Here is a 71,192-nt window from a genome sequence, read left to right as displayed (position 1 = left end):
TGGAGTAGGTTGTGTAGATCTATCGGAAAAAACATCAAATGTAATCCCTTTTTAGATTGAATTTTAAGGCAGACACTGTATGCAAGTCCTATAATAAGCAAAGACAAATTATAGCTCTGTTTTCAATCAAAATAAAACAGGCTCATAGAAATGGCTGGAACGGTATCATACACATCCATGCATTTGATACCATTCCATTTACAACATTCCAGATATTATTACAAGCCACCCTCCCCTCAGCAGCCTCCTCTTTGTGTGGGATTTGAAAGAATTTGACTATTGCCTGCACAGACAATGAATTATTAGCCTACATATTCATATTGACCATAACCTGACCTGATTATTATGTCCTGGAGGTTGGCCTTCCTTCTTTTCTCTTCTTCCACAGCGAAAAGCAAGCTGTGAAAGGTCCCTTTCTCTTGCAGCTCTGCCAACACATCAGCAATCACGTGACCCACAAACTGACTGTATGCCAGGAAGACAGAGAGAGAGAGAGAGAGCATGATCGTTATGTATGAGGTAGATGGCATACAGGGTACTTTTTGGATTCACAGTTAATACAGTCTGCTCTGCACCTTGGAAATGTTTGACAAATGTAAACGATGGCAATGTGTTTAGTTCAGTGGTTGACCTGAAAAAGATCCCAATGAAAAGTTGTCTCGTGCATAATAAATCATAATACATCTCTGTTTGAAGCACAGAGTTGTGGGCTTCTATTTTATTAAATTGTCTGGAACCTAGCTCTGGTCCAAGTCAGAACGTGCACTAAAGCCCCGAACAAGAGCTATCTGGAACCCACCTGTCTCTCTGCACCTTGGCCAGGTTGTCAGGGGACAGTGGGTCCTCCTCTAGCGTGCGGTTCAGTTCCTTCTGGGATCTGTGCAGCTCACGGGTGGCATCTGACAGTCTCCCAGACTCTCTCTCAAACTGACGGGCTGCTTTCAGGTTCTGCTCTGCCCCTTTCTGCTGTTCAAGGACCTGTCCAATGTCGGCTGACACAAACTTCCACAAAAACATATGAATACGGGCTGAATAGGAGAAAATTACAGCTTAGATAGCAAGCATACCATTAATTTGCTAAAGACGCATCATCGCTTGAAAAAGCCAATTGACATTAGCTCCGCGTATAATGTTAGCTGAGGATAATCAGATAATACCTTATCAGCTTCTGGACGACCCCTGTAGGTGTCGGGCATGATGTGACCCAGCACTGACAGCTGTGCAGCACAGTCCTGGAGCACTGTACACACGCTGAGCAGCTCTACCCCAGACAAAGGAACCGACATCCTGATGGTCTGTGAACACTGAATTCGAGCGAAATTAGCCAAGCAATTTACAACATCGCCTATCTAGCTAGCTACTAACGATACCGTTTTCTAACTGTGACATTTTTGTGTTAGAAAATATCCTGGGCAAAATGCTCAATAACACAATCAACAGATTCGTAGCTAGGTATATTTCTTACGTGTCTTCACGGAACGTGTTGAAGGTTACTAGCTATATTTATGCACAATAAAAGGCCAGTAGTTTAACTAGAGCATAGTTTAGCTTGTCTAGCAGCACACTTGGTAGTTTACCCCGGTTACCCTGGTAACGCACAACATTTGATTATTGTTTTCAAAAAATGACAAATTCTTATCTACTTTGATTATTATGTTGTGTGAAACGCACGAGAATGCAATAAAGTGACAGTTAAATAGTTAGATACAAATAAATACATATTTTGATTATGCGTTTCTGTCGTAACCGACTACGTGAATTTCCCAGCATTCCATTCCAACTTCCTTTTCTGCCATTTTTCTTACAGTGAAGGTGAGAATTACAAAAGGCCACTTTTATAAAATCGAAATGTCTATGTTATTAAGTCTACATTTGGCATAATGTAGTATAACTCACTCACACAAACACGAGTCCAGCTCTTTGGCAGATTTTCAGTCTGTGTTGTCTCTCTGTTCAGTTTTTCACAAATGTTTTTTGGCCTCCTCCACTCTCCTGATGTACTGGCCTGTCTCCTGGTAGCGCCTCCATGCTCTGGACACTACGCTGACAGACACAGCAAACCTTCTTGCCACAGCTCGCATTGATGTGCCATCCTGGATGAGCTGCACTACCTGAGCCACTTGTGTGGGTTGTAGACTCCGTCTCATGCTACCACTAGAGTGAAAGCACCGCCAGCATTCAAAAGTGACCAAAACATAAGCCAGGAAGCATAGGAACTGAGAAGTGGTCTGTGGTCACCACCTGCAGAACCACTCATTTTTTGGGGGTGTCTTGCTAATTGCCTATAATTTCCACCTTTTGTCTATTCCATTTGCACAACAGCATGTGAAATTTATTGTCAATCAGTGTTGCTTCCTAAGTGGACAGTTTGATTTCACAGAAGTGTGATTGACTTGGAGTTACATTGTGTTGTTTAAGTGTTCCCTTTATTTTTTGGAGCAGTGTATTAATACATGGCTATAATCAGTAGGTGTTATATGTAGAGTTAGCGACCAAGCCTATGTGTTGAGGTGCTCCCACAATAATGTGATTTGTACCACATCTAGGGCTGTGGCGGTCATAAAATCTTGTCAGCTGGTTGTCATGCAAAAGCTGCCTGTCTCACGGTAATTTTACTGTTAATTAACATCAACACGTTTAACATTTCCAGGTATCCATGCAAACATGACGCCGATGCACACCTTTGGAACATCTACATTTAAAAAAACGTATAATAAATCAATTCAATATACACCATCACAGTAAATCCATGATTTGTTCTAGGCAGGTCTAAAGAAACATGATGATATGAAGAAAATGTATTTCAGAAGAACAGAACATGAGTTATCCTACTGTATGTTATCTGGCTGTGAGCCATGCCATAGGCTGTAGGTTTGTTCATTTAGCAGACAAGATACTTTTGTATATATAGTGTATGTGGACACCCGATGAATGAGTGGATTTGGCTATTTCAGCCACACCCTTTGCTGACAGTTGTGTGAAATGGAGCACATAGCCATGCAATCTCCATAGACAAATATTGTCAGTAGAACGGCCTTTCTGAAGAGCTCAGTCACTTTCAATGTGGCACCGTCATAGGATGCTATGGCTATGTTGAGCATAAAAGTGATAATTTGAACAGGTCCTATACACTAGATTTAGAGTTATTTGGCAACTTTAGTTGTGAATGATATAAACCATAGAATGTCTTAGAAATCAAAAGATATATGGGCTGCATGTGACTATAGGCTATTGATCATTTGAGAAAGTCACAAAAAAAGCTTGCCACTTTTCCGCTGGTTCATTTCACTCATGTCAGGTAGGCTACTCCGGTTATTTTGCCTTGACAGGTGATATTCCGCCCAAACTCTGTATGTCATGGCCTCTCCAACCCTGTTCCTGCAGCTACAGTATGCTTAATTTGGGAAACCAAGTGAAAACTGTTCGGGAACATCGATAGTGACATGTTTTCACAATGCAACTTATTTAATTAAATGGTTGACAGCCCCTCTGCATGCTGGAGAAAGGAATGAAGGAGAGAGGGGAGGAGATAAACGCACGGTGGTGAGATTCTGTAGCGAATGGTAATGTAATGCCTATTAATTATGAAAACATTTTTTTAAATATATTACTAGCCTATTCAAAATCAAATACAAATTCTCTATAATTGTAGGGTAACGCTGCATTTATTTAATTTAGGCTAGACCAATTATGTACCAAAGATATCTTAAATCAGTATTTATTTGTATGTTTTTCTGCCATGTGTAATATGCGGTAGGCTATATTTTGTATAATGGCACAATCATTATAATTCAGGATTTTTGGGGGGCTTGGGCTCATATATAGGCCAATGCGTAATCATAAGCTCTAATATGCATATACAGTGCATTCGGAAAGTATTCAGACCCCTTGACTTTTACCACGTTTTGTTAGTCTTATTCTAAAATAGATTAAATACGTTTTTTCCCTTATTAATCTACACACAATACCCCATAATGACAAAGCGAGAATAGGTTTTTAGACATTATTGCACATTTATATAAAATTTTAAAAAACAGATACCTTATTTATGTAAATATTCAGACCATTTGCTATGAGACTCGAAATTGAACTCAGGTACATCGATCACCCTTGAGGTGTTTCTAACTATGGTAAATTCAGTTGATTGGACTTGATTTGGAAAGGCACACACCTGTCTATATAAGGTCCCAGAGTTGATAGTGCATGTCAGAGCAAAAAAACAAGCCATGAGGACAAAGGAATTGTCTGTAAGCTCCGAGTTAGGATAGTGTCAAGGCACAGATCTGGGGAAGGGTACCAAAACATTTCTGCAGCATTGAAGGTCTCCAAGAACACAGTGGCATCCATCATTCTTAAATGGAAGAAGTTTGGAACCACCAAGACTCTTCCTAGAGCTGGCTGCCCGGCCAAACTGAGCAATCGGGGGAGAAGGGCCTTGGTCAGGAGGGTGACAAATCAAATTTATTTATATAGCCCTTCTTACATCAGCTGATATCTCAAAGTGCTGTACAGAAACCCAGCCTAAAACCCCAAACAGCAAGCAATGCAGGTGTAGAAGCACGGTGGCTAGGAAAAACTCCCTAGAAAGGCCAAAACCTAGGAAGAAACCTAGAGAGGAACCAGGCTATGAGGGGTGGCCAGTCCTCTTCTGGCTGTGCCGGGTGGAGATTATAACAGAACATTGCCAAGATGTTCTAATGTTCATAAATGACCAGCATGGTCAAAAAATAATAATCACAGTAGTTGTCGAGGGTGCAACAAGTCAGCACCTCAGGAGTAAATGTCAGTTGGCTTTTCATAGCCGATCATTCAGAGTATCTCTACCGCTCCTGCTGTCTCTAGAGAGTTGAAAACAGCAGGTCTGGGACAGGTAGCACGTCCTGTGAACAGGTCAGGGTTCCATAGCCGCAGGCAGAACAGTTGAAACTGGAGCAGCAGCAAAGCCAGGTGGACTGGGGACAGCAAGGAGTCATCATGCCAGGTAGTCCTGAGGCATGGTCCTAGTGCTCAGGTCCTCCGAGAGAAAGAAAGAGAGAATTAGAGAGAGCATACTTAAATTCACACAGGACACCGGATAAGACAGGAGAAGTACTCCAGACACATAAACTACTGCAGCATAAATACTGGAGGCTGAGACAGGAGGGGTCAGGAGACATTGTGGCCCCATCCGGTGATACCCCCGGACAGGGCCAAACAGGCAGGATATAACCCCACCCACTTTGCCAAAGCACAGCCCCCACACCACTAGAGGGATATCTTCAACCACCAATTTACCATCCTGAGACAAGGCCGAGTATAGCCCACAAAGATCTCCGCCACGGCACAACCCAAGGGAGGGCGCCAACCCAGACAGGAAGATCACGACAGTGACTCAACCCACTCAAATGACACACCCCTCCTAGGGACGGCATGGAAGAGCACCAGTAAGCCAGTGACTCAGCCCCTGTAATAGGGTTAGAGGCAGAGAATCCCAGTGGAGAGAGGGGAACCGGCCAGGCAGAGACAGCAAGGGCGGTTCGTTGCTCCAGAGCCTTTCTGTTCACCTTCACACTCCAAGGAACCCAATGGTCACTCTGACAGAGCTCCCGAGTTCCTCTGTGGAGATGGGAGAATCTTCCAGAAGGACAACCATCTCTGCAGCACTCCACCAATCAGGCCTTTATGGTAGAGTGACCAGACGGAAGCCATTCTTCAGTAAAAGGCACATGACAGCCCACTTGGAGTTTGCCAAAAGGCACCTAAAGGAATAAGGCTGTGATGTAACAAAATGTGGAAAAGGTCAAGGGGTCTGAGTACTTTCTGAATGCACTGTATATAGAGGTCTATAGAGCCTGTCTGCATTCCTGATTTCTGTAACCTCCAAAGCCCTAGATGCAGTGCAAATCACATTATTGTGGAAGCACCTCCTCTAACAGTATGAATTAGGCTGTTTGAGAAGGTTTGAATCGTAAGCAACCTGCATACACATTGTTTGAAGTACAGTAGATCAACATAGCTACTGTAGTAGGTCAAAGTTGTGTACTGGAAAATTGTTTTATTTTTACTGCGCAAAGGTTGTATAAGCAAGCAATGATGTTGTTAACCAGTCAGCGTAAATGTGTATTATAATGACAAAAATAAAATTGCATTGACAGAGGGTGTCAATGCATACTGAGTCTATGCATAAGGTACAGGCTGTAACATTAGCTAGCTACATTGCTTAGCAATGGTAGAGCATTGGTTTCGTAGGCATTGTGTGAATTGTCTTTCTGCTTCAGACCAATGCCTACTTCTCACTTAAAACACATTATTTCCATGGTTGTTGCAACATTCTCATACAACATAACACAACAATACAAGTAAAAAATACACAATGACAAATGACAGAAGTAATGTAGTTATTAGAATTGATTTAATATTAACAGCTGATTTTACAGACGGAAGTGAAAAACCAGAAAAGTATCTAAGCCAATATTTTAACAAGAAAATCAACATGTAGCCTACCCATTACTTTACTGACTTTATTGTCCCGGTGGGGAAATTGTTGCAGTGTCATGTACACGTTTAAAGTGACATTTAAATACAAAACAAATTGACAATACAACTTTCATAATAGTTACCTTTATTTATTCATTTCGTTTTTATTTAACTAGGCAAGTCAATTAAGAACAAATTCTTATTTTCAATGACGGCCGACCGGGGGACAGTGGGTTAATTGCCTTGTTCAGGGGCAGAACGACAGATTTTTACCTTGTCAGCTCAGGGATTCGATCTAGCAACCTTTTGGTTACTGGCCCAACGCTCTAACCACTAGGCTACCTGCCGCCACTGGTTTGATTACATACCAATAAAAAGAGACCAGCCTGCTGGCCTTACTGGGTGGATAGGAACATTAAACCACTGCTATTTTTATTTTACTTACATTTTTATTTGATGTGAACGAAAAAATGATTACCTACCTGTGTTGACCGGCTTCTTCAAGCTTTGCGAAAATAACAAATTTCTACATTTGCCTGCTCTATTCCAAAACGGACAACTTTTGACTGCTATAATGTGTACATTTTGTCAGGTTAGAGTTGATTTTACAGGGAGTTTTTTTTTGTCTGGCACAAATGATTGTCTAGTTGTGTTTTTCCTGCTGAGGGGTGCCCTATACCTGCGCCCAGAGGGGAGTAGTTCAAAGTCCAGGTACAGGGGGTGGCTTTGGTCTAAAATGATTATGTGAGCCTTGCGGAGGGCCCTGACCTTAAAGATCTCATCCAGGCCTGTCTGTTTGACTCCAAGTACCTTGCTTGCTGTGGTGATAATCCTTCTCAGCATATTTCTCTGGCTGACAGTGGCATTGCCAAACCAACAAACAATACAAAAAGTTAAAATACTCTCAATGAAAGATTTGTTAAACAGAGTTAATATAGTACAGTCTACATTAAAAGATCCCAGCTTTTTGAGAAAGTGCAGTCTCTGTTGGCTCTTTTTGTAGATCAGGTCTGTACATTTACTCAACTGAAGCTTATTGTCCAAGAGGACACCCAGATATTTGTATTCCTCTACAATCTCTATATTCTGACCTCTGATAGATGTTGCAGAGGTAGGTGTTGTACACTTCCTGAAGTCTATGCACATCTCTTTGGTCTTATTGGTATTGAGGACCAAATGTGATTCGTCACACCACTCTACCAAGTCATTTAGGACCGGCCATGGTGTTCCTCGTCATCATGCAACAGGCTGATCAAGGCAGTGTCATCAGCGAACTTAACAAGGTGTGTCAGGATGGGAACTAGTACAACTATTAGTGTACAAGATGTACAGGAGTGGGGACAAAACGCATCCCTGAGGAGAGCCAGTGTTGGTGTTGCGTATGTCTGACACTTGGGGACTTATTTTGACCTGCTGTGACCGTTGGCTCAGGAAGTCCAACAGCCACAAAACCAGCCCTCCGTCTGAGAAGTCCCGAATGAGTCTCTGTGCCAGAATGTAAGGCTGGATTGTGTTGAAGGCAGAAGAAAAGTCAACAAACAAAACCCTGACATGGGATTTGGCACCCTCTAGATGTCTGTAGACCATGTTGATGAGAGTAAGAATGGCATCATCAACTCTGCTGGGCTGAGGAGGAGCCCCTGGGTGATGCTGAGAATGACAATTTACTAATTTCATTACTAAGGTTGACAAGGTGGTAGTCATTCAGCACAGAGGGATTAGAAGCTTTAGGAATTGGTATAATTGAGTTTTTACACAATACTGGCACGTGTTGCTGGTCGAGTGAGGATTGGAAATTGTCTGTAAAAACACCAGCAAATTGTTCAGCACAGTGCTTTAACACATGTCCACTTATTTTGTCTGGGCCTGGGCTTTTGTGTGCGTTACATCCCCTGAACAACTTCAAAACATCAGCCTGTTTAACTTTTTATGGCTGCAGGGGCAGTATTGAGTAGCTCTGTTTAAGGTGCCCATTTCAAACGGCCTCGTACTCAATTCTTGCTCGTACAATATGCATATTATTGTTATTATTGGATAGAAAACACTCTCTAGTTTCTATAGCCGTTTGAATTATGTCTCTGAGTGGAACAGAACTCATTCTACAGCACTTTTCCTGATATGGTGTGAGATTTCAGACATCTTGGCCCCTGCTCCCAGGTCAGTTCATAAGTCCCTGTGAAGGCTATGATGCTACAAACACTGCCTACGCCTTCCTCTAGATGTCAGTAAGAGGTGACAATTTGAATGGAGTCGATTGCGCAATCAGGGCCTGTATAAAACGACAAAGACCGGATGTACCGTTCTTTTCCTGCTGCGCCTGACGCACGATGTACGTTGGACCTGCTCTCTTTCCAAGCTTGGGTTTAGCCAGTAATATTTCGCCGGTCATGTTTTTACTCGTTATAGGTGTTAAAGACATCATAAGGTAGTTAATTTAAACCGTTTTATAGCAATTTATATCCGTTTAGTGCGATTTTGAGGCAGTTCTATGTGACGCCCATCCAAGAGCTGGGCACGTTTCGGGGTCCCGGTCGAACGTTAGTGGGCATTTCGACGGACAGAGGACATCTTTCGACCAAAAGAAGATTAGACCCAAGAAAGGATACATTGCCCAAGATTCTGATGGAAGATCACCTCATAGTAAGAAATATTTAAGATGATAAATCGTTGTTCTGTCGAAAAATTTTAAACGCATATTCCGCCATTTTGTTTGGTATAGCTTCGCTTGGCGAACCCTGTATTGCACAGTAAGGATAATTTTAGAAATGTAATTCAGCGATTGCATTAAGAACTAATTTGTCTTTCGATAGCTGTCCAACTTATACTTTTTTAGTCAAGTTTATGAATAGTTATCCATGAGACAAGATCACTGTGAAAGATGGCGTCCGACATTTTCAGGCTAGTTTTGCTAGTATTGTCATTGTATAACCACGGTTGTTTGTGGCTAAATATGCACATTTTCGAACAAACTCTGTATGTATGTTGTAATATGATGTTACAGGAGTGTCATCGGAAGAATTCTGAGAAGGTTAGTGAAAAAATTAATATATTTTGGCGATGATTACGTTATCGCTCTCTTTGGCTTGAATCGATGCTCTGGTAACGTTTGCACATGTGGTATGCTAATATAACGATTTATTGTGTTTTCGCTGTAAAACACTTAGAACATCTGAAATATTGTCTGAATTCACAAGATCTGTGTCTGTCCATTGCTGTGAGCTGTGTATTTTTAAGAAATGTTTTATGATTAGTAATTAGGTAATACACGTTGCTCTGTGTATTTATTCTAGTCGAGTTGTGATGGTGGGTGCAATTGTAAACTATGATTTATACCTGAAATATGCAAATTTTTCTAACAAAACCTATCCTATACAATAAATATGTTATCAGACTGTCATCTGATGAGGTTTTTTCTTGGTTAGTGGCTATCAATATCTTTATTTGGCCGAATTGGTGATAGCTACTGGTGGAGAGAAAAAATGGTGGACAAAGAAAAATGGTGTCTTTTGCTAACGTGGTTAGCTAATAGATTTACATATTTTGTCTTCCCTGTAAAACATTTTAAAAATCTGAAATGGTGGCTTTATTCACAAGATCTGTATCTTTCATTTGGTGTCTTGGACTTGTGATTTAATGATATTTAGATGCTACTATTTAATTGTGACGCTATGCTAGCGATGCTAATCAGTGTGGGGGGGGTGGGGGATGTTGTCATAGGTGTACCGACCTCGGGCTTGCAGCCATAAGATTAATCCCTTGCCAGGCCACCCTTGAGTTTCCTGAGGAGAGGCTCCTCTCCACCCTTTGCTTGTATGCCTCCTTGTCCACCAGTATCTGTCTTTTTATCTCACATTGTACATCTCTTAAAGCCTGTCTATCACCCTCAGCATAAACTGCCTTCTTCCTATTAAGTTGTGATTTTAGATTTTTTTTGATACCCAAGGCTTATTGTTAGGGAAGATTTTACAGGTTTTAGTAGGCACAACTGACTCAACAAAGAAGTTTTCATAGTCTTAAACAACATCTGTGAGTTCATCAAGATCAGAGCTGCTGTCCTCAAATACCTCCCACACAGTACAGTCAAAACATCCCTGGTGACCAAATACCTCCCACATAGTACAGTCAAAACACCCCTGGAGACCAAATACCTCCCACATAGTACAGTCAAAACACCCCTGGTGACCAAATACCTCCCACACAGTACAGTCAAAACACCCCTGGTGACCAAATACCTCCCACACAGTACAGTCAAAACACCCCTGGAGACCAAATACCTCACACGCAGTACAGTCAAAACACCCCTGGAGACAAGTGGTACTGTTGTCCTTCCAGATCTGGACAGTTGTAACTGTGGGTTTCTCCCTCTCCAGGAGGCGACAGTAGATTGGCCTGAGGTAGACAACATTGTGGTCTGATGTCCCCAGGGGAGGTCTGGTGGTGGCAGAGAACGCATTTGGTATTGTCCCATAGCACATCAAGTCGAGTCTTATTTTTCCTAGTGTGACATTTCACATACTGGTGGTATGTGCGCAGGACTTTGTACAAAGTACAGTTGTTAAAATCCCCTAAAATAAATGTGGTTGCGTCGGGGGAGATGGAGTCCAGTTTCTGTGACAGATTATAAATAATCTCTGATGCCTTTGTTATATTAGCTTTAGGTTGAATGTACACAATGGTAACAAACAATTGGGGCAACAGTAGGGTCGCAGTGACACAGAAAGCAGTTCAATGTCGGGGGTACAGAGATCTTACCAGGATCCATTTACACCACTGGTCCCTGAAAGCAGGCAGACCGCCAGCCGTGATGTTTCGGTGTGACTATCAGATCACGGTGCGCTCTGACCAGTGTAAAGCCGGCCATCTCCACTTCCCTCTCCGGGACTCTGTCATCCAGCCAAGTCTCAGTAAACGCCAGCAAACAGGCCTCCCGGTATTTGTGTTGGAAATGCAGATTCGCTGACAGCTCACCCGCTTTCCCCCTCAGTGACTGGCTATTGATCAGCAAGGTGGTGGGTAAGGGGAGTTGGTTCTTTAATTTTTGAAGTCTTTGTCTGATTCCCCCTCGTTTTCCAGGTTTGCATTTGGGTTTGTAATCCACTCACAGACAATCAGGGATTAGATGGTCCATTGGGATATCCATGGCGTTTGAGTTGCATTGTAGTAAGAACTCCCTGCTGTATTGGATTCCGCTGCCAGATGCGTTTTCATAATTTAGTCCGTTCGTAGCGGGTATGTACACGATCAACAAGATCAGTCCAACACCCCACCACTGTAAATCCTTGGTTGGCAGATTGCTTGTAAACTAAGTGTACAAATTGAAAACATAAAAGAACGGCACACGAAACGCCACGCCACACTGCAGGTCGCACCAGAGCCGCGCCCCCCATTAACTATTTACATACATTATTGACTGTCACATTAGGTGGCTCAGAGAGCAAGGCATGAAATGGTACAAACTACTCGATGTTCTGCACCAGCAGAGGGCCTGTGCTACTACTCCCCCTGACATCATAGTCATCCACCTCAGTGGAAATGACTTGAATACACCAACGGGTATATCTGCCGCACCAACGGGTGCGAATGTTTCCCTGGACAACAGTGGTCTTCTCTGATATCGCGCAGTGGAGGAGCTGGATGTTCCAGTAGGAACAGAAGTGCATAAAGGGGGCCCAGCGCTCCCTCAATCAGCTGGTGTAGGCATTTAAGGGAACACAATCTACCACCCTGCCATTAAGCAGTGTGTCCCTGGGATGTACCGTAGGGGTGGAGTGCATCCTGACGGATGAGGGCAATGACGTATTCCTTGAGAGTTGGTCTCAAGTCTCCACCGTTCTCTCCTTCTTAGTAGGAAGACGGAGAAGGGTGCAATTACGGCCTGCAATTCGGGGCGTTCCTGCATGTGGGCATTCCTGTATCTGCAGGAATCCCTCCTTATACTTCTATTGGTCCATTTTTAAGATCGTACTCCAATACACAGGTGGGAGTGCTCCAATACACTGTGGTGGTAATGCAACTTAACATTGGATGCTAACTTCCGATAAACCCCACAGTAGAAGATGCACGGATGACAACACCGTTAGCTAGCTAGCTAGGACAACTGTAGACAGTGTCCTTTGCCCCTGCTGTCAGGTACTGTTTTTCCTCAGTTCTGTTAATGGCGAGGGCAAGTGTTAGCAAAGGACACTGGGTGCTAGCTTGCTAGTTAAAGCTTCTTACGGCTGAAATCCTGTTAACGGGATCGATTTGACAACAGCCAGTGAAAGTGCAGGGCGCCAAATTCAAACAACAGAAATCTCATAATTAAAATTCCTCAAACATACAAGTATTATACACCATTTTAAAGAAACTTGTTTTTAATCCCACCACAGTGTCCGATTTCAAAAAGGCTTTACGACGAAAGCATACCATGCAATAATCTGAGTACAGCGCTGAGGCACCAAAACAAGCCATACAGATACCCGCCATGTTGTGGAGTCCACAGAAGTCAGAAATAGCATTATAAATATTCACTTACCTTTGATGATCTTCATCGGAATGCACTCCCAGGAATCGCAGTTCCACAATAAATGTTTGTTTTGTTTGATAAAGTCCATAATTTATGTCTAAATACATCCTTTTTGTTCGCGCGTTTAGTTCACAAATCCAAATTCACGAGGCGCAGGCACTTAGCCCAGAAGAAAAGTCAAAAAGTTCCATTACAGTTCGTAGAAACATGTCAAACGATGTATAGAATCAATCTTTAGGATGTTTTTATCATAAATCTTCAATAATATTCCAACCGGACAATTCCTTTGTCTTTAGAAATGAAAAGGAACGCAGCTCACTCTCACGGGCCGCGTGCATGACTTAGCTCATGGCATTCTGCCAAACCTCTTAGTCAAACAGCCCTTATTCGCTCCCCCTTCACAGTAGAAGCCTGAACCAAGGTTCTAAAGACTGTTGACATCTAGTGGAAGCCTTAGGAAGTGCAATGTGACCAATATCCCACTGTATATTCGATAGGCAATGATTTGAAAACCTACAAACCTCAGATTTCCCACTTCCTGGTTGGATTTTTCCTCAGGTTTTTGGCTGCCATATGATTTCTGTTATACTCACAGACATCATTCAAACAGTTTTAAAAACTTCAGAGTGTTTTCTATCCAAATCTACTAATAATATGCATATCTTAGTTTCTGGGCCTGAGTAGCAGGCAGTTTACTCTGGGCACCTTATTCATCCAAGCTACTCAATACTGCCCCCCAGCCATAAGAAGTTAACTAGTGAGGACTCCAGTGCACAGCTGGTGGGAAAGGTAGCTAGCTAACATTAGCTAGGACACCGGTGGACAGTGTCCTTCGCCCCTGCTTGTCGAACACTGTTCTCCCGCAGTTCCGTTAACAACAGTGAGGGCAAGGTGTTCAGCAGGCATTGGCGAAGAGCACTAGGTGCTAGTTAGCTATCTAACTAGGACTCCGGTACACAGCAGGTGGGATAGCTAGCTAGCTCGCACACCGGTAGACAGTGTACTTCCCCCCCTGCCTGTCAAGCACTGCTTTCCCGCAGTTCTGTTAACTACGGCGAGGGCAGGTGTTCGGCAGGCGGAATCAAAGCAAATTAGCTAGGTAGCTTGGAGGACTTGTGTACACAGTAGGTGGGAGGCGAGGGTGACACCGGTAGACTGTGTCCTTCGCCCCCGAAAAACTCAGATAATACTTTTATTTCCCTTTTCTTTTGACTCACATTTAATCGCATAGACAATCAGGTGAAATCTCAAATATCAAGGGTAACAAAAGCATGAAGAGGGCGTGTGTGGGGTGTATGCAGGAACCAATAGGATGCTCGAGGGGGGTCACAATGACACACTATAAGCAAGATGCTCGCATAGTCCCTGTCCATTGTCACAATGATGCTATCTATAAGAGCCCACTAATAATTGAAATTAAGCACACACCGTGTGTGTGAAAGAATACCATGCCATTTTTTCAGAGAGCACAATTATGAACTTGAAAATGTATCAATAAACCAGTTAGGCACATTTGGCAGACAATACATTTTGAAAAGTAATGCAACCCTTCAGTCTAAAACTTTGCACATAAACTGCTGTCATCTAGTGGCCAAAATCTAAATTGTGCCTAGAGTCCTCAATCATATAATGACCTTTTTCTTGCATTTCAAAGATGATGGAACCAAAAGAATATAGTAAATGCATCTTTTTTTTCTTTGTTATCCTTTACCAGATCAAATGTGTTATATTCTCCTACATAAATTTCACATTTCCACAGACGTCAAAGTGTTTCCTTTAAAATGGTATTAAGAATATGCATATCCTTGCTTCAGGTTCTGAGCTACAGGCAGTTAGATTTGGGGATGTCATTTTAGACAAAAACATTTTTTTTTAAAGGGTCCAATCCCTTAAGCAATAAGGCACAAGGGGGTGTTGTATATGGCCAATATGCCACGGCTAAGGGCTGTTCTTAGGCACGAAGCGGAGTGCCTGGATACAGCCCTTAGCCATATGGTATATTGGCCATATATCACAAACCCCCAAGGTGCCTTATTGCTAGTTTAAACTGTTTACCAACTGAAAATGTTAGTGACACCAGGGGAAAATGTTAGTCTGGAGCCCTGGCTATATATCCTAGCTATATCCCCCTCCTCTCCATCCTCACCTCCTGTCTTCTTGTGTGTTCTGTCCTCATTCCCTCTCTTCCACTCCTCCCTGCCAGAACGCGTACCCCTCCAGGCGTTCCACCCACACGGACAACTCAGCCCTCTTCATGGTAAGGCCCCGGGGCTGTGCTCCCATTCTCTTCTTCCCTTCACTCCTCCTCCACTGATTTTAAAACAGTGGTCAATTTAGGTTTTACATCAACAAATAACCTTCGATTCATTGCATGTGCATCTCTTATTAAAGAGACCCTGCAATTCCCGGTCGCCTCCACATGTGGTGTTACCTGCTCTCTTTCCGTCCTCTAACCACCCGTCAACACCCAAAAACCTTTCATTGTCCTCCCTCCTTCTCTAACTAGTCTTCCAGGGTTGGATTGACGCTCTTGTCTGATTTATAGTGTGAATGTGTGTAGCTATATAACCAATCTATAGACTTACAGGTAACTGACAAATGAGGGATACAAAGTATATTGAAAGCAGGTGCTTCCACACAGGTCTGGTTCCTGAGTTAATTAAGCAATTAACATCCCATCATGATTAGGGTCATGTATAAAATGCCCAGTTAAACATTATTTTGGCCCTCATGGCTAGAAGAAGAGATCTCAGTGACTTTGAAAGAGGGGTCTCAAAGGAGCATATGGGGTTTAAAGTGTGTGTGTGTGTGTGTCTCTCAGTCACCAGATCTCAACCCAATTGAACACTTATGGGAGATTCTGGAGCGGCGCCTGAGAGTGTTTTCCACCACCATCAACAAAACACCAAATGATGGAATTTCTCATGGAAGAATGGTGTCGCATCCCTCCAATAGAGTTCCAGACTTGTAGAATATCTAACTGTGACGTTTTCATTACGCACCAAACTGCCAAGTGGGACTAAGATGAAACGCTCATTTTCATTTTCTGTCAAGTGCCTAATGAACACCACCCTGGCTATTATACATTTTTCACACAAACGTTCCTCTGACCCAAACTGTACTCCTCTGGCTCACTTTTCTCTGAGCACAGTATGGTCTAACCCAAGGATCAGCCTGCTTTGTTACACACAGCTTATTTAAAGCCTGGTTTGGGCGGGACATGGCGAGCTAACCATGCCCCTCTGCTCACTTAAGGAAATGTAAAATGTAAATATCCACACCAGCACGGTATGGTTTGGGTCGGCACGATAGTGTGAAAATGCTGTTAGTATAGTTATTAGATGACCTGCTGCTATTGGATTCCTTGCCTGTCCCCTTCTTGGTTTCATTCACCTGTTCAATAGACAATGGTCATATCCCAAATGGCACCCTGTTCCCTATATAGTTCACTAATTTTCTATGGAGAGCCCATGGGCGCAGCAAATAGGTCTCTTTGTCTTCCTGGCGCATTGTAACCAGCTTACACATGTCCTGGCTTAACCCCTCCACTTCTCCTCCACTTCTTTCCCTTCTGATTCCCCTCTTTCTGTATTTCTTTTCTGTCTCTCTCTCTTCCGTCTCCGGCTGGTTCACTGTTAGAGCGAGTACCAGCCTCGCATGGTGTTTGAGATAGACACTGACACCAACACTATAAAGAGGAGGCCTGGCATTTACAAGCAGGTGAAACACTTTTGGTTACAGTACTACATACGCACAAACATTTGACTTGTTTCACACGCACATTTAGGGAGAAACTATGTGTGCACAGCATACATACACACACGCAGTCACACATTGTTGGATTAATGATACACAGCAATACATACAAACAAACCAAGTCATAATTGTTTCTGTAAATTGCTCTGGATAAGAGCATCGGCTAAATGACTCAAATGTAAAATGGTGTACATGCGCTGTCTGCAAACATACACTACAGTGCATTCGGAAAGTATTCAGACCCCTAAACCTTTTCCACATTTTGTTATGTTACAGCCTTATTCTAAAGTGGATTAAAAAATAATGTTGTCGGCGGGTACAAAGAAACGTTCTGGGACCTACAGAGAGTAAAACATTTCTAACCAAAGCAATGATACATTTAATGCAAATAGTCTTTAGTCACGTGCAACATTTTTTTGTTATTTTCTTTTTATTGAAAATAAATAGATAAATGTGATGCATTCCTGATGTAACATAAGAACAAAAAAAGAAACAAATGTGAAGGTCATATGACAGGTGTTCAGTTAGTGGGTGATTACTGGCTTTTCACATGTAATACAGCTACCCATACAAAACAAAATGCAGTCAGACATTTCCTTTCAAACTAAAATGGATCACAAAAGTTGTCATATGCTTCATATGAACAATAGACAACTACCTACCAGTTTTATTAATAAAATATCCTAAGAACAGCAAATACATCTTTGACTTTCAACTTACACAACTTTCCTTTTCAGTTCATTCTGAAGAGAGTTTGGGGAAGAGTTAAGATAATATGGTACTTCTGAAATGATCGATCAAGCAACCCAAAAGCTTGGGGTCCATTTATTTTGAATAATTTCCACAGGAAACCATGATAACATTGTGAAATTAATACAAAATCAACATAATACCCTTTGAAAAACTTAAAATCCTCAGTCATACAATAGAAATGTTATTGCACAATAGGACTTGCAGAGTAACAAGCCTCAGTTCTACTCCTCTTCAAGTCATTATTACATTTCAGACACGAAACATAAGACATTGATTTTCTGATGCTTTAATAGGAACACTAACTTTTTAGATACTTCTGTTGTTTGCAAGTATATCATATGATATTTATTTTCAGCCAATTAAAAACAAAAGGAAAAAATAAAGAGATGAATCGTGGTTGATTAAATGTAGCCAGGTCGTTAACGGTTGGCAGGTGTCTAAGGCTCTGCCATGGCAGAGCTGACTGAGTCCTGGGGGGCAGCTGTTGCCTGCTGGGAGCTGTAGTCTTGCCCCTGGCCCTGGGGGCCAGCGTCGGGCTGGGGGCCCACTGAAGAGTCATGGCCATGTGGGACCTGTGGCTGCACAGGGAAGTCTTTGGGGCCGACATGAGGAGGGAATGGGGCCACCCCAGGGGGCAGGTGTCGGAGTGGGATGAAGTGATCAAGTGGTCCATAGTGCACGTAGGTATGTGGGGGTCCTATGGGTCGGGCCATAGGAAGGTAGAAGGAAAAATGAACATACAAATATAACACTGTAGTACCAACATAACAATAGCATTGCTAACCACAACTGAAATACTAATAGCAAAGACTCAACTTGAGATAAAAGTTGGCGGCCAGAATTCACCACCTACCGAATGGAGGAGGCACCGGTCCATAGTGAGGAGGTGGAGGAAGGTACCGGTTGTGTGGGGAAGAGGGACCGTAAGCACCAGGAGGTGGAGGCCGATGTCCGGGTGGTATCATTGGACCAGGCGGGTGTCCGTTAGGCGGTGGGGGTCCAGGAGGCATCATGCCTGAGTGTCCGTTGTCTGGTCGGTACACGGGAGGCATGAAGGGTGGGGGAGGAGGGATGTGGTGTGGTCCGGGAAGGGGACGGTGGCAGTGTCCGGAGGGATGGCTGATGACTGGTCTGAGGCTTGAGTCGAGGGGGGAGCTGATAGGAGAGACCAGCAGGGAGCCAGGACCCTGAGGTCGAGAGTTCTGGAGGAACACAAAAAAATATTAAAACAAAGAATAGCAATAGGTCCATTGTGCTTGTAGCCCTGCTGCTGGCACCAACAATGAGAGACCCTTTCATCTGATTCAAACAGTTTCGTTAGGTTAGAACAAAACAAACAATTATGCACTGGTGAGAAAGACAACAATACCCCACAATAATAAGTCAAGTTACACAGTCCCACAAGAATCACACGACCAAGTTCCACACACTGATTCAGAATCAGGACCGTTTCCACAAAGCATTAACCTCAAACACACACAGCTTTAAATGACAACACATTTGAGATATCCATCATGTAGTTGTGCTGAAGTTATGGCTTTGTAGAACAGTGTCACCAATTCATTCAGTGGGGGTCAGAGGGAGGGTGTTGTAATATAGGGAAAATATAAAAGGAGCTTACAGATGGGTCACGGGAAGCGGCAAAGGTCTTCAGACTTCAATGGGAGTAGGGCGGCAAAACGCAAGCAGTTTCGCAAGTGGCGCCATTCGTGGTACTCACTCCAGTGAGCGGCGACGCTGGCTCTACGCTCAAGGCTTCAAAATATGCACGGTTGACCAATGAGCAGAGTTCTTCTCGCCAACCAACCAACCAACCAATGTTTTAATCACAACCGCCGAGCTGACAACAACCGGGACCGCTGGCATCTACACACGGTAGGCAGAAATGTTCAGTTTACCGCAGCCGTCAGTAAGCGCCTTAAAACAAGCAACCACACATGTCAGAATCCAGCCAGCAATGTTAAGTCTGACAACCATGTGACGCCACTACCCAGCTGACTGCCACTCCAGCCACTGATCCACGGCTGGGGTAAGCATGCTCACACACACATCCGCATCCCTGCCACCGCTGCCTCGAACATAATACTCACTGCCTCTGGGTTCTCTGTGGAGGCCTGGGCCTCAGCCTGTGACTCTAGTGGAGCGGTCTGTTTAGTGCAAACACACCCACATGATGGAGGAACAGGGGGGAGAGATGCACATTGTCTCAAATTGACTGAAACTTACCGAGCTGCCCAGATTGCTTGGTGAGGATGTACGTGGGGCCATGGTGTCTGTGGAGGAACAAAGGGAAGAATGATTAGAGGAGATATAGGATAAGGGCTCGATTAGGGAATAATACCACATCAACCCTCATTGACAAAAAATACAATCCCTACCAGGTCTAGCAGCCACTGGGTGTTTGTGGTACGGAGAGTAATGGCGGCCGTGAGGGTCAGAGTGAGGTCGTGGTCCTGTTGGACAATAAATACACGGTGATACATCAACGTAAAACACTGCAATATTCTCGGATCTTCTAGAATGCTAACCTTGGCTCTCCTGGTTGTCATTAGGCACTTGACTCTAGACCACGTTACTGGTTCATGCTACCATCTATTTATAGCAAAGTCTGGTCTATTTGCAGTCCGAGGAAAATGTTTGGTCATGTCATGGTAGGATATTATTCTTCCAGAACTAGAAGTACCAGTATCAGAATATTTGAGATTCTTCAAAGAAGCCACCCTTTGCCTTGATGACAGCTTTGCACACTTTTGGCATTCTCTCAACCAGCTTCATGAGGTAGTCACCTGGAATGCATTTCAATTAACCTTGTTAAAAGTTAAATTTGTGGAATTTCTTTGCTTCTTAATGCGTTTGAGCCAATCAGTTGTGTTGTGACAAGGTAGGGGTGGTATAAAGAAGATGGTCTTTTACCAAATTGGGCTAAGTCCATATTATGGCAAGAACAGCTCAAAGAAGCAAAAAGAAACGACAGTCCATTACTTAAAGACATGAAGATCAGTCAATCTGGAAAATTTCAAGAACTTTTAAAGTTTCTTTAAGTGCAGTCGCAAAAACCATAAAGCTCTATGATAAAACTGGCTCTCATGAGAAACGCCACAGGAAAGACCAAGAGTTACCTCTGCTGCAGAGGATAAGTTCATTAGAGTTACCAGCCCAAATAAATGCTTCAGAGTTCAAGTAACAGACACATCTCAACATCAACTGTTCAGAGGAGACCACGTGAATCAGGCCTTCATGGTCGAATTGCTGCAAAGAAACCACTACTAAAAGGACCCCCATAAGAAGAGACTTGCTTGGGCCAATAAACAAGAGCAATGGAGATGAGACTGACGGAAATCTGTCCTTTGGTCTGAAGAGTACAAATTTGAGAGTTTTGGTTCCAACCTTCGTGTCTTTCTGAGACGCAGAGTAGGTGAACGAATGATCTCCATATGTGTGGTTCCCACCGTGGAGCATGGAGGTGGTGTGGTGTGATGGTGCTTTGCTGGTGACACTGTCTGTGATTTATTTAGAATTCAAGGGACACTTAACCAGCATGGCTACCACAGCATTCTGCAGTGATACGCCATCCCATCTGGTTTGCGCTTAGTGGGACTACCATTTGTTTTTCAACAGGACAATGACCCAACACACATCAAGGCTGTGTGAGGGCTATTTGACCAAGGAGAGTGATGAGTGCTGCATCAGATGGCCTGGCCTCCACAATCACCCGACCTCAACCCAATTGAGATGGTTTGGGATGAGTTGGACCCCAGAGTGTAGGAAAAGCAGCAAACAAGAGCACAGCATGTGGGAACTCCTTCAAGACTGTTGGAAAAGCATTTCAGGTGAAGCTGGTTGAGAGAATGCCAAGAGTGTGCAAAGCTGTCATCAATTCAAAGGGAGGCTACTTTAAAGAATCTCAAATATATTTTGATTTGTTTAACACTTTTGGTTATTACATGATTCAATATGTGTTGTTTCATAGTTTTGATGTCTTCACTATGATTCTACAATGTAGAAAATAGTAAAAATAAAGAAAAACCCTAGAATTAGTAGGTGTGTCCAAACTTCTGACTGGTACTGTGTGTATGTGTATATACAGTTGAAGTCGGAAGTTTACATACAGTTAGGTTGGAGTCATTAAAACTCGTTTTTCAACCACTCCACAAATTTCTTGTTTACAAACTATAGTTTTTGCAAGTCGGTTAGGATTACGTTCATCTCTAGGAGACAGAACGTGTCTCCTTTCTGAGCAGTATAACGGCTGCGTGGTTCGATTACAGGCTCAAAATGGCCAGAAACAAAGACTTTTCTTCTGAAAGGCCAGCATCCCGGTGTCGCCTCTTCACTGTTGACGTTGAGACTGGTGTTTTGCGGGTACTATTTAATGAAGTTGCCAGTTCCTCAACGTGTGAGGCGTCTGTTTCTCAAACTAGACACAAATGTACTTGTCCTCTTGCTCAGTTGTGAACCGGGGCCTCCCACTCCTCTTTCTATTCTGGTTAGAGCCAGTTTGCGCTGTTTTGTGAAGAGAGTAGTACACAGCGTTGTGCGAGATATTCAGTGTCTTGACAATTTCTCACAAGGAATAGCCTTCATTTCTCAGAACAAGAATAGACTGACGAGATTCAGAAGAAAGTGCTTTGTTTCTGGCCATTTTGAGCCTGTAATCAAACCCACAAATGCTGATACTCCAGATACTCAACTAGTCTAAAAGGAGGCCAATTTTATTGCTTCTTTAAATCAGGACAGTTTTCAACTGTGCTAACATACTTGCAAAAGGGTTTTCTAAAGATCAATTAGCCTTTTAAAATTATACACTTGGATTAGCTAACACAACGTGCCATTGGAACACAGGAGTGATGGTTGCTGATAATGGGCCTCTGTACGCCCATGTAGATATTCCATTTAAAAAATAAAATGTAAAAAATAAAAGCCGTTTCCAGCTACAATAGTAATTTACACATTAATGCATACACTGTATTTCTGATCAATTTGAAAATAAAATGCTTTTCTTTCAAAAACAAGGACATTTCTAAGTGACTCCAAACTTTTGAACGGTAGTGTATATTTTAAATATATATATATACAAATGTATGGAATGCAGTAATAACACAAGGGAAAGCAAAGGCTGAAGCTTTAGTAACCTAACGAGTTGCCACACACATATGATCTCACAACAGCTGAACACAACAAAAACACCACCATAGTACTGAAAGAGCAAGAGGGATGCAAGAGCGGTTATTCCAAATTGTGAAAGCAAACGAAGGCATGGGAACATTCTGGATCGTCTGAACACGCAAACACAGGTGAGAAAGATGGGTATGGCAGTAGAGGGAGAAAAGATGGCAGTGAAAGAGACAGGAAAGAATGTCTTCGAAAATCAGAGAGGACGTAATTAGAAGACAAACATTAGGAAGAGGAAAAGGTCAAATGGGTACCAACTAGGAGCAGGAGGAGAGCAGTAGGAAGAAAAATAAGGGAAATTATTGAAACACCACAGCGGAGGTAAAGACAGGGAAAAAGGAAAGGTGAAAAAGAAGCGGGGAGTCAGGGCATACAAGGGTGAACAAGGGGGGGGTGGTTGATTGGCTGAGGGATGGTACTGCTCGGCCAATCAGGGCCAAGGCTGTCCGGGGCGTGGGTTCAGGAGACTCACGGTAGGGCTTGTTCCTTCGCCCCACAGGGGGAGGGGGGGGCACCCGTGAACTTCTTACAGGGCCTGTACGAATCACCTGTTTAGCAAAACCATTTAACAACAAAACACTCAGCCAAATACCACTCTCAGTCTCTCCACATTGGACCAGCTACAAGGAATTCAAATCAAAACCCCAGGAAAACATGCATTTCAGAGGGTGGACGTCAAACAGCAGATGAGGTATCAGACAGTCAAAAAGTCCAAGATCTAATTTGAAACGCAGTCACAGATGATATCCAACCGACAAGACAATAGAAATGGTCAGGAACGTTACAGAACGTTCAGATAGAAATATGATTCTCTGTCCTCAAGAATAGAGTCATATCAGCCCTATTCATTTCATTTCTACGTGCAAGTTATGTTCTTACGATTTTGCCTTTTCTGAATGCACCCCAGACGTGCCAGTACTAAATAACGTGAACTGAGGATTGGTTCTTACCTCGTCGGAGAGGCATGGGAGCCATCCCAGGGGTGGGCTTGAACAGAGGCCTACAGAGCTCCTTCAGGTTGCTGGACATGTCAGTCAGTCTAGGGTGAAAAAGAGAACAGGCATTTAGATTCTCAATACTGTACCTCCAAATCTAGACTAATACAGCTTACTGCATTGCAAAACTGTGACCAAAACACTTGCATTTGTGGCCCTTCGACTTGGCAGTGCAACCTTTGGTTCACAATGTGCCTCTTTTTACTTTACTATTATGACTAATTCAAAAAGTAAATGTGAGATTGACCAAAAATAAACCAAATCAAAGGATCTGCCTGTCTCCATTTTGAGTGAGCAATAGGTGAGCCCTGCTTTGGTATAGCCCAATTGAGTCTGTTGTATTAGTGTTGCACTCACAAGTTACGAATGTTAGTTGTTTCCTTCTTCTCGTCGAACAGAGCTCGCTCTGCGGCGCGTGCAATCACCTAGAGAGAACGAAGAGACATTTAAAATCTCCTGTTATGGACTAAATTCACCTTACAAATGACTGGCCAAACAGAAGACTTAAAAAAAAAAATCCTGATCCTAATGTCTGTGCCATCGATGGGGGTTGAGAAATGAGACATTTGTTGTTTCTTTAACAAATGGACTAATAAAGTTGTATTGTACAAACCCAGTTCTCGTGAGATTTCTGCTCCTGCTCAATGATCTGAGCTTTGTAGAACTTCTCGGTCCATTTCAGCTCGTCCTGGATCTCCTTAACGCGCTGCCTACACACCTTGACCTCTTCCTCTAGGGCCTTGCCGTCCATCTCCGTCAGCCGGTCTTCCTTGTTGGGGCGCTCAAACTCCTCCTTGGTCAGCTTCCTGTAAGGCGACACACAAATTAAATCAAACTATTTAAAGACCATTTGAAAACCTCAAACCTCACAGTAAAAGAATACAGTAAAAGACAAGGATTTTTTTATTTTTTTACATGCTGTGGAACCATGGAGAACAAACCCTACTATGGTATTAACACATGAACTGCACTGCTTCTGATTCCACTTACTGCTGCAAAGCGTTCTCCTTCTGCTGGTACATCTCTGTCATGATGTCATTCTTCTGCTGCAGGGTCTTGTACTGGTTCTCCAGGTGGTTCTTGTCACTTTTCACCAACAAGATGTCATGCTCCAGCTTCTGAAATTGCTCTGTGGTGAAAACAAGTTGATAATGTTGAGAGAGAAAAGGCAGTGATGCATATCAAATTCTAGTTGCTGGGACATACCTTCCAGCTCTTTCCTGGACTTCTCTTCGTTCAGCAGCTTGGTCATGAAGCGATCGCGCTCTTCCTCCACAACAGACAGAGTGGTCTGGACCTGTGGAAAGTTCTTCCAACAGTTAGTGGAAGAGTTGACACACTTCTTGGTTCTGAGCACAAGTTTTACCTGCCTTCAGGTACACAGAAATCTGGGTCCGTTCAAGAAAGAACTCAGTCTTACCCGAGAGACATCCATCATTTGCTTATGGCGGTTTTGGATGATGGTCTGCTTGTCTGAAACAAATAATTGTAAACACAGTGACACGTTTCAGGAAAGTAGGCGTATGTCGCGCGTCAATACTTCACAGGAGAGGCATTTGAATGTATAACTATCAAAATGCGTTTTTGGGGGCAAAATGCCTTCTGGTACGTGAACTTCCATGTGCCTTAATAACAAACTTGCATGCCATCCGTAAATACGAATAAAAATGGTCAACTATGAGCAGAGTTAGTTTAGCCACGGAAAAAGGAAGGAACCTTCCCTCTAGCCATGATTGGCTGAGATAATGGATGAGCTGGACGCGCCATGAAACGAGTTCGGATTGGTCTGCCATGTAGCACGCTTCTGTCTATAACATGAGCTTCTCAGTATGTGTAAGTAACCCTTTCTAATGCAGCTTTTTTGAAAGATAATCTCCACTTTTAGGAGACCCAAGTTTTGAAATCAGTGGACTGTCCGGTGGAAGCAGAGTATGATAGCTAAGGAGATGGAGAAAATTGTGTGGTTTGATTGCAAATATGCAGAGGCAGTCGAAAATAGAACACATAGAAGGCTGTTGTATAAAACACCTGTCTCCAGAATACATCTTCAAACTAAGGGAAACCATTTTCAGATATAAGTTTCTAATTTTGTCAGAAAGTCGTTTTCTCATTGCAAAATAAAGCATATTGTTAGCTAGCTAACAATATGTGTGAACAATGCTGAATGGGTATAGACAAAGAAGAGCTCTCCAGTATGGGTTACAAGTTTATCAACTTTCAAAGCAGAATTACTTTCCCATTGTTCCTCAACTGTAGTGTATGATATACCATTTTGATGCTCCGAGTCTCTACTTTAATCCAATGTAAAAAAAAACACAATTTAAAATTTTGCTACATAAGACCAAATCACATGACAGTATCCTAATCAGAGAAGGCTGGTGGGAGGAGCTATAGAAGGACTGGCTCACTATAAAGGCATAAATGGAACGGAGTCAAGCACACTGTTTCCATGTATTTGGTTCCATTCCAGCCATTACAAGGAGCCCGTCCTCCTATAGCTCCTCCCACCAGCCTCCTCTGATTAGGACACCGTGTCAGGTGACTTACCGTTAGAGGCTACCCCGTTAGCAACAACTCCACCTTTCAGGTCATCGCAGGCCTCCAGATCTCCTAGCAGGTCAGATAGAACCTGCCAGAGAGGTTGAGAACCACCAATTGATACATTACACTTTTCCCCTGGAATCAGTCAAGAAGTATTTTTTTGGAACATAATACAGGTGACATGTTTCTTTGTCATCAGGGTGCATTTGAGAAGGTGTGAACAGGAATTGATGTGTGTAACAATATCGTAACGTGTAAAAAAAACTCTACGTTGTGGTCCTTCTGAAGGAGGGAATCCTCCAGGTCTTTCTGGGACTTCTGGTAGACTTTGATCTGCTCGCTTGTCTCCCTGTGCTTCTCCTCCCACAACTTGGCAGCATGGTGCAGCTGTAACAAGGAAATTAGGTCATCAGGACGGTGCAATGCAGGCCCTGCATGGCCAATGAGTCCTACACAATGTCATGAGGCTTAAAGTGTGAATCGTTGTTCCATATTGGTACTCACCGAGAGGTTCTCCTCCTTCAGGGTGGCAATATCCTTCTCCAGAACCTGGACCTGGACATTCCGGGCATCTTCGCGGAGTTTGGCTTCATCCATCAGAATGGTAGACTACAGATTCAATGATAAGGATAATGAAAAGGAAATAAACACCTTACATTTGATTGTTGCAATGTTAATATATTTGACATATTTTCATTGGGCCTGTTCACTTATATGACCTATACCTTCGACAGTGCATCCTGGGTCTTCTTCTTGCTGCGCTTCAACTTCTCAATGGTTTTGTCCATTTCGGACATCTATGGGCAAAGATAATGATAAGCATAATGACAACCATCTTTCTCTGTCCTCATCAACGAGCCATCCTATTTAGGATAGTAGCTGGCTAATAGTAGCTGCCTATGCTGTCTACATCACGAAAGCAACTGCTCTCTAGGGTATCTCTCTCTCATTTGCAGGCTGTCCCTTTCTCTCTGTCTGCCCGCGCAAGTCCATGCAGCTGTAGGTGCAATGGATTGTGGTCATTTTAGTCAATTACCACATTTTCTGCACTAAACTATGTGGAATATTTATTCTCCTGTTGAAAACTACAACGTCCCGAAGTATGTGCTTGATTTGATTTCTCTCTAGAGAAACGGCACATTGAGCTCACATAATAAACTAACTTAATGGAATTCAAATAATTGAACCGACGTCAGAGAATTGGTTGTTCTGAAACATTTTAATTACAGCTAAATCGCTCAATACTACTCACCATATCTTCATGTTTCGCAGTATTGGCCCGCTCTTTGTCAAAGGATATGGCGTGTAAGTTATTTTCCTCGTCCAGGCGCTCATTTTGTCTCTCCATCTCTTGCACAATATTCTATTGGACAGAAAAAGAAAATGCGTAGTCAATTTAAACACTATGGAGAAGAAAAAAATAATAAAAGATCTAATAATTGTCAGCATGACAATGACATGTGATCAAGATAATATTTTTTAGAGACTCACCTCCAATTCCTGGATCTTTTCCAGAGATAAAGTGGCAGATTTTTCAGACAGCTTTTGCTTTTCTTTAAGTTCTTCGCCCTGAGGGGAACCCAGTAGAAATATACTGTCAAAACATTATGTACCTTAATTCACATTGAACTCAAAAGTCTGGATCTTAGTCAGTGAAAAGTCTCTGCAACTTACCTGTTGCTGCAGTTCAGCGACCTTTTGGAGTATCTCCTTCTTCTCTTGTTCAAGCTTTTTCATCCTGTCCACCATTTCTTTTTCAGTAGCGAATAAAAACCATGACAAGAGTATGAAATCAGACATGGTTTACACATGACAAGAACACCAGCCTGTAAGCAATATGAATGAGGATTCACTATGCACCCTAAATAGCCAGAGAGAAGAACTTACTTAGATATGACTTGCTTTTGACCTGTGAGAAGGAAAAGAAAAGTGGCAGCAAACAGCCTCCTCAACGGTAGCATACAATACATCATAGAATAACATAAAGCAATCAGATGATGAAATTATGAAAGCAGTAACTGTGCAACAACGACTTACAGATAGAATGCTCCTCCAGAAGAGGAAGCCGATGACCCCGGCACCTGCAGTGATCAGCACGGGTTCACAGGACACGCCGTAGAAGTCTGGACCTGGCTTCCAGTGCTCTGGCAGGCTGGTGACCATCTGGGGAAAGACAGGTCCAATCAGTGTTACTACAGAACATGTCAGGCTTAGCAAATAAGTTGGGTAATAGCTGGGCTGAGATGACAGAAGAAAATAAGTGATGTTAAAAACATTGAACTAAACCATCAGGCATTCCAGTGTTCTGTTTACAAGCATGGCTAATGGTTATCCCACTGAGCACCCTCTCAGTCAATGCAGAGGCATATCTTCAGATCAAATCAAGGTGGGTTTAGAAATAGACGTAGCCTATAACCTAGTTGTTGATCAAAATCAATAGAGAGAAGATTTGCCTTGACCTTATGCAATTAATGGGGATTGGATTGGACTGGGGCCCTACCACTGTCCAACCATGGTGACCTTTGCACAATACAGAACTTCCATCGCAGTCGCTCAGTGAAATTCAGGGATTGGCTAAATTAATCACCACAGAGTGGATCTAACTAACAAGCCTTAGGCCTATGTGGATTTAGAGTGCAAAAGATTGCATCATGTAGCCTTTCATCCTGTAAAATGTCCAATAAACAAAACAGATGATTACATAACATATCACTGGACATGAGCCACATGTAGATTTTAATGGCATGTAACCTCAAGTGATAGTTATGTAAGGGGAAGCTGTCAAAGGAAAATTCAACAACTTGAAGGCACCTCTCGATCTGAGACCCAGATATAGGAAGAACGGATACTGCTAGTCTGGAAAGTGAGCCATTTTTTAAATGAGGAAGAGGACAGGCAAATGAAGTTGCCAACAAGATTCAGTTTCAATGTAGCTAGCTAGCCAGCCATGTGGCGGCCTAAGACTTGACTAGCCAGCTAGCTACATTGTAGCCAACTACTTACATATCGAAGTACAAGACAGTACAAGACAGACAGTTGATCAGATTCTGTCATCAGGGGCAAAGTGGGTAAAGGGGTTGTTTCTTCCGAATCCATCGCTACTGTACGTTACTTTAACAGTTGAGCTGGCTATCTAGTTAGTTTGGCTTGTGACTTGCAATGCAACTCGTTTGCGTAAACCAACAACATGTCTACTAGCCTCCTTTTAGAGTTCTGAACGTGATTACTTTCTAAGCAAAACGCACAAAGCCTGGTAAAATGAGCGGGGGTATCATTTATATCCCACTCAATAAGCAAAACACCGGCTGTGGACACTTAACTTCAGTCTACACTTCACTAGAACAAGTCAACAAAAAATGGGAAAGGATCACTGAACCTGGGCTGCATTCAGTACGTTTTTACGTTCTGGAACGTTTAATTTAACGGAAACGGTGCTGTACTCAACTACCAGTTGAAAAAAGGGGAAGGGTTGGGTAACGCTGTCAGCATGGCAAATGCCGCCCCCCAAATAAAAATAATACATGCATTGTCCCAGCAATAATAAAATAAGTATGAATACTTGAGTCCTAAGCACTACATGCAGGCAATTAGTCAATTACAATAGGAAGGAAAGCCCATTCACAAGAGAGAAATACATGAAGTAACTTACCATAACACCATATATTCCAAGATACTCATAAAACAGGGTGACGAGACGACCAGATAAAATTAGCACTGATACGAATGATGAACCACTCTGCTCATCTTCATGGAAATCAGTGACAGGAGGTGACTCCAGAGATCCTGGAAATACAGCACAAGCAAATTAGGTTAATGCATACAGTTTACATCTCACCACAATTTCAAAAGTAGGGAAGTATAATGAACACCTACCTGAGGGAGGGTGATCCATGTCTACGCTAAGTCCCATGTCCAAGGTATTTTCAGACATATTCCCATCTTTTGAAACATTCAGAGAGGTTCAAACAGTGAGTAAATGTTCATGCATTGCAATCTAACTGGCATTGTCAGGAAGTGTATTTGTTCTGTCAACAGATTACTATTTACTTTGTTGTACTTCTTGGGCATTTCTTAAAGCTTATTCTGCAAACCAAATCTCCAGGCATTATTATCATGTCATTAGCAATGTATGAGACTTTCCAAATATTTATTTAACAAAAGGTTTTAATCCTCCTATACTCTGACATGAACATAAACTGAAAAAAAGCATTATTACCTGTGTCAGGGTGTAGTTGACTGCCCACTGCCATGGGAGCACTGTTTCTGGCCGTTGAGTACTTCTGACGCAGGGTGAACACCAATTTCTGGAAGTCGTCCAAGATGGAAGCTTCCTCAAGAAACTCACCAGCCTCCTGCTGCTGGTCAGCGTTCTCATGGGCATCCAGCATCCTCTCAATCTCATCCAGGATTGGGGTTTCAGAGGCTTCCAAAATGGCTTCCAGCACCGTTTCAATGTCCTCACTGACGTTTGTCTGGGACCGCCGGGCAGCCTTCAGCTCCAGGTCAAAAAACATGAACTCCAACCTAAAGAGGTTCTGAGGACCTAGAATCTTTTGGAGGCGCTCCATATCCTCCTCCTTGCAGCGGTCTCGCAATAGTCTCAGCCTCAACACATTGTCACTGTATTCCGCCTCTTTGTTTGGAAGGGGATCCAAAACTTTATCTTTAAGTGAGGGCATGTGGCTTTCAGCATCATTTTCAGTCTCATGCACCTCAGGTTCTATGTCAATAGCCTCGTCGTGTTGGACCACATCCAACACATCACTGGATACAACATCGGTTTGTGTATAATTATTGGGTTGCTCTGACCCAAATTCAGATAGACTTTCTGTGTCATTTTCATCAGTGTGCTCAGTTTTGGATGAAGACAATACTGCATTTTCATCCTCTAGCAACTCTTCCTCAATCTCTTCCCCCTCTAGGTGTATTGAATCCTCCTCCTCTATGGGGAGTTCTTGATGGCTCTCTTTCACCATTGTGTTTTTACTTGGATCTGGGACCTTCTGGTATGGTTCTCGAAATAGTCTGAAAAGCTCTGTACCACCCTGTTTAAAAGTATTCTCTACTTGTGAGAAATCTATTGACTCCTCTTTTTGTATGGGGAGTTCTTCAACAGCTTGTTTCTGCTCTGATTCGTTAATTTTACTATCAAAGTCTGAGAGCATGTCTGTCTGTGAGAGCTGTTTAGGGACTGGGCTGTCATCTTCTGTAAGATTCTCTGCTAAAGCCTCAGTGTGTTCACTCGCCTCATCAGCAGGAGGTGTTGAAGGTTCGATGACACCTTCTTCAGATTCATCCTCAAACTGCAACGTCTGAGAATCCTCATCAGGTACTTTGACAGCATCCTCACTGAAATTAGAGTCCGCAGGTTCCTCAAAGATTAGCTCAGAGGAAGTAGAACAGCCAAATGACTCCTTGGGTTCTTCAATTTTGGGAGGCTCCTCTGGTGTAATCTCACCTTCGTCATCATCCTCCTCGTCATCTTCCTCTGAACCGGCAACATAAGCTATTCTTTCCCCACCACTGACAATGTTAAAAACGGTATCACCAAATGCAGACCACAGGTTATTGTCCTTGGAGTCCTGTTTCTGTGTATGAGGTACCTCTGATAGACTGTCTTCCTCATCTGTCTGATCAGATTCCGGAATGTTCTCGTGTTCCAAATTAGAACTTTCTTCAGAAAAAGCCAGCAATGGAGTTTCCCTGAGATGATGATCACTTTCCTCATCCTGCTGATATTCAGTCTTGTCACTTTCCTTGTCATATGGAGTCACCTTCAAAGTGTCCTCATCATTGGAAGTGACAGCATCAAAAGTTATTCCAAGTGTGATTTTTAACTCAGGAATAGGTCTGCCTTCTGAAAAACCATCAGGTGCATTTTCTAACTCAGGATCATCTTTGGATTCAGGTTCTGAGGGGGTTTCTTTGATCTCACCTTCCTCTGGTTCAACAACACTGTACGGCACAGAGTCCTCTGTCCTCTGCTGATCTTTCTGAAGGTAATCTTTGATCCTCTCAGCTGTGGTCTCAAGTACAGTGTTAGATTCCACTCCCTTTGTGTCAAGAGTTTCAGGCTGAGGCAGAGAGGACTCTAAAGCCTCAAAATGTCTCAGATCATCATTATCTGGAACCTCTACAACCTTATCAATGTCCTCAGGTACATCCCTATCAATCTCATCATTTTCTAACAGTGTCACTTCAGGTGAAGGCTCATCCACTTCCACCGTGGTGCTCTCAGCACTTTTGTTTAGGTACAAAGTCTCTGTGGTTACTTGCACAGATTCCTCATTGTCTGTTAACAATAAAGAGGAACCTAACAGTGAATCAATGGCATAACTGTCAAACTTATCGTGTCCAGTGTCAAAGCAAACAATGTCGGTTTCCTGAAAAGAAAAAGAAAACATTGTTTGAGTCATACTACCTGTCATGTTCCTGACCTTATTTCCTTTATTTTGTCTTTGTTTAGTATGGTCAGGACGTGAGCTGGGTGGGCATTCTATGTTATTTGTTTCTATGTTTAGGTTGGTTAACTAGCCTGATATGGTTCTCAATCAGAGGCAGGTGTTTTACGTTTCCTCTGATTGAGAACCATATTTAGGTAGGCTATTCACACTGTTTGTTTGTGGTTCCTGTGTTAGTGTTTATGCCACACAGGACTGTTTCGTTTGTGAGTTTGTTCCTGTTCGTGCGTTCTTCGTTGTCTGTAAGTTCTCATGTTCAGGTCTGTTTACGTCGTTTATTGTTTTGTAGTTTGTTAAGAGTTTTTTCGTGTTCGTCTTTCTTTAAATAAATCATTATGTCTTCATACCTCGCTGCATATTGGTCCGATCCTTGCTCCTCCTCAGAAGAGGAGGAGAACGAACGTTACACTACCTATTTCAGAAAGAAGTTCAGTCATTCCAGACAATGTTTTAAGCGATGATGCATTGGCAGTAGTGAACTAGGCCTACATCTATTTATTGACTTACCTCAGCAGGAATCTCCAATTCTTTTTCAGTGTATATGTGATTGATTACGAGTTGGTCCTTATTGAAGTAACCAAAGCGGTTACCAACCTATTGTAAGAAATGGAAACAAAACAGAGAATGAAACATGTTAACAAAACAGAAAAAGCTTCAACATTCCTTCTTGTCACGCCCTGGCCTTAGTATTCTTTGTTTTCTTAATTATTTTAGTTAGGTCAGGGTGTGACATGGGGAATGTATGTGTTTTTTGTAGTGTCTAGGGTGGTTGTAAGGTTTAGGGGGTTTATTAGAGTAGTTGGGTTTATGTTTAGTATAGAAGTCTAGCTGTGTCTATGGTTGAGTGTAGGTATCTAGGAAAGTCTATGGTTGCCTGAATTGGGTCTCAATTAGAGACAGCTGGTTATTGTTGTCTCTGATTGGGAGCCATATTTAAGGCAACCATAGGCTTTAGCTGTTTGTGGGGAATTGTCTATGTCGAAGTGTTTTGTGTCAGCACTTATGTTTGTATAGCTTCACGGTCGTCAGTTTGTTGTTTTGTTCGTTGCTCTTCTAAAATAAAAGAAGATGTACTTTCCACGCGCTGCGCCTTGGTCCTCTCTCAGTCCCTTTGACGATCGTGACAGAATTCCCCACCAATGCGGGATCAAGCAGCGTGAAAAGCGGCAACAGGAGCGTAATATGGACTACACTACGTGGGAGGAGATCGACAGGTGGGCTATCGACCCAGGGCGAGTGCCGGAGCCAGCCTGGGATTCTCTGGCGCAGTGTGAGGAGGGATACCGGCGAATGGAGGCAGCACGACGACGCGGTAGGAAGCCTGTGAGTCAGCCCCAAAAATTTCTTGGGGGGGGGCTTAGAGGTAGTGGGCCGAGGGCAGGTAGGAGACCTGCGCCCACTTCCCAGGCTAACCGTGGAGAGCGGGAGTACGGGCGAACACCGTGTTACGCAGTAGAGCGCACGGTGTCTCCTGTACGTGTTCATAGCCCGGTGCGGGTTATTCTACCTCCCCGCACTGGTAGGGCTAGATTGGGCATTGAGCCAGGTGTCATGAAGCCGGCTCAACGCGTCTGGTCTCCAGTGCGTCTCCTCGGGCCGGCATACATGGCACCAGCCTTACGCATGGTGTCCCCGGTTTGCCTACATAGCCCGGTGCGGGTTATTCCACCTCCCCGCACGGGTAGGGCGACGGGGAGCATTCAACCAGGTAAGGTTGGGCAGGCTCGGTGCTCAAGGGAACCAGTACGCCTGCACGGTCCGGTATTTCCGGCGCCACCTCCCCGCCCCAGTCCAGTTCCACCAGTGCCTACACCACGCACCAGGCTTCCAGTGTGTCTCCAGAGCCCTGTTCCTCCTCCACGCACTCGTCCTATGGTGCGTGTCTCCAGCCCGGTACCACCAATTCCGGCACCACGCACCAAGCCTCCTGTGCGTCTCCAGAGTCCTGTGCATCCTGTTGCTGCTCCCCGCATTAGCCCTGAGATGCGTGTCCCCAGCCCGGTACCACCAGTTCCGGCACCACGCACTAGGCCTAATGTGCGTCCCCAGGGTCCAGTATGCCCTGTTCCTTCTCCCCGCACTAGCCTGAAGGTGCGTGTCCTTAGCCCGGTGCCTCCAGTTCCGGCACCACGCACCAGGCCTACAGTGCGCCTATTCCGGCCAGAGCCATCCGTCTGCCCAGTGCCATCTGAGCCATCCGTCTCCCCAGCGCCATCTGAGCCATCCGTCTCCCCAGCGCCATCTGAGCCATCCGTCTCCCCAGCGCCTATCTGAGCCATCCGTCTCCCCAGCGCCATCTGAGCCATCCGTCTCCCCAGCGCCATCTGAGCCATCCGTCTGCCCAGTGCCGTCTGAGCCATCCGTCTGTCCCGAGCCATTAGAGCCGCCCGTCTGTCCCGAGCCGTCAGAGCCGTTAGTCAGTCAGGAGCCGCTAGAGCCATTCGTCAGTCAGGATCTGCCAGAGCCGCCAACCAGACAGGATCTGCCAGAGCCGCCAACCAGACAGGATCTGCCAGAGCCGCCAACCAGACAGGATCTGCCAGAGCCGCCAACCAGACAGGATCTGCCAGAGCCGCCAACCAGACAGGATCTGCCAGAGCCGCCAACCAGACAGGATCTGCCAGAGCCGCCAACCAGACAGGATCTGCCAGAGCCGTCAGCCAGCCATGAGCGTCCAGATCCGTCAGCCAGCCATGAGCGTCCAGATCCGTCAGCCAGCCATGAGCAGCCAGATCCGTCAGCCAGCCATGAGCAGCCAGATCCGTCAGCCAGCCATGAGCAGCCAGATCCGTCAGCCAGCCATGAGCAGCCAGATCCGTCAGCCAGCCATGAGCAGCCAGATCCGTCAGCCAGCCATGAGCCGTCCAGCCAGGATCCGCCAGAGCCGTCCAGCCAAGATCCGCCAGAGCAGTCATCCAGCCAGGATCCGTCCCTCAGTCCGGAGCTGCCGTCCCTCAGTCCGGAGCTGCCGTCCCTCAGTCCGGAGCTGCCGTCCCTCAGTCCGGAGCTGCCGTCCCTCAGTCCGGAGCTGCCGTCCCTCAGTCCGGAGCTGCCGTCCCTCAGTCCGGAGCTGCCCCTTATCCTGGTGCTGCCCCTTATCCTGGTGCTGCCCCTTAGTCCGGTGCTGCCCCTTAGTCCGGTGCTGCCCCTTAGTCCGGTGCTGCCCCTTAGTCCGGTGCTGCCCCTTAGTCCGGTGCTGCCCCTTAGTCCGGTGCTGCCCCTTAGTCCGGTGCTGCCCCTTAATCCAGTGGGGTTAATGTGGAGGGTGGCCATTTGGAGGAGGCTACGTAAGCGGGTAGTGACTATGGTGGGGTGGGGACCACGACCAGTGCCGGAGCCAGTGCCGGAGCCATCCGTCAGCCAGCCATGAGCAGCCAGATCCGTCAGCCAGCCATGAGCAGCCAGATCCGTCAGCCAGCCATGAGCAGCCAGATCCGTCAGCCAGCCATGAGCAGCCAGATCCGTCAGCCAGCCATGAGCCGTCCAGCCAGGATCCGCCAGAGCCGTCCAGCCAAGATCCGCCAGAGCAGTCATCCAGCCAGGATCCGTCCCTCAGTCCGGAGCTGCCGTCCCTCAGTCCGGAGCTGCCGTCCCTCAGTCCGGAGCTGCCGTCCCTCAGTCCGGAGCTGCCGTCCCTCAGTCCGGAGCTGCCCCTTATCCTGGTGCTGCCCCTTAGTCCGGTGCTGCCCCTTAGTCCGGTGCTGCCCCTTAGTCCGGTGCTGCCCCTTAGTCCGGTGCTGCCCCTTAGTCCGGTGCTGCCCCTTAGTCCGGTGCTGCCCCTTAGTCCGGTGCTGCCCCTTAGTCCGGTGCTGCCCCTTAATCCAGTGGGGTTAATGTGGAGGGTGGCCATTTGGAGGAGGCTACGTAAGCGGGTAGTGACTATGTTGGGGTGGGGACCACGACCAGTGCCGGAGCCACCGCCGTGGAGGGAAGCCCACCCAGACCCTCCCCTAGACTATGTGCTGGTGCGCCCGGAGTTCGCACCTTAAGGGGGGGGTTATGTCACGCCCTGGCCTTAGTATTCTTTGTTTTCTTAATTATTTTAGTTAGGTCAGGGTGTGACATGGGGAATGTATGTGTTTTTTGTAGTGTCTAGGGTGGTTGTAAGGTTTAGGGGGTTTATTAGAGTAGTTGGGTTTATGTTTAGTATAGAAGTCTAGCTGTGTCTATGGTTGAGTGTAGGTATCTAGGAAAGTCTATGGTTGCCTGAATTGGGTCTCAATTAGAGACAGCTGGTTATTGTTGTCTCTGATTGGGAGCCATATTTAAGGCAACCATAGGCTTTAGCTGTTTGTGGGGAATTGTCTATGTCGAAGTGTTTTGTGTCAGCACTTATGTTTGTATAGCTTCACGGTCGTCAGTTTGTTGTTTTGTTCGTTGCTCTTCTAAAATAAAAGAAGATGTACTTTCCACGCGCTGCGCCTTGGTCCTCTCTCAGTCCCTTTGACGATCGTGACACTTCTAGACTGCAATGTTATCACATACAGTACCAGTAAAAAGTATGGACACACCGACTCATTCAAGGGTTTTTCTTTATTTTCTACATTGTAGAATAATAGTGAAGACATCAAAACTATGAAATAACACATATGGAATCATGTAGTAACCCCAAAAAAGTGTACAAAAAAAATATCTAAATATATTTTATATTCTTCAAAGAAGCCCAAATCAAATTTTATTGGTCACATACACGTATTTAGCAGATGTAATTGCGGGTGTAGCAAAATGCATGTTGTGTTGTTGAAACAGGAATGCTTTTACAACAGTCTTGAAGGAGTTCCCACATACAGTATGTTGAGCTCTTGTTGGCTGCTTTTCCTTCACTCTGTGGTCCAATTCATCCCAAACCATCTCAATTGGGTTGAGGTCGGGTGAATGTGGTCAAAAAGCCCTTACACAGCCTGGAGGTGTGTTGGGTCATTGTCCTGCTGAAAAACAAATAATTGTCCCACTAAGCACAAACCACATGGGATGGCATATCACTGCAGAATGCTGTGGTAGCCATGCCGGTTAAGTGAGCCTTGAATTCTAAATAAATCACAGACAGTGTCACCAGCAAAGCACCCCCACACCTCTTCCATGCTTCACGGTGGGAACCACCCATGCGGAGATAATTCGTTCACCTGCTCTGCATCTCAGAAAGACACGAAGGTTGGAACCAAAACTCTCAAATTTGTACTCATCAGACCAAAGGACAGATTTCCACCAGTCTAATGTCCATTGCTCGTGTGTCTAGGCCCAAGCAAGTCTCTTCTTATTATTAGGGTCCTTCAGTAGTGGTTTCTTTGCAGCAATTCAACAATGAAGGCCTGATTCACGCAGTCTCCTCTGATCAGTTGATGTTGGGCTATGTCTGTTACTTGAACTCTGTGAAGCATTTACTTGGGCTTCAATATGAGGTGCAGTTAACTCGCAGCAGAGTCTTCCTTTCGTGTGGCAGTCCTCATAAGAGCCAGTTTCATCATAGCGCTTGATGGTTTTTGCGACTGCACTGTTCTTGCCATAATATGGACTTGGTCTTTTACCAAATCTTCTGTGTACCACCCCAACCTTGTCACAACACAACTGGCTCAAACGCATTAAGAAGGAAATAAATTCCACAAATAACATTTTAATAAGGCACACCTGTTAATTGAAATGCATTCCAGGTGACTACCTCATGAAGCTGGTTGACAGAATGCCAAGTCTGTGCAAAGCAGTCATCAAGACAATGGGTGGCTACTTTAAAGAATCTAAAATATATTTGATTTGTTTAACACTTTTTTGGTTGCTACATGATTCCATGTGTTTTCCAAAGTTTTAATGTCTTTACTATTTTCTACATTGTAGAATAATAGTGAAGTAAAACCCTTGAATAAGTAGGTGTGTCCAAACTTTTGACAGGTACTGTAATTTAATATTAACTCATACTTACACTCCCTGCACATATATTTGTCCTTTGGCCTGAGAGTTTATAGTAGACATATATAGTCTCTCCTTTTTTAAATGACAGAAACCGACAGTCTGGTCCGGTGAAATCGCTGAAAGCTTTGCCCCGGCACAGGAGCACTGTGGAGAGGAATGATTCAAAGATCAGTTGTTTCACGCCTACCAAAGATTCCAGCCCATTACCTCAGCGTCCACCCTATGTGCCCCATGCACAATCAGGGCGTGAATAGAATACACATCACTAAAGTAAGCCTTGTTTTATCTGCTTCTCTTTTTACAGAGCCAGAGTATCCAAAAGGAAAGCCAAGCATTAAGGGTAAATATAATATTGTTTTTGTCTTGATAAGGTAGATGTAAAAAGAGAAGAACTTGCAAGCAGAGGGTTTAATGACATGCCAGTATTTTATGTCAACAATAGCTAGCTTTATAGCTAACCAGGCCTATAATCCATCTTGCAATTTGCTTCCTAAACCAACACAGAAGTGTGATATATTAATGGTCAGTTTAGTAAGTAACTATAGTAGTTGATTACAATTAAGCTCACATCTATATTATTGTGTGTAGCTAGCGAGTTAGTTAACTAAGAAGACTGCCAGATCAATTAGCAAGTTGTCATGTAGTTAGTTAGTCAATGTTCACAAGTTTGGATTAGCTATGGGCCCTTGTGTAGCTTTGCCTTTGGGTTCAAGAAAATATATAGGCCAAAAGCTTGTTTACATGGTGCAAGCTACTAATGTAGTTACTACAGAAACACAGTTATTATAGTTCCAGAATTTGGCAACTAGTCAGGCAGTAGCCAACACAGGCCGAGACTTCGATTCGGCTACAACTAAGCAAGCTTAGGTTATTATGCAATGGCAGTGTAAAGACCCTCGGTTTATAAGCGTGGAAATCGACTCTGCCGCACGAGCATGCTTTTGCGGCACAGTCGATAGCGTGCTGGACTTCGGGCTAGAAGGTCGAGGGTTCGAGACCTGCTCCCTGCCTGTTTCATTACAGTATTTACAACTAACGTTAACGATAGTTGCGCTAGGTTAGCCGAGTTCATTCCCTTGAAATGACAACGCCGGTCAAGCTAGCTAGCTATGGAAAGATGGAAGCATCCTGAAAGTTCGCTTGAGTTTAGCGCCAAGTACTTACTAATGCATTCCTCGTCTGCACTGTCTTGTTTTGCACACTTTGTACAAAATAATAAAATGCAGTACTACAGGATATTTCTTAACATAGCTCTTTATTAGCTAGCTATAACTGGCATGTTCACGTATCGCCAACCAGGATCAAACTGACCATGACCTAACCATTTGGGTGGTCTTAACCAATCATAGCACAGTATGATATGGCGGTAAAATGCATCCAATTATAACTCAGTATGTTTACACATATGAATATTACATCCCCCTTCTTTTAAAACAAAAGAAAAATGTTTACATATTCTAAGCGTTTCTTTTGAAAACATGCTCTGCAGTTTGAACTCAAGGTAAGTAACCATTTATATTGCATACTACACCAACTGAATCAACATAGACTCTGAAACAATGATCCAACATACTGTTACTTTTCGAACAAGGGATTCTCAGCAACTCAGCTTTCACAGTAGAAATACATCTTAACATTTCAAACAAATACAATACCAAAGCATTTCAAGTGAACTTTCAATAACAAGTTTACAGTCTGGAACTCTTTTAGGGCAGCGATCCGCCTACACCCTTTGACATTTCACAGTTCTAGGACAGCTCTGGGCTTGACCTCTCTTCCTGACCTTGTGCGATATGATGCTGAGCATGCTTCTGTGTCAGTCAACAGCTCTTGTGGTGTTGCAGGTAAGTATGGTGTATGTTGTGATGTGTGTGTGTGTGTTTAGTCCATCACGTTCTCTTTCAGGGGAACAGTTCATCTCATCAGTGTGTTGTTCTTTTGTGTTCAGTAGGTGACGACGATTGCGGCGGTACACCGCTCCTTCTGCGGTGAGGACGTGCTATGAACGTTCAGTGTCAGCTTGCTGGATGACGACTGCTGGCTTCCAGAGGCCATGCTCCTGGATTCAAACTGACTCTCCGTCGATCAGTGGTGGCAGTGGTCTAGCTGACCTGTTGTAGTATCGCTTTTGTTGTTGTTGTCTCTGTGCACGTTTTTCATGCATTTCCTTGTAGCTGACGACCTCAGGTTGTAGCTGCTGGTTGGTGCTGGGAAGGATTGAGCGAAGTCTGCGGCTCATCAACAGCTGGGCTGGTGATTTGAAGTTGTCAACTGGAGTGTTGCGGTATTCAAGGAGACTGAGGTAGGGGTCTCTCTTGTCTGCTTTTGCTTAGTCCATGAGTGATTTAGCAATCTGCACTGATTTTTCAGCAAGGCCATTACTTTGAGGGTAATGTGGGCTTGTGGTGACGTGTAAACTCCCATGCTTTTGTGAAGGATTCAAACTCATTTGATTTGTAACAGGGCCCATTGTCAGATATTAAAGTCTCTACAATGCCATGCCTGGCAAAGGCTGCTTTCAGCTTGTGTATCACAGCTGCAGATGTGGTGCTGTGAAGCTTGTCGAGTTCGAAGTATCTTCTGTAGTAGTCAACTGTTACGATGTAGTTCTCGTTGTTTCAGGTGAACAGATCGGTTGCCACGACCTGCCAGGGTCGGTCTGGGATACAGTGAGGTAACATTGGCTCTTTGGTGTTTGAGGGGCGTCGTTCAAGACATATGGCGCATTTACCAACAATGTCCTCTATTTGTTTGCACATTCCGGGCCAAAACAAAATGTCCCATGCTCTCTGTTTGCACTTTTCCAAGCCCATGTGTCCAGCATGGATCTTTGTCAAAATCTCTTCCTGAGACTGGTAGGAATGATGATTTTCTCTCCTTTGAAAATTATTCCGTTGATCTGTGATAGTTCATCAGGATGGTTCCAGAATTCTGAGACGCTCTGAGGGCATTTTCTCCTCTCCTCAGGCCGTCCATCCTGTATGACTTTCCTCAGCTGTGCGAGTTGTGAGTCCTTTTCTGTTTCTGCTTGGATCTCCTTCAGTTTTGTGTCACTAACTGGTAAGTTGCTGTACACAGTGTGCACTTGCATGTCCATGCCTTCACTGAGGCTGCTGTCCTTATAGGTAAGACACTTCCTGGAGAGTGTGTCTGCGACAGGGATGTCTTTGCCTGGACGGTGAGTGATTGTGAAGTTGTATTTTTGTAGTTGAAGAATCATTCTCTGTAGCCTTGGCGGGGCTGCGGCTAGTGGTTTCCTCATGATTGACTCAAGGGGCTTGTGGTCGGATTCCACAATGACTTGTCGTCCATATACGTACTGATGGAAACGTTTACATCCGAACAGAATGGCGTAGAGCTCCTTTTCAATTTGATTTCACAGTCTGTGAGAGATTTGGAAGCGTAGCCGATGGGCTTTCCTTCTTGCAGTAGCACTGAACCTAGTCCATACTTCGACGCGTCTACTTTGAGTCTGAGCTCTTTGTCGGGGTCGTAGTAGGCAAGGATTGGTCCTGGTTCTCTCGGGATCAAGTCTTTCACATTTGGAAAGCAATGTTGTGTTGCTTGTCCCAGAGAAACTCACTGGACTGCTTTAGCAGTTGATGCAGGGGTGCATTAGCATTGGAGAGGCTGGGTGCGAACTTGGCTAAGTAGTTGAAAAGTTGTCTCGTGTGCATAATAAATCATAATACATCTCTGTTTGAAGCACAGAGTTGTGGGCTTCTATTTTATTAAATTGTCTGGAACCTAGCTCTGGTCCAAGTCGGAACGTGCACTAAAGCCCCGAACAAGAGCTATCTGGAACCCACCTGTCTCTCTGCACCTTGGCCAGGTTGTCAGGGGACAGTGGGTTCTTCTCTAGTGTGCGGTTCAGTTCCTTCTGGGATCTGTGCAGCTCACAGGTGGCATCTGACAGTCTCCCAGACTCTCTCTCAAACTGACGGGCTGCTTTCAGGTTCTGCTCTGCCGCTTTCTGCTGTTCAAGGACCTGTCCAATGTCGGCTGACACAAACTTCCACAAAAACATATGAATACGGGCTGAATAGGAGAAAATTACAGCTTAGATAGCAAGCATACCATTAATTTGCTAAAGACGCATCATGGCTTGAAAAAGCCAATTGACATTAGCTCCGCGTATAATGTTAGCTGAGGATAATCAGATAATACCTTATCAGCTTCTGGACGACCCCTGTAGGTGCCGGGCATGATGTGACCCAGCACTGACAGCTCTGCAGCACAGTCCTGGAGCACTGTACACACTCTGAGCAGCTCTACCCCAGACAAAGGAACCGGCATGCTGATGGTCTGTGATCACTGAATTCGAGCGAAATTAGCCAAGCAATTTACAACATCACCTATCTAGCTAGCTACTAACGATACCGTTTTCTAACTGTGACATTTTTGTGTTAGAAAATATCCTGGGCAAAATGCTCAATAACACAATCAACAGATTCGTAGCTAGGTATATTTCTTACGTGTCTTCACGGAACGTGTTGAAGTTTACTAGCTATATTTATGGACAATAAAAGGCCAGTAGTTTAACTAGAGCATAGTTTAGCTAGTCTAGCAGCACACTTGGTAGTTTACCCCGGTTACCCTGGTAACGCACAACATTTGATTATTGTTTTCAAAAAATGACAAATTCTTATCTACTTTGATTATTATGTTGTGTGAAACGTACGAGAATGCAATAAAGTGACAGCTGAATAGTTAGATACAAATAAATACATGTTTTGATTATGCGTTTCTGTCGTAACCGACTACGTGAATTTCCCAGCATTCCATTCCAACTTCCTTTTCCGCCATTTTTCTTACAGTGAAGGTGAGAATTACAAAAGGCCACTTTTATAAAATCGAAATTTCTATGTTATTAAGTCTACATTTGGCATAATGTAGTATAACTCACTCACACAAACACGAGTCCAGCTCTTTGGCAGATTTTCAGTCTGTGTTGTCGTGTCTCTGTTCAGTTTTTCACAAATGTTTTTTGGCCTCTGTTGATGAATAACTACCTGAGAGAGAGACCAAATCAAGACGCTGGACAGAGTGGATTTCAGCTCTTCGTGTTGGTCTTCTGACTGGTCCTGAAGAGTTGGAGGCGGGTCTGCTCTGGCCATAGCAGTAGCCCCATTGGTGCACAGCAGAGTCCTCTGCTCTTGGCACCCGACCAGTAGAGAGGGGAGTGAAGTGTGTGTGTTCATGCGATGATGAAATATTTGTGTGTCCAGGAGTCATGAGATAAGGGGAACTGTAACTGGCCGTTACTGTCTGGGGCTAGGGGGTTTCCTGATTAGAGGGATGTGAGCAATTACTTAAGTCAGGCGGTTTAGTTTGGCGCTCTAATACTGTCTTGTGCGGTTAGTGTCTTTGTGACAAAATGGGGAACCATGTGTTATGCAACAACAATCTTGTGTCTTAGCAATGGGGTGTGTTGTGCAAGCTTTAATCCTATGGTCACAAGCAGGCTCTAAATCAGCCTAGGCCACCTAAATCATGTTTAATATATGTGCTTGATTTATGAGCTATGTATATGAATATATGTATATATGACACCTCCTCCACGTCTCCTGATGTACTGGCCTGTCTCCTGGTAGCGCCTCCATGCTCTGGACACTACGCTGACAGACACAGCAAATCTGTTAAGCAGATGAATGAGGACCCAAAAGCGACTTAACAAAAACAGAGTCTTTATTCCAAACATAAACAAAACGGTACTCCTGGATATATCTTAGATGACACCTGCTCACACGCAGCATCTGATGAAGGCAAAAACACGACAGGGCGGAACCAGGACACGGAACAGCAAACATCAAACAAAGATCCGACAAGGACAGAAGCGGAAAACAGAGGGAGAAATAGGAACTCTAATCAGAGGGCAAAATAGGGGACAGGTGTGAAAGATTAAATGAGGTAGTTAGGAGAATGAGGAACAGCTGGGAGCAGGAACGGAACGATAGAGAGAGAGCGAGAGAGGAAGAGAGGGAGGGGAAGAGAGAGGGAAAGAACCTACTAAGACCAGCAGAGGGAGACAAATGGAAGGGAAGCACAGGGACAAGACATGATAATCAAAAGACAAAACATGACAGTACCCCCCCACTCACCGAGCGCCTCCTGGCGCACTCGAGGAGGAACCCTGGCGGCAACGGAGGAAATCATTAATCAACGAACGGTCCAGCACGTCCCGAGATGGAACCCAACTCCTCTCCTCAGGACCGTAACCCTCCCAATCCACTAAGTACTGGTGACCACGTCCCCGAGAACGCATGTCCATGATCTTCCGTACCTTGTAAATAGGTGCGCCCTCGACAAGGACGGGAGGGGGGGAGGGAAGACGAACGGGAGCGCGAAGAAAAGGCTTGACACAAGAGACATGGAAGACAGGGTGGACGCGACGAAGATGTCGCGGAAGAAGCAGTCGCACAGCGACAGGATTGACGACCTGAGAGACACGGAACGGACCAATGAACCGCGGAGTCAACTTGCGAGAAGCTGTCGTAAGGGGAAGGTTACGAGTGGAAAGCCACACTCTCTGACCGCGACAATACCTAGGACTCTTAATCCTACGTTTATTGGCGGCTCTCACAGTCTGCGCCCTGTAACGGCAAAGTGCAGACCTGACCCTCCTCCAAGTGCGCTCACAACGTTGGACAAAAGCCTGAGCGGAGGGAACGCTGGACTCGGCGAGCTGGGACGAGAACAGAGGAGGCTGGTAACCAAGACTACTCTGAAACGGAGATAGCCCTGTAGCAGACGAAGGAAGCGAGTTGTGAGCGTACTCAGCCCAGGGGAGCTGTTCTGCCCAAGACGCAGGGTTTCGAAACGAAAGGCTGCGTAAAATGCGACCAATCGACTGATTGGCCCTTTCTGCTTGACCGTTAGACTGGGGATGAAACCCGGAAGAGAGACTGACGGAAGCACCGATCAAACGACAGAACTCCCTCCAAAACTGTGACGTGAATTGCGGACCTCTGTCTGAAACGGCGTCTAACGGGAGGCCATGAATTCTGAACACATTCTCAATGATGATTTGTGCCGTCTCTTTAGCGGAAGGAAGCTTAGCGAGGGGAATGAAATGTGCCGCCTTAGAGAACCTATCGATAACCGTAAGAATCACAGTCTTCCCCGCAGACGAAGGCAGACCGGTAATAAAGTCTAAGGCGATGTGAGACCATGGTCGAGAAGGAATGGGAAGCGGTCTGAGACGACCGGCAGGAGGAGAGTTACCTGACTTAGTCTGCGCGCAGTCCGAACAAGCAGCCACGAAACGGCGCGTGTCCCGCTCCTGAGTAGGCCACCAAAACCGCTGGCGAATAGAAGCAAGCGTACCCCGAACACCGGGGTGGCCAGCTAACTTGGCAGAATGAGCCCACTGAAGAACAGCCAGACGAGTAGGGACAGGAACAAACAGAAGGTTACTAGGACAAGCGCGCGGCGACGCAGTGTGAGTGAGCGCTTGCTTTACCTGTCTCTCAATTCCCCAGACAGTCAACCCGACAACACGCCCTTCAGGGAGAATCCCCTCGGGGTCGGTAGAAACCACAGAAGAACTAAAGAGACGGGATAAGGCATCAGGCTTGGTGTTCTTATTCCCCGGGCGATAGGAAATCACGAACTCGAAACGAGCGAAAAACAACGCCCAACGAGCTTGACGTGCATTAAGTCGTTTGGCAGAACGGATGTACTCAAGGTTCTTATGGTCAGTCCAAACGACAAAAGGAACGGTCGCCCCCTCCAACCACTGTCGCCATTCGCCTATGGCTAAGCGGATAGCGAGCAGTTCGCGGTTACCCACATCATAGTTGCGTTCCGATGGCGACAGGCGATGAGAAAAGTAAGCGCAAGGATGAACCTTATCGTCAGACTGGAAGCGCTGGGACAGAATGGCTCCCACGCCCACCTCTGAAGCGTCAACCTCGACAATAAATTGTTTAGTGACGTCAGGAGTAACAAGGATAGGAGCGGATGTAAAACGCTTCTTGAGGAGATCAAAAGCTCCCTGGGCGGAACCGGACCACTTAAAGCAAGTCTTGACAGAAGTCAGAGCTGTGAGAGGGGCAGCCACTTGACCGAAATTACGAATGAAACGCCGATAGAAATTAGCGAAACCGAGAAAGCGCTGCAACTCGACACGTGACTTAGGGACGGGCCAATCGCTGACAGCCTGGACCTTAGCGGGATCCATCTGAATGCCTTCAGCGGAAATAACAGAACCAAGAAAAGTGACAGAGGAGACATGAAAGGCGCACTTCTCAGCCTTCACGTAGAGACAATTCTCTAAAAGGCGCTGGAGTACACGTCGAACGTGCTGAACATGAATCTCGAGTGACGGTGAAAAAATCAGGATATCGTCAAGGTAAACGAAAACAAAGATGTTCAGCATGTCTCTCAGTACATCATTGACTAATGCCTGAAAGACCGCTGGAGCATTAGAGAGACCGAACGGCAGAACCCGGTATTCAAAATGCCCTAACGGAGTGTTAAACGCCGTTTTCCACTCGTCCCCCTCTCTGATGCGTACGAGATGGTAAGCGTTACGAAGGTCCAACTTAGTAAAGAACCTGGCTCCCTGCAGCATCTCGAAGGCTGACGACATAAGGGGAAGCGGATAACGATTCTTAACCGTTATGTCATTCAGCCCTCGATAATCCACACAGGGGCGCAGAGTACCGTCCTTCTTCTTAACAAAGAAAAACCCCGCTCCGGCGGGAGAGGAAGAAGGCACCACGGTACCGGCGTTGAGAGAAACAGACAGATAATCCTCGAGAGCCTTACGTTCGGGAGCCGACAGAGAGTAAAGTCTACCCCGAGGGGGAGTGGTCCCCGGAAGGAGATCAATACAACAATCATACGACCGGTGAGGAGGAAGGGAGCTGGCTCTGGACCGACTGAAGACCGTGCGCAGATCATGATATTCCTCCGGCACTCCTGTCAAGTCACCAGGTTCCTCCTGAGTAGAGGGGACAGAAGACACAGGAGGGATAGCAGACATTAAACACTTCACATGACAAGAAACGTTCCAGGATAGGATAGAATTACTAGACCAATTAATAGAAGGATTATGACATACTAGCCAGGGATGACCCAAAACAACAGGTGTAAAAGGTGAACGAAAAATCAAAAAGGAAATGGTCTCACTGTGGTTACCAGATACTGTGAGGGTTAAAGGTAGTGTCTCACATCTGATACTGGGGAGAAGACTACCATCTAAGGCGAACATGGGCGTGGGCTTCCCTAACTGTCTGAGAGGAATGTCATGTTTCCGAGCCCATGCTTCGTCCATAAAACAACCCTCAGCCCCAGAGTCTATCAAGGCACTGCAGGAAGCAGCCGAACCGGTCCAGCGTAGATGGACCGACAAGGTAGTACAGGATCTTGATGGAGAGACCTGAGTAGTAGCGCTCACCAGTAGCCCTCCGCTTACTGATGAGCTCTGGCCTTTTACTGGACATGACATGACAAAATGTCCAGCAGAACCGCAATAGAGACAAAGGCGGTTGGTGATTCTCCGTTCCCTCTCCTTAGTCGAGATGCGAATACCTCCCAGCTGCATGGGCTCAGTCTCTGAGCTGATGGGAGAAGATGGTTGAGATGCGGAGAGGGGAAACACCGTTAACGCGAGCTCTCTTCCACGAGCTCGGTGACGAAGATCTACCCGTCGTTCTATGCGGATGGCGAGTGCAATCAAAGAGTCCACGCTGGAAGGAACCTCCCGGGAGAGAATCTCATCCTTAACCTCAGCGTGAAGTCCCTCCAGAAAACGAGCGAGCAACGCCGGCTCGTTCCAGTCACTGGATGCAGCAAGAGTGCGAAACTCTATAGAGTAATCCGTTATGGATCGATCACCTTGACATAGGGAAGCCAGGACCCTGGAAGCCTCCTTCCCAAAAACTGAACGATCAAAAACCCGTATCATCTCCTCTTTAAAGCTCTGATAATCGTTAGTACACTCAGCCCTTGCCTCCCAGATAGCTGTGCCCCACTCCCGAGCCCGACCAGTAAGGAGTGATATGACGTAGGCGATCCGAGCTCTCTCTCGTGAGTATGTGTTGGGCTGGAGAGAAAACACAATATCACACTGGGTCAGAAAGGAGCGGCACTCAGTGGGTTGCCCAGAGTAACATGGTGGGTTATTAACCCTAGGTTCCGAAGACTCGGAAGACCAGGAAGTAACAGGTGGCACGAGACGAAGACTCTGAAACTGTCCTGAGAGGTTGGAAACCTGAGCGGCCAGGGTCTCAACGGCATGACGAGCAGCAGACAATTCCTGCTCGTGTCTGCCGAGCATTGCTCCCTGGATCTCGATGGCAGTGTTGCGAGAATCCGTAGTCGCTGGGTCCATACTGGTCGGATCTTTCTGTTAAGCAGATGAATGAGGACCCAAAAGCGACTTAACAAAAACAGAGTCTTTATTCCAAACATAAACAAAACGGTACTCCTGGATATATCTTAGATGACACCTGCTCACACGCAGCATCTGATGAAGGCAAAAACACGACAGGGCGGAACCAGGACACGGAACAGCAAACATCAAACAAAGATCCGACAAGGACAGAAGCGGAAAACAGAGGGAGAAATAGGAACTCTAATCAGAGGGCAAAATAGGGGACAGGTGTGAAAGATTAAATGAGGTAGTTAGGAGAATGAGGAACAGCTGGGAGCAGGAACGGAACGATAGAGAGAGAGCGAGAGAGGAAGAGAGGGAGGGGAAGAGAGAGGGAAAGAACCTACTAAGACCAGCAGAGGGAGACAAATGGAAGGGAAGCACAGGGACAAGACATGATAATCAAAAGACAAAACATGACAAAACCTTCTTGCCACAGCTCGCATTGATGTGCCATCCTGGATGAGCTGCACTACCTGAGCCACTTGTGTGGGTTGTAGACTCCCGTCTCATGCTACCACTAGAGTGAAAGCACCGCCAGTATTCAAAAGTGACCAAAACATCAGCCAGGAAGCATAGGAACTGAGAAGTGGTCTGTGGTCACCACCTGCAGAACCACTCCTTTATTGGGGGTGTCTTGCTAATTGCCTATAATTTCCACCTGTTGTCTATTCCATTTGCACAACAGCATGTGAAATTTATTGTCAATCAGTGTTGCTTCCTAAGTGGACAGTTTGATTTCACAGAAGTGTGATTGACTTGGAGTTACATTGTGTTGTTTAAGTGTTCCCTTTATTTTTTTGAGCAGTGTATATAAAAGTATGTGTACACCCCTTCAAATTAGTGGATCTGGCTATTTCAGCCACACCTGCTGCTGACAGGTGAATACAACTGAGCAAACAGCCATGCAATCTCCATAGACAAACGTTGGCAGTAGAATAGCTCACTGAAGAGCTCAGTGACTTTCAACATGGCACCGTCATAGGATGCCACCTTTCCAATAAGTCCATTTGACAAATTTCTGCCCTGCTAGAGCTGCCCCGGTCAACTGTAAATGCTGTTATTGTGAAGTGGAAACGTCTAGGAGCATCAATGGCTCAGCCGCGAAGTGTTAGGCCACACAAGCTCACAGAACGGGACCGCTGAGTGCTGAAGCGCATAGCGTGTAAAAATCATCTGTTGTCAGTTGCAACATTCACTACCAAGTTCTAAATTGCCTCTGGAGGCAATGTCAGCACAATAACTCTCAGTTGGGATCTTCATGAAATGGGTTTCCATGTCCGAGCAGCCGCAAACAAGCCTAAAATCATCATGCGCAATGCCAAGCGTCGGCTGGAGTGGTGTATAGCTCGCTGCCATTGGACTCTGGAGCAGTGGAAACGCGTTCTCTGGAGTGACGTATCTGGATTTGGTGGATGCCAGGAGGACTGCCCCAATGCATAGTGCCAACTGTAAAGTTTGGTGGAGGAGGAATAATGGTCTGGGGCTGTTTTTCATGGTTCGGACTAGGCCCTTTAGTTCCAGTGAAGGGAAATCTTAACGCTACAGCATACAATGACATTCCAGAAGATTCTGTGCTTCCAACTTTGTGGCAACAGTTTGGGAAGGACCTTTCCTTTTTTAGCATGACAGTGCCCCTATGCACAAAGTGAGGTCCATACTGAAATGGTTTGTCGGTCGGTGTGGAAGAACTTGACTGGCCTGCATAGAGCCCTGACCTCAACACCATCGAACACCTTTGGGATGAAGTGGAACGCCGACTGCGAGCCAGGCCTAATCACCTAACGTCAGTGCCCGACCTCACTAATGCTCTTGTGGCTGAAGTCCCCGTAGCAATGTTCCAACATCTAGTGGAAAGCCTAACCAGAAGAGTGGAGGCTGTTATATCAGGTGTCCACATCATTTGTGTCATGTAGTGTACCATCACACAGACGCAAACACCCACAAACACAGTTGTTGTTTTGTTGCCCTTATCTGTGCAGCATGCTGTTTCCACTGTGCTTACTCAATTAGCAGAATAGTACTCAATGTTCTCTTTATCTTTCTCAGCATTTAACAGTCTCTTTTAATCTTATTTTTCTTGAGTTACATTTTTATTTAAAAAAATCCTTCAATCCACCTTTTGGCTTTACTCTCGTCTCTCTCCTTTTATATTTTTGTCCCCCCCACCCCAGTCTCTTTCCGGGTCTGGGATGTCCATAGATATCGTCCCCACGTGTCTACTGCAGGTACTGCGAACTTGTACGTCTTCTTTTCAACCTCCCTTCGCCGTCTCTTTCTCTTTATTTCCTTATACTTTGGGTGTTAAAGCATGTTTCTAAACACTGGCCCAGGGCCAGTTAGGTGATTGTTAGGGTTTGGCTAGCGCATGTGTGGTGCAAAATGGCTGCCGTAGCATCACCCAGGTGTGAGCTGAGGTGTTTCTCCTGTACAATGTGAGGTTCTGAATTATGCATTACAACCCAATACTATATGTGATTGTGATTGAATACTCAATGTGATTGAATATTAGCAACTGTTGGCCTGGGCGCCTGGGTGTCTGTGTGTGTGTGCTGGAAGTAACAGTTAGCCCCAGATAAGTGTGCTGGGAAGCTGTGGTTAGCCTTGAGCGAGAACAGTGTGCTTTTGTATACAGGTGCAAATAGCTCAGACAATGTTGCAGAGCTGTCTGACCTCAGTCTCTGGGGTGAGGGAGCGTAATCTACACAGCAACAGCGCCGGGACACCAAAGAGCGCAAAGAGGCTAGGACTAGCCTGAGCGCCGGTGATAGGCTGGGTGAGTCTAAACCACGCCCAGTCTCTACTCTGACAGGCCGGCTCGGAAGCGGGAACTATCTCTGTCATGAGTATATTATAATATCTTTGTCAGGAACAAGTCAGTTCTCTGTTCTACCCTGCGGGGTGGTGCAGTGAACCCGTATATACGAAAATTGCATTTGCCATTTATTACTTAGTTAATAAAAAGTACATAGCATACAATTAGTGACTCATTGTCATACTTGTCCTTATACCAGATTGAATTGACGCAACCCTAACAACAATGTAAAGCACTTTGTGTGCACTTAGTTCGGTTTAGCTTCACGTTTGTTTTGTTCGTTTATAAGTGTTTGTTTTTTCCTTCATTAAAAGAAGATGTCTTTTTTCCACGCTGCGCCTTGGTCCACTCATTCGTCTCATAACAATCGTGACAGAATTTCCCACCAACCCAGGACCAAGCAGCGTGTGAAACAGCAACAGGACCCACCTACACAGGATTTATGGAAATGGGAGCAGGATCTGGGCTACACTACGTGGGAGGAGATCGACAGGTGGGCGATCGACCCAGGGCGAATGCCGGAGCCCGCCTGGGATTCTCTGGCGCAGTGCGAGGAGGGATACCGGCGAATGGAGGCAGCACGACGACTCGGTAGGAAGCCTGTGAGGCAGCCCAAAAAATTTCTTGGGGGGGGGGGCTAAAAGGGAGTGTGGCGAAGTCAGGTAGGAGACCTGCGCCTACTCCCTGTACTTACCGTGGAGAGCGAGAGTACGGGCAGACACCGTGTTACGCAGTAGAGCGCATGGTGTCTCCTGTACGTGTGCATAGCCCGGTACGGTACATACCAGCTCCTCGTATCGGCCGGGCTAGATTGAGCCAGATGCCATGAAGCCGGCTCAACGCGTCTGGTCTCCAGTGCGTCTCCTCGGGCCGGCTTACATGGCACCAGCCTTACGCATGGTGTCCCCGGTTCGCCTGCATAGCCCGGTGCGGGTTATTCCACCTCCCCGTACTGGTCGGGCGATGGGGAGCATACAACCAGGTAAGGTTGGGCAGGCTCAGTGCTCAAGGGAGCCAGTACGCCTGCACGGTCCGGTATTTCCGGCGCCACCTCCCAACCCCAGCCCAGTACCACCAGTGCCAACACCACGCACCAGGCTTCCAGTGTGTCTCCAGAGCCCTGTTCCTCCTCCACGCACTCGCCCTATGGTGCGTGTCTCCAGCCCGGTACCACCAGTTCCGGCACCACGCACCAAGCCTCCTGTGCGTCTCCAGAGTCCTGTGCGTCCTGTTGCTGCTCCCCGCACTAGCCTTGCGGTGCGTGTCCCCAGCCCGGTACCACCAGTTCTGGCACCACGCACTAGGCCTAATGTGCATCTCCAGGGTCCAGTATGCCCTGTTCCTTCTCCCCGCACTAGCCTTGAGGTGCGTGTCTCCAGCCCGGTACCACCAGTTCCGGCACCACGCACTAGGCCTAATGTGCGTCTCCAGGGTCCAGTATGCCCTGTTCCTTCTCCCCGCACTAGCCTTGAGGTGCGTGTCTCCAGTCCGGTACAACCAGTTCCGGCACCACGCACCAGGCCTACTGTGCGCCTCAGCAGGTCAGAGTCGGCCGTCTGCCCAACGCCGCCTGCACTGCTCGTCTGCCCAGCGCCATCTGAGCCGCCTGCCTGTCCTGAGCCATCCGTCTGCCCAGCGCCATCTGAGCCATCCGTCTGCCCAGCGCCATCTGAGCCATCCGTCTGCCCAGCGCCATCTGAGCCATCCGTCTGCCCAGCGCCATCTGAGCCATCCGTCTGCCCAGCGCCATCTGAGCCATCCGTCTGCCCAGCGCCATCTGAGCCATCCGTCTGCCCAGCGCCATTAGAGCCGTCCGTCTGTCCCGAGCCGTCAGTGCCGTCCGTCAGTCAGGAGCCGCTAGAGCCGCCAGTCAGCCAGGATCTACCAGAGCCGCCAGTCAGCCAGGATCTGCCAGAGCCGCCAGTCAGCCAGGATCTGCCAGAGCCGCCAGCCAGCCATGAGCAGCCAGAGTCGCCAGCCAGCCAGCCATGAGCAGCCAGAGTCGCCAGCCAGCCAGCCATGAGCAGCCAGAGTCGCCAGCCAGCCAGCCATGAGCAGCCAGAGTCGCCAGCCAGCCAGCCATGAGCAGCCAGAGTCGCCAGCCAGCCAGCCATGAGCAGCCAGAGTCGCCAGCCAGCCAGCCAGAGTCGCCAGCCAGCCAGCCATGAGCAGCCAGAGTCGCCAGCCAGCCAGCCATGAGCAGCCAGAGTCGCCAGCCAGCCAGGATCCGCCAGAGTCGCCAGCCAGCCAGGATCCGCCAGAGCGGGTAGTGACTATGGTGGAGGGGGGTCCACGTCCCGCACCCGAGCCGCCGCCATAGGAAGGCCCATCCGGACCCTCCCCTTCTGTGTCAGGTTTTGCGGCCGTAGTCCGCACCTTTGGGGGGGGGGGGGGGGGGGGGGGGGTACTGTCACACCCTGGTCTCTGTTATATTGATTTTCTTTATTAGTTTAGTTAGGTCAGGGTGTGACATGGGATGTTTGTGTGTTTTTCTAGTTTAGGGTGTGTGTATTGTTTAGGGGGTTGTGTATGGGGTTGTGTTCAGTAGAGAGGTCTAGGAAAGTCTATGGTTGCCTGGTTTGGTTCTCAATCAGAGACAGCTGTTTATTGTTGTCTCTGATTGGGAGCCATATTTAAGGCAGCCATAGACTTTAGGTGATTGTGGGAAATTGTCTATGTTCTATGTTGCATGTGTGCACTTAGTTCGGTTTAGCTTCACGATCGTTTGTTTTGTTCGTTTATAAGTGTTTGTTTTTTCCTTTATTAAAAGATGTATTTTTTCCACGCTGCGCCTTGGTCCACTCATTCGTCTCATAACAATCGTGACATTTTAACTTAATATAATACAAAAATAACATCTATTTAGTCTCAAATAAATAATGAAACATGTTCAATTTGGTTTACATAATGCAAAAACAAAGTGTTGGAGAAGAAAGTAAAAGTGCAATATGTGCCATGTAAAAAAGCTTACGTTTAAGTTCCTTGCTCAGAACATGAGAACATATGAAAGCTGGTGGTTCCTTTTCACAAGAGTCTTCAATATTCCCAGATAATACGTTTTTTTTGTTGTGGTTATTATAGGACAATTTCTCTCTATAACATTTGTATTTCATATACCTTTGACTATTGGATGTTCTAATAGGTAATTTAGTATTGCAAATATCAAATATCAAATCATAGACTTAATATAATAAACTCAGAAATAGAAGCCTTTGGTCATTAATATGGTCAAATCCGGAAACTATCATTTTGAAAACAAAACGTTTATTCTTTCAGTGAAATACGAAACCGTTCCATATTTTATCTAACAGGTGGCATCCCTAAGTCTAAATATTGCTGTTACATTGCATAATTATGTAAATTTCTGGCAAATTAATTACGGTCTTTGTTAGGAAGAAATGGTCTTCACACAGTTCGCAACGAGCCAGGCAGCCCAAACTGCTGCATATACCCTGACTCTGCTTGCACAGAACGCAAGAGAAGTGACACAATTTCCTTCGTTAAAATACATTCATGTTAGCAGGCAATATTCACTAAATATGCAGGTTTAAAAAAATATATACTTGTGTATTGATTTTAAGATAGGCATTGATGTTTATGGTTAGGTACACATTGGTGCAACAACAGTGCTTTTTTCGCTAATGCGCTTGTTAAATCATCACCCGTTTGGTGAAGTAGGCTATGATTTGATGATAAATTAACATGCACCGCATTGATTATATGCAACGCAGGATAAGCTAGTAATATCATCAACCATGTGTAGATAACTAGTGATTATGTTAAGATTGATTGTTTTTTATAAGATAAGTTTAATGCTAGCTAGCAACTTACCTAGGCTCCTTTCTGCACTCGCGTAACAAGTGGTCAGCCTGCCACGCAGTCTCCTCGTGGAGTGCAATGTAATCGGCCACAATCGGCGTCCAAAAATGCCGATTACCGATTGTTATGAAAACTTGAAATTGCCCCTAATTAATCGGTCAACCTCTACAATCCATGAATATGATTGTTATTTTAAGCTAACTCTAAGGAGCACTCTACCTACCTGCAGCCAGAGAGCCTACTTCATGGCTCTATGCCCATAGTCCACCCTCTCTTATGTAACAGTTGCCCATCTTTGTTGTAGCGCTAAAAGATAGGTCTGTAAACACCAAACAGTCGAGTGATGTTTACAGGCCTTTACCCTCCCCCATTACATCTCTGGTGTCAAAGGAGGGGTGAGACCGGCGTATTGTTGAGGGAACTGTATATGCATGAATGGTGTTTTCGTCTTGACTCAAATTACATGAATTCTCTCTCTCCCTCTCTTTGTTTGCTCTCCGCTCGGACTCGACTGGCCACTCAGCAGGGCGAGGATCGCTCCTCCTCCCTGTCTCCCACAGGTAAGACACCAGTCACACTATTCCTCCATTTCCCTCTACGGTTACATCACGGCTGCCATACACTGCTCGGTGCAGCTTGTCCTACTGGCTTCCAGGGAAACCAGATTATAAATGGATGTGAACTTGAGCGGCTTCCAACACACTCCTCTCTCTCCTTACTAATTTATGTATTCCAAATTGACCACTACCCCCTAGACGTTCCTGTGGATCTGAAAGAATTTTACTATTCACTCTGCCGCTCTCCCACCTGCTCACATCCTGTTCTGCTTGCAGCCCTCCAATCACCTTCTTACCCCGGCCCTGTTGCCCCGCCCTCCTGCCAGGGGCCCGCCCAGCGGCCAGACAGCTTCTTGTTTCGCCTCAGCCAGAAGGAAGAGCAGAGGAGAGGTATGTCACCGGATCACAACCTCTGGATCTTGCTGCATGGCCTTGGGAGCTTTCAGAAGAGAGTGTTGGTACCTCTTGAGCGTGCAATGCGCATGTCACAATTGAGTGTCGTATGTGACATTGTTCTGGTAACTGTGTCTGGGCTGATAGACATGTCTGGATGGGATCCTGCAAAGTCACTGAGCAACACTGTAGATAGTTGATCAAAATAGAAGGGGGGCAGTGGGGAATAATTTTCAACATGGACAGATTTCTATGTTTTAAATGGGGGAGGGGAAATTGTCGGCTTTTTGACTTGTACGTATGATGTATGATGTTCAGCTCTGTTGGTTTTCTGATCCCATCTGTTACTTTGAGTGCTGTCTGACTATAGGTCACAGCCTGTCTGTTACTGTAGAGTTCCGCCTGTATGTTGCTGTAGAGTTCCGTCTGTCTGTCTGCTGTAGAGTTCCGCCTGTCTGTCTGCTGTAGAGTTCCGCCTGTCTGTCTGCTGTAGAGTTCCGCCAGTCTGTCTGCTGTAGAGTTCCGCCAGTCTGTCTGCTGTAGAGTTCCGCCAGTCTGTCTGCTGTAGAGTTCCGCCAGTCTGTCTGCTGTTGAGTTCCGCCAGTCTGTCTGCTGTAGAGTTCCGCCAGTTTGTCTGCTGTTGAGTTCCGCCAGTCTGTCTGCTGTAGAGTTCCGCCAGTCTGTCTGCTGTTGAGTTCCGCCAGTCTGTCTGCTGTAGAGTTCCGCCAGTTTGTCTGCTGTAGAGTTCCGCCAGTCTGTCTGCTGTAGAGTTCCGCCAGTCTGTCGCTGTAGAGTTCCGCCAGTCTGTCTGCTGTAGAGTTCCGCCAGTCTGTCTGCTGTAGAGTTCCGCCAGTCTGTCTCCTGTAGAGTTCCGCCTGTCTGTCTGCTGTAGAGTTCCGCCAGTCTGTCTCCTGTAGAGTTCCGCCTGTATGTTGCTGTAGAGTTCCGCCAGTCTGTCTGCTGTAGAGTTCCGCCTGTCTGTCTGCTGTAGAGTTCCGCCAGTCTGTCTGCTGTAGAGTTCCGCCAGTCTGTCTGCTGTAGAGTTCCGCCAGTCTGTCTGCTGTAGAGTTCCGCCAATCTGTCTGCTGTAGAGTTCCGCCAGTCTGTCTGCTGTGGAGCTCCGCCTGTCTGCTGTAGAGTTCTCTAGAGTTCCGCCTGTCTGCTGTAGAGTTCTCTAGAGTTTCCCCGTGTCTGTCGGCTGTAGAGTTCCGTCTATCTACTGTAGAGTTCCGCCTGTCTGCTGTAGAGTTCTCTAGAGTTCCGCCTGTCTGTCGGCTGTAGAGTTCCGTCTATCTACTGTAGAGTTCCGCCTGTCTGCTGTAGAGTTCTCTAGAGTTCCGCCTGTCTGTCGGCTGTAGAGTTCCGTCTATCTACTGTAGTTTGTCTTCTGCATTGTTTGCCAGGCGTCTGATCATGCCATTGTATCTGTAGAGAGCTGGACTTCACCCTCTTCAGAATAAATGATTAGCACCCATTCTGCTTTCACCAGCTTTTGATCTTGTATGTGTATGTTTGAGCCTGTCTGGTTCTGCCTTCCCCCCCAGGTGATGGTGCCGCCCCCAGGCCGGAGCCTGAAGAGGTGACCCCTACCCAGCCTCAAGGCCCCATGGGAGAGGAGGCTGCTCTGGTGGAGCAACTGCGGAAGGTGAACAACACCCGACAAACAGATTCTCCCGCCTTTTGACCAAGCCATTAGGGCCTGGAGTTTCTACTGGGTTCCTTGGCCCATATACATAAAGCATTTCAGAGAAGTGCTGAAATAGAATCAGTCTTTCCTTTCAGATCATAATTAGATGGACACGGGATCTGATCCTAGAACATCACTATTACTCTAAGATGCTTTATGAGCCCAGGTCAGATCACAAAGTCAGGAAAAACTCCTGGCCCTACTTGTGCTAATCCCCCTGAAATTGTGTCCTGCTCTATTTTGTAGAACATAGAGTCGCGTCTGAAAGTGTCCTTGCCCAGCGACCTGGGAGCAGCACTGACCGACGGGGTCGTCCTCTGCCATCTGGCAAATTATGTGCGGCCACGATCCGTACCCAGCATCCATGTGCCTCCCCTGCTGTGGTGAGTGTTTGTGTGTGCACTTTATGCGTGTGCTGTGCGTGCATACCATACGTGCATTAGTGAGATGTCAGTTTTAGAATGAATTTAGTCAGTCAGGAACACTACACTTCAAGCATATCAATACAACAATGCTCCTTTTTACTTTGCCATACATTTGCATTTGGGTTATGATCAGACACTGCTTATGTCCCAAATTGCACCCTATTCCCTACATAGTGCACTACTGTGACCGTAGGCCCTGGTCAAAAGTAGTGCACTATACAGGTAATAGGGTGCCATTTGAGACAAGCCAATGTCGTTGTGCTTATCGTTGTCTCTGTCCATCAAGCCCAAACTGACGATGGCCAAGTGTCGGCGGAACGTGGAGAACTTTCTGGAGGCGTGTCGCAGGATCGGGGTTCCACAGGTAAGACCTTCACACTAGTTGAATAAAGGACTGGTATACAACTCACTAGTCCTCATGCTAAAACGTCTGTGTGTTTGTGATGGGTTAGAAAAAGCATGTGATACAAGAGAACCTGTACTGACGGACTGTTCTTCAGATTTTAATTTGCTAGTAGCAGACGGTGACATCACCAATGTAATTAAATACCTAAAGGCTACTGTCAGTGCAGGTTTTTCTCTTCTGTCATAAGATTTCTTCCCTCTACTACTCTGCTTTTTGTATCAACACTAAAGTTTAGCCTAGTTCTCTGTCCCTGCTCTTTTTATCAGCTGACTCCAGGTAACTCAACTGGCAACCTGCAGAGCTTTTGTAAACTTGACTTGGAGAGCCGCTTGCCTGTTACTAACAGTAGCTTTCTCTTTCTGCTCCTCCGCTCTTCTTCCTTTTAACCGTAACACTTCCCCCTCAAACTCATCTTCCATCTGTCCGTCCAAACACACAACTCCCCTATCTATGTAATTGTATCCTTTGCCTGCCCATTCTCTCCCCTGCTTCATCGCCCATGGGACAGGAGAGGCTGTGCACAGTGGAGGAGGTTCTGGATGGCCGGGGAGGCTGTGTTTACTGGACGCTGGGGGTCCTGCTTTCCATGGCTCCTCCCCCCCTCCTAATGCCTTCTCCCCTGGCCCAGCTGGCAGGCTTCGCCCTCTTCTATCTGTCCACCATGTCTGTGCTGTGTGCCCTGTACTGCAACCTGGTGCCCCACCTCTGAACTGTCTGTCTGGACCACACAACCCCTTCCTCACCTTACCCAACTGGCTCTCCACCACTCGTACACACACATGCGCGCTCACACACCACTCGCACTCCTACGCGCTTCTCATTTCATATTGCGCCGACTCCCATCACCACAGCGGTATCCATTCAGACGCAGCAGAACTCGACAAGGGAAAAACGCAAGAATGAGAGTGGACCTCTCTGTCCCACTCTACCATAACAAAGAGGAGCGCTCGCCACTGCCTGGTTTGCCATCCACTGAAAAGGGAACAACTCCATATGCCAAAAGCCATATAGTAGGTTTTATCTTTTGTTGTTCCAGTTGTTTGTTGGGGAAGGTTACTTGCTTCCACTCAAGGAGTGGCGAGGTGGACCTTCAATGCTCCCTCGTTACCCTTCTGTGATGTACTGGCACTGCCCCCATTGAGAGAGACAGCGAGACCCGGAGGTTGCTATGTTGTCAATGAGCTGTCTGCTACTGTACCTACCTACTGAACCTCCTTCTGTGCCTTAAGTTTGTCCGCCTGCCGACGTGTGTGCGTGTGTTTTTTAGATGGAACCTTCCCACCCGAAAGCGCTTCCATTGCACAGATAACATCAAAGTAGGAGTGCTTGTCATATGTAGCCTACGTGCTTCCTCCTCCCCGACTGCCTCTGAGAAGAAACAACCACGAGTAATCTGACCATTCAACGCCCTATCGCTTCTCTTCTTTCCTGACTCGAACACGGCTTCGCCTTAGCTGCAAAGTCAGTCGGACGTTTTTGCCTAATCAAGAAGAGAGCAGGTAGCCGAGGGTAATTTGTAAGCCTTTGAGTCCTTGCTGACGCACAATCAAGTATCCTACAGGCACCTTTTTCTCCTTGACTGTCTGTGATCGAGCCCCCCTCTGTCCTAACGCTCATTTTGTGGCTCCGGGGTGATGTTACCCCTAGGTACAGATCTAGGATCTGCTTCCCCAATCCTAACCTAACCTTCCCCTTCCCCAATCCTAACCTGAAATGCTCAAATCAACCTACATTTTACATGTCGACATTAGGTAACGTTGTTGAACGTGATGTTATGAAAATGCTTTTAAAACATATGATAGGTTTTGGAGCACCTAGCACAAGCTTGGAAAGATGTGGCCACAGCCATATTGAAAAAAACGTCATGGGAATGGTAGAGCGTCCGCACCGAACTGTACGCATGGCTTTTTGTTCAAGAAGTGAATAAACGAAAAGCTAAAACTACCAATTTGAGATGGAACAACAATAAAATAATAACAATCATGTTAACAAGCCTGTATTGTCCTGTCAAAAAATCCACTTGCATAAGTTTTGAGCTTAGTCAGATGTAGGCTATATAATTGTAATTTTCACATGGGCAGGGGCATCGGATCTACTGTTTCCCGACATTAGTAAGGAGCTAAATACATGACGTCCACAATAGCAAAGCAGTTAGCTAGCATTGAATAAACTTGTATAGTCCAGTCAATAACCCAATTGCACATGTGTTTGTGTTCATTCAGCGAGCAAGGTCTAGCTGTGTGAGGCATTACAGTAGTTTAGACGGGCATCGATCGTACTGTTAGCCATCAAGCTAGCTAAGAGCAAAAAGCTTAGCAAACCGCATGGTAGTGCCCACAACAATAGTCACTTTTGTAGGCACATGGTGTACACTATGCATAAAACAGTATTCAATATGGTTTGCAGTGAGGGACTTCAGATGTGCCAAACCTAAGCGAGGCTAGCTGGGCTAGAAACAGCTGACTAGTAAAACAAGTATTCAGTTAATGCAAGCTAACGTTAGCTACAGACATGTAGGTTGTTAAATGTCCACTCCTATTAAATCAATTGCAGCTAGTAGTCAGACTTACCACACGATGCTGCCAGTATCCATAGTAAAATTCTGCACTGTCGCAAGCTGTTCTGATAACATCGCTAGCTAACTAACAAAATATCCATCAATGATAGCTGAGCTTGGAGTGGTTTTGGTCTTACTACCTAGCTATGATAGCCCAACTTGCACAAGTTCATTTTTTACTTAACTATGTAAGTCAGTTAAGAACAAGTTCTTATTTACAATGACTGCCTACCAAGAGGCAAAATACCTCCTGTGAGAATGGGGGCTAAAAAATTATAATGTAGGACAAAACACACATCACAACGAAAGAGACAACTACACAACATGACAGAAACACATGACAGCACAACATAGTAGCAACACATCATGACAACATCGCCACATGGTAGCAGCACAAACATGGTAGATAACAATAGATTGTGTTAAGCAACCACAAGTGTCAGTAAGAGTGTCCATGATTGAGTCTTTGAATGTTGAGATTGAGATAAAACTGTCCAGTTTGAGTGTTTGTTGCAGCTCGTTTCCAGTCGCTAGCTGCAGCGAACTGAAAAGACGAGCGGCCCAGGGATGTGTGTAATTTGGGGACCTTTAACAGAATAGGACTGGCAGAACGGGTGGAGTATGTGGAAGATGAGTGTTGCAGTAGGCATCTCAGATAGGGGGAGTGATGCCTAAGAGGGTTTTATAAATAAGCTTCAACCAGTGGGTCTTGCGCTGGGTATACTGAGATGGGAGTATAGAGTGCAAGGATGTGTCCTATAAGGAGCATTGGTGGCAAATCTGATGGCCGAATGGTAAAGCACATCTAGCCACTCGAGAGCACCCTTACCTGCTGATCTATAAATTACGTCTTTGTAATGTAGCATGGGTAGGATGGTCATCTGAATTAAGGTTAGTTTGGCTGCTGGGGTGAAAGAGGAGCGATTACGATAGAAAAAAACAACTCTAGATTTTACCTTAGCCTGCAGCTTGGATATGTGCTGAGAGAATGACAGTGTACTGTCTAGCCATACTCCCAAATACAATTTATAGACATGTCTGGAAGCCACTCAAGTTCACACGGCACGCAGTAGTCAATGAGGCAATTTTCTTAATGTTTTTTTTTGTACTGGTTTAAGGGTTTGAACTTGCTTCTTTATCACATTTGGTTATCAAAAGCCCTTTTAACTTACTACAATGTTTCACTTTGTCTTTAACCTTTAGTAGGTAAAATGCTAAACTGACCCAAGATCAGTGTAGGGGCAACTTCACTCTACCCCCATTTTGTGTCTCTGGTGTGTGATGAATGTGTTTAACACTAGCCTGGTTCCAGATGCGTTTGTGCGGGTAAGATGGCACAAACAGATCTGGGACCAGTCTATGTAGGCACAAGCTGTGGTAACAATCAGCCCCAGGATATGGCAGGACTACAGTGCCTTCCGAAAGTTTTCACACCCCTTAACTTTTTCCACATTTTGTCACAAAAACTTATTGATTTCAGCGTTAAATTTTTAATTAAAAACATAATTCCACTTTAACATTATGGGGTATTGTGTGTGTTCCAACAAAATGTGGAAAAAGTCAAGAGGTGTGAATACTTTCTGAAGGCACTGTATATCGCAATGAGTGCTCTTATACCGTTCTATACGAAGACAAAGCACATATTTTGTGAGACAGAGTGAATCTGTGGTTTGTTCCAAATAGGACCCTATTCTTTATAGTGCACTACTTTTAATCAGATTCCTATGTGCCCCCTGGTTAGAAGTAGTGCACTCAATAGGGAATAGGGTGCCATTCGGGGGACGCAGGCTGTGTGTGTAGTTTGTTGTTGGTCTATGCTGAATGACAAGGAGTAATGTCTCCTCTGGCTCTGAAGAGCGGTGTGTATGTTCTCTCTGTCAGTGGTCTGTTTGCTTCCAGTGTGTGTAACCACGTGTCTATCTCTCCTGTGTCTTCTGTTGTTGACCTTTCAACTCTTTCCCAGAGCTCCTCCTTTCACAATAAAATGAACCAAATATTTGGTGTGACTTCCTTCCTCTTTGCCGCCTGTCTTCTCTCCTCGCTACTTCTGCTTGTGTTCAGCTTGTTCTCTCTCTCTCCTGCTCCCTCCATATTTGCTCCTGTGGGATATGTTGTTCAGTGGGTGTCTCAGTTCACAAGTCCCTACTTATTGTAACCCTGTGCCTGTGTTTGCACACCTGCTCCCTGCTCCGCTTCCATGCTCTCCTAAAGGTCATGCCGTTTGGATCCCATTCACCTCCTTTTCCATCTTATGTTGAGTTTGTCTTTCCATTTGTGTTGATTTCTGTTATCTTTTGGTAGTTTGTTATTATTTACCCATCCATTGACATACCCTTTTTTGTTCTCCCGTTTTCCCTCCTCCCTTTGTTGTCTGTGTGCGTGTGCTCTTCATCTGGCCTCAGACCCAGCTGTGCCTGCCCCTCCACATCCTGGAGGAGAGAGGGCTCCCCCTGGTGGCCGGGACGGTACGTGCGCTCCTGGAGCTGGCCCCGCCCAAATACACAACCTCCCCTGCCACCACCACTAACCCTCTGGCCATGTAGGGCAGCAGAGTTCCACACTCACTCATGGATGGACAGATACAGGACCCACCCTCTCGCTCTCCGAATGTACGTTATATGGCTTTCCCTCTCGACCACCCCCCACTTCCCCTCAACCCTAGACCCCCCCCCCCCTCAACCATACAGGGTCACCCAGCCTTCCCAGACAGGTCTTCCCCAATGAAGAGAGAAGAGGGAGCACGAGTACGTCAAAGAAAGGGATGACTGTCTCTTCCTCTTGTGTCCTCACACAGACTGCTTACGACTTGCAGCCTCTAAAGACTGACGGACGAACAGATGGACAACCGAGATTGTCCCAGACAAACAGTCAGTTGGACGGCGAGTAAGAGTGGTTTTTTATTTTCTATTATTAGTCATTTGACTTCTCTCTCCATCCTCCTCTTATCTATGTTCAGTAGGGGTTGTTTTATTTTCTATTATTATTTCATCTTATTTTTCATATTCCTTTTACTTTCACATGTTAGATCCTTGCATGTCAGAGGGGTTGGGTGGGTGTATGGGGAAGGGTTAGGAGACTAGGAAGTTGTCAGTTGCATAAGTAACCTTTTAAGGTCATGTGCTACAAAGAGCAACAATAACGGTGGTGGTCTGTCATCATGGGAACATTGATGCTGCCAACACTTAAAATGGCTGTTATTAAATGAACCCGTCTTTTTTTGTTTTGTTATTGTGGTCAAATCACGAGCTGGCTGAATCAAAAACCGATGCTGGATTAGAGAGAGAGAGGGCGCTCCGGGAATCTACGCTTTATACTTTCTCAAAATGTGTACAAAACATTACGAACACCTTCCTAATATTCAGTTGCACCCCCAGAACAGCCTCAATTCGTCAGGGCCTAGACTCTACAAGGTGTCGAAAGCATTCTACAGGGATGCTGGCCCATGATGACTCCAATGCTTCCCACAGTTGTCAAGTTGGCTGGATGTCCTTTGGGTGGTGAACCTTTCTTGATACACACTGGAAACTGTAGAGTGTAAAAAAAACAGCAGAGTTGCAGTTCTTGACACAAACCGGTGAGCCTGGCATCTACTACCATACCCCGTTCAAAGGCACTTAAATATCTTCTTGCCCATTCACCCTCTGAATGGCACACATACAATCCATATCTCAATTGTCTCAAGTCTAAAAACTCCTTCTTTAACCTGTCTCCTCCCCTTCATCTACACTGATTTGAAGTGGATTTAATAAAGGATCAGCTTTCACCTGGTCAGTCGGTCATGGAAAAGGAGGTTTTCTTAATGTTTTGTACCCTCAGGGTCATTATACAGAAGTGGTGCAAACTGGGACAAAAAAAAAATCGCATTTGTATCCTATTTTTCCCCAACTTTCAGCACACGTCTTCCAACATATTTCAGGTGGACATATATACTACTCACACACTTTGTTTGTATTGCATATTTGAAATATTTATCTGAATCTACCTTACACCCCCCCCCCCCCCAAAAAAAAGTGTTATTAGAAAACACAGTGAAAAAGTTGCAATAAAGGAAGAACCATGCACAATAGTGATTATTTTGATTAACCTTCCATTATAGATTCATTGGAGAAATATTTTGCAAACCAAATTGACAAAATAACAGGCGTTTCGGTGGCAAGGGTGTCAATCATAGACATAAATGGAGGACTCCGATAGATATAACTCGTTTCAGTATAGACATTACCATTGAGGGCTTCCACTATTTAAAAGTAGTCAACTGTGTGGGGATTCCTATGGGTTTGGAAGTGATCAGCCAATGATCAGAGAGCATTGGCTTCTTCAAATTGGGTTGCCTATTGTTTGTAAACCAAAGAGTAAGGTAATATCCAGAAGCCAAGACCAAGATTTCTACCAGGACTTTGTTGGTCCCAAGATCCAGACCCAGTGAGTTGAGACCATGACAAGTTAAAGACCGAATGTGGTCTTGGGGGGGGGGGGGGGGGGGGGGGACTCAGTCAGGCTTTCAATTTACTCCTGAACGTTCTAGTAGTATAATGCACAAGGTGCAATTTTGAAAGTGGGTACATGGTGGTCCTCTGTAGCTCAGTTGGTAGATCATGGCGCATGCAACTTTAAAATGAAGATGGCCTCAATGGCACTGCCCGTGCTGTCACAGATGCCATAATGGCATAGATACAAAGATGAAACCTCTGTATATCTCCATGGTGTCAATTGTTTCGGTTGTGACTTTTTCAGTTTGACTTATTTTGAACATCAAATGAGGTTGGTGGCACCTTAATTTGGGAGGACGGGCTTGTTGCAATGGCTGGAGCGGAATGTATGGAATGGTATCAAACACATGGTTTGTTGCCATTCCATTTGCGCTGTTCCAGCCATTTATGAGCCGTCCTCCCCTCAGCAGCCTCCACTGGCTAACATATTGCTAGCTATCTTTAATTTCCACATCTTCTTACGTTACAGCCTTATTCTAAAACATACAATATTTTTTTCACCTCATCAATCTACACACAATACCCCATATTAACAACGCGGAAGCATTTTCTTTGTTTTAAAATGTATCTAAAAAATTTTTTTTTAATGAAATATCTTATTTACGTAACTATTCAGATCTTTTGCTATGAGACTCGAAATTGAGCTCAGGTGCATCCTGTTTCCATTGATCATCCTTGAGCTGTTACTACAACTTGATTGGGCATGATTTGCAGAGGCACACACCCGTCTATATAAGCTCCAACAGTTGACAGTGCATGTTAGAGCAAAAACCAAGCCATGAGGTCGAAGAAATTGTCCGTAGGGGAAGGGTACCAAAAAATGTCTGCAGCATTGAAGGTCCCAAAAAACACAGTGGCCTCCATTATTCTTACGTTTGGAACCACCAAGTCTCTTCCTAGAGCTAGGAGGTGACCAAGAACCCAATGGTCATTCTGACAGAGCTCCCGAGTTCCTCTGTGGAGATGGGAGGACCTTCCAGAAGGACAACCATCTCTGCAGCACTCCACCAATCAGGCCTTTATGGTAGAGTGGCCAGACGGAAGCCACTCCTCAGTAAAATGTACTTGACAGCCCACTTTGAGTTTACCCAAAGGCACCCAAAGGACTCTCAGACCATCAGAAACAAGATTCTCTGCTCTGATGAAACCAACTCTTTGGCCTGAATACCAAGTGTAACGTCTGGAGGAAACCTGGCACCATCACTAAGGTGAAAGATGGTGGTGGTGGCAGCATCATGCTGTGGGGACATTTTTCAGTGGCAGGGACTGGGAGACTAATCAGGATCGAGGGAAAGATGAACAGAGCAAAGTACAGAGATCCTTGATGAAAACCTGCTCCAGAACACTCAGGACCTCAGACTGGGGTGAAGGTTTACCTTCCAACAAGACAATGACCCTAAGCGCACAGCCAAGACAACGCAGGACTGGCTTCAGGACACGTCTCTGAATGTCCTTGAGGGGCCCAGCCAGAGCCTGGAATCTCTGGAGAGACTTGAAAATAGCTGTGCAGCGACGCTCTCCATCCAACCTGACAGAGCTTGAGAGGATCTGCAGAGAAGAATGGGAAGAAACTCCCCAAATATAGGTGTGCTAGGCTTGTAGAGTCAAGGCTGTAATCGCTGCAAAAGGTGCTTCAACAAAGTACGAACTAAAGGGCCTGAATACTTAGGTAAATGTGATATTTCCATTTTTGTATTTTTTATACATGTGCAAAAATGTTTTTAAAAAACTGTTTTTGCTTCGTCATTATAGGGTATTGTGTGTAGATTGATGAGTGGGAAAAAGTCATGGGGTCTGAATACTTTCTGAATGCACTGTATGTACATCCCAAAAGCGTACTTTACACATTTCTTGATATATGAGATGTTTGGTACTGACACTATTTAAAAATAGATGAAGATTTACCAACTTGCTCAAAAATTTTATCGGAAATGTTTGCAGATAGACTACTCACCATGTGGTCATGCTGGAGAGGGGTGCAATCCCAACACCTGGTGATATTTGTAGGAGTTGCTTAAGGCACAGTCTTTTATTGTGTGTGTTTAGTTAGTGATATCAAAATGTGGGACAGCATTCTTTTTTTGGAAAGATGTTTAAAAATAAACAACTGCTTATTAGATCAGTATCTTTCAATATAATAGAACACCTCTCAAAAGAAATGTGTATAAACAATTACTTTGTACTATATTAATTTAACAATATATTTGGTATTGCCTTAGAACATATTGTGATGTATATAGATGTCCTAAGTTTGGAGACTTAGCTTTTTATTTTTTTTATATATATATATATTTTTTTTTTCGGGGTGGGATTGCAATTTGCACCGCTTCTGTAGAATCACCCATGTATAAAGCTGTAATTCATGTGTTTTTCCACAAGGAGTTGCGTTCTCGTGTAGCTACATGGATTGGACGATGTCCCTAAGCGCTGGGCCAGGGAAGTAAAATAAAAAGTACTATAAGAAAAGAAAACAGGCCTCTTAAAAGGTTAGCGTTACGAGTGGGATTGGTTCAAGCTGATCCTAGACCAGCGTTTACAGGCAACTTCTTCCTTGAGCACAGCTCAGTCAAGTCTCTAATCAAGGGTGTGTGTATGGGCAGGTTGACTGACAGCATATGGGCAGGTTGACTGACAGCATGACATCAAGGCCTGCAACTTTGCATTAGTATCTGTGTTTTTATCTTGCAGTAACGGTTATTTCTTATTGTAGTCCACTCTACTGATGAGCTGTTGGGGCCGGCCAGGTTCTGGGGCTAAGGCACTGGGGATAAACATACACTACCTTTTTTATTTTCTACAAACAAACGTTTCTTTTTTTCTTGTATTTTTTACAAACCACCTCATCACCTTCACATTTGAGTTCAACATGGTGTGTTGAGACCGTAGACAAGTAGTAGTGAATATGACAGTGTCTCCCTCATGCACAGAACTAATCTTTTTATCACTACATGTAGCCAAGTTTGTATGACATTCAAATGGATCTACAGATTTAACTATTGACAGTGTTCAAGACACCTTTCCAATTCTTCTCATGATCAAGTTGTTTTTGGTGAATTGTTCAACCACATCTTAAAGACACAAATGTGGATCTTGCTACACACACAGGTGTGCATATTGCTAATTTGGTCTGGCAGCGGTTACAGTAATCTGCCAGACCGGAACAGTATTTATTTGTCACTAGCGCTGTCCTTAGTGAACCCCATTGACAAGGTCGTGTTCATTAGGCACCAAACAGAAGAAAACACACTGAAACAGGGATTACCTGTACTTGTCCAATAAGAAACATTGCAGTTCAGTTGCATGCCCTAATGAACATGGCCCAGCTCTACTTAGAGCAGTGTTACCCACAGAAAGTCAGGTTAACGGACTGACTCTTAGTTCTAATGAGGCAGACACAACCTCTCGTTCCCAGGGAGGGGGATGAGGGAGTGCTAGCCTTAGAGCTGACAATAATACTCTGGTGAAGATAGACCCAAGGACCACTGATTGATGGGGTCGGGGATCTTGTAGGCAGATTCCCAGCCTCCCTTTTCAGAACTCTTATCTAAAAGAAAGTTAAAATAGTAAAAACATACCTCTGATATATATTTTTCCTTTCAGAAGCTACGTAGGCTGCCTAGTTTGATGCACATCCCTACAGTAAAAGCTACGTAGGCTGCCTACATAGATGCACATCCCTACAGTAAAAGCTACGTAGGCTGCCTACTTAAAAGCACATCCCTACAGTAAAAGCTACGTAGGCTGCCTACATAGATGCACATCCCTACAGTAAAAGCTACGTAGACTGCCTACATAGATGCACATCCCTACAGTAAAAGCTACGTAGGCTGCCTACATAGATGCACATCCCAACAGTAAAAGCTACGTAGCATGCCTACTTAAATGCACATCCCTACAGTAAAAGCGATGTAGACTGGGAATCTGCCTACATAGATGCACATCCCTACAGTAAAAGCGATGTAGACTGGGAATCTGCCTACATAGATGCACATCCCTACAGTAAAAGCGATGTAGACTGGGAATCAGCCTACGTAGCTTCTGAAGTGAAAAAATATATCAGAGGTATGTTTTTGCCATTTTAACTTTGTTTTGATAAGACTCAGAGTTCTGAAAAGGGAAGTTAAAGGTGATTTTAAATATATTATAAATGTTTTGTTTAGATATTTTCCCCCCTCCTAACTTATGTCGACTGACTTGGGCTTTCTCCAGCAGAAATCATGTGCCCCTACTGCTGGGTCTGGACCCTGTGACATTTGTACAGTAAAATAGATACATTCCATATGTTTACAAGTAGGTACCAGATAAAGAGAGGACCTTCTTTCATGACCGCAACATGGTCTTTTTAACTTTTTACACCGTTTGCTGAGAAATTGTCCCTGAAAACATGTACAAAATTGAATTATTATTTTCTGGAATTAATATTTGGAATTCTTTAAAGTGCATTAATAAAAGTTACCCATTTCAGTCTCATGAGTACGCTTGTTTATTACCATTCTTGCCCTTGTGTTAGACTGCATATAAGTAAGAACCTGGCAATGGTGGTAGTAGTATTCAAAATGACCATGCCAACTTTACTCTGTTAAAGAAAAAAAAGCTTTTCTCATTGAAGATATATTTGCCTACAGGCCAGTGTCGACTTAGATTGTCTGTAATCAGGAATTGAACATTGATGAAAAGTAACATGTCTGTATTGAGAATTTTTTTGGGTTTCCTTTCACTGGAGCTCTTGAAGAAGGGACACCTCACTTTTTCTTCTTTCCCTCCTTGGACTTGGGCTTCTTGCCTTTCTTATAGGGGCCCAGGCCGCGTCGCACTAATGTTCCCCTCCACCACGACTGGATCTGCAAGTGACAGACAGGGAATAAGAAAATGATTTAGTGTAATGAACAAAAGAAGAGGAGTACAGTTGTGAACAAGATGCATGGCATTAAACACTGCACTGCCACTGGATGTGATTGGTTTCCTTGCTGGGCAGGTGGTGGTGATTTATTAAAGATTGTTCAATGATTACCTTGGTGGCTGCGTCTCGCTCCATATGTTCCTTCTCCAGCTTCCTGCGTAGGGCCTCTTTCTCAATCCTGTCCTCGATGACCACCTGCTCAATGTCTCTGTACTGGAA

The 71,192-nt window shown here is 45.3% G+C and overlaps 3 protein-coding genes and 2 long non-coding RNA genes across 5 annotated transcripts in view; 1 reads left to right on the top strand and 4 right to left on the bottom strand.

Annotated features, from left to right (window-relative positions):
- LOC120043640 (dynein regulatory complex protein 9-like) overlaps positions 1-1,069 on the bottom strand; it is a 15,113-nt gene extending 14,044 nt beyond the window's left edge. Inside the window, exons 1-2 of the mRNA XM_038988194.1 lie at positions 800-1,069; positions 337-465 (exon numbers count right to left, since the gene is read on the bottom strand). Of these exons, the coding sequence (XP_038844122.1) occupies positions 337-465; positions 800-1,017 (347 nt within the window). The 5' untranslated portion in view covers positions 1,018-1,069. The remainder of the gene's footprint in view (positions 1-336; positions 466-799) is intronic.
- A 16,307-nt stretch (positions 1,070-17,376) lies between these two features.
- On the bottom strand, positions 17,377-32,606 carry LOC120043641 (transport and Golgi organization protein 1 homolog). Its single transcript, XM_038988195.1, has 24 exons — positions 32,600-32,606; positions 30,395-32,491; positions 30,052-30,117; positions 29,828-29,961; positions 28,216-28,341; positions 28,066-28,087; positions 27,853-27,929; positions 27,670-27,747; positions 27,431-27,541; positions 26,904-26,975; positions 26,683-26,787; positions 26,449-26,565; positions 26,185-26,266; positions 25,058-25,110; positions 24,844-24,934; positions 24,628-24,766; positions 24,251-24,443; positions 23,995-24,062; positions 23,593-23,681; positions 23,115-23,177; positions 19,849-19,923; positions 19,697-19,743; positions 18,324-18,672; positions 17,377-18,167 (listed from the first exon to the last, which is right to left on the bottom strand). The coding sequence occupies exons 1-24, from the start codon at positions 32,604-32,606 to the stop codon at positions 17,908-17,910; spliced, it is 4,521 nt and encodes a 1,506-aa protein (XP_038844123.1). The 3' UTR covers positions 17,377-17,907.
- LOC120043642 lies at positions 32,479-38,834 on the bottom strand. Its single transcript, XR_005476492.1, has 3 exons — positions 38,554-38,834; positions 33,147-33,203; positions 32,479-32,561 (listed from the first exon to the last, which is right to left on the bottom strand). It is a non-coding gene; the product is annotated as an uncharacterized LOC120043642 (long non-coding RNA).
- A 2,908-nt stretch (positions 38,835-41,742) lies between these two features.
- LOC120043644 (dynein regulatory complex protein 9-like) lies at positions 41,743-43,569 on the bottom strand. The gene is made up of 3 exons (XM_038988197.1): positions 43,454-43,569; positions 42,711-42,857; positions 41,743-42,555 (listed from the first exon to the last, which is right to left on the bottom strand). The coding sequence occupies exons 2-3, from the start codon at positions 42,837-42,839 to the stop codon at positions 42,319-42,321; spliced, it is 366 nt and encodes a 121-aa protein (XP_038844125.1). The 5' UTR covers positions 42,840-42,857; positions 43,454-43,569; the 3' UTR covers positions 41,743-42,318.
- Positions 43,570-58,564: 14,995 nt separating this feature from the next.
- LOC120043643 lies at positions 58,565-64,799 on the top strand. The gene is made up of 3 exons (XR_005476493.1): positions 58,565-58,578; positions 58,907-58,984; positions 63,986-64,799. It is a non-coding gene; the product is annotated as an uncharacterized LOC120043643 (long non-coding RNA).
- The last annotated feature ends 6,393 nt before the right edge of the window (positions 64,800-71,192 follow it).

Source organism: Salvelinus namaycush, unplaced genomic scaffold (assembly GCF_016432855.1).
Source record: "Salvelinus namaycush isolate Seneca unplaced genomic scaffold, SaNama_1.0 Scaffold982, whole genome shotgun sequence".
NCBI lineage: Eukaryota > Metazoa > Chordata > Actinopteri > Salmoniformes > Salmonidae > Salvelinus > Salvelinus namaycush.
The sequence above is the reverse complement of the archived record's forward strand: the minus strand, read 5'-3'. Positions and strand labels throughout refer to the sequence as shown.

Excerpts from the sequence above, each read along its gene's own strand:
- LOC120043641 (XM_038988195.1), bottom strand. Across the intron at positions 18,673-19,696 it reads CAAGCAATCTGGGCAGCTCG|AACTCTCGACCTCAGGGTCC; the intron begins GTAAGTTTCAGT and ends GTGTTCCTCCAG. Across the intron at positions 18,168-18,323 it reads ACCGGTGCCTCCTCCATTCG|GACCCCCACATACCTACGTG; the intron begins GTAGGTGGTGAA and ends CCCGACCCATAG.
- LOC120043644 (XM_038988197.1), bottom strand. The coding sequence starts at position 42,839 with ATGCCGGTTCCTTTGTCTGGGGTAGAGCTGCTCAGAGTGTGTACAGTG. Across the intron at positions 42,556-42,710 it reads GTCGTCCAGAAGCTGATAAG|TTTGTGTCAGCCGACATTGG; the intron begins GTATTATCTGAT and ends TTTTTGTGGAAG.